The sequence below is a fragment of the Epinephelus lanceolatus genome, chromosome 7 (assembly GCF_041903045.1).
Source record: "Epinephelus lanceolatus isolate andai-2023 chromosome 7, ASM4190304v1, whole genome shotgun sequence".
Lineage (NCBI taxonomy): Eukaryota > Metazoa > Chordata > Actinopteri > Perciformes > Serranidae > Epinephelus > Epinephelus lanceolatus.
The window spans coordinates 4,782,874-4,854,962 of record NC_135740.1 but is presented as its reverse complement, the minus strand read 5'-3'; the positions used below and the strand labels follow the sequence as shown (position 1 = coordinate 4,854,962).

The following is a 72,089-nucleotide window of genomic DNA, read 5'->3' as shown; positions in this document are numbered from 1 at the left end:
CTAGTCTGATGGACCACACTTTTTCCCTGTGGGCTGAAAGGGGTATAAGGACTGTAGGTGACCTGATAAGGGATGGTACATTGATGTTCTTTGATCAGCTTAGAAAGAAGTATGATCTTCCGCAGAATAACTTTTTCAGATATTTGCAGATACATAGTTTTATCTCTTCTGCTGTGAAGTTACACCCCTACGGGTTCTCCCTCTCAGCAGTAGAAAATATTATTCAAACTTTTGACACCAAGAAACTTGCCACCAGGTTTTATGGGGTCCTGTCAATCCCAAATAATGACTACATGGGTTTAATCAGATCTCTTTGGGAAGCTGATTTTGGAGAGGCTATTGAGAAAGATAAGTGGGACAGTATCTGGTCATGCTCTTTAGGTTGTTTATTCACCAACAAAGCTAGGGAGTTGCAATTTAAGGTTATATATAGGCTCCAGATTACCTCACTGAAATGCAACAACTTTAATGCTTCACCTTCAAAATATTGCAGCAAGTGTAAAATTTCTGAAGGGTCATATTTCCATTGTATCTTTGACTGCCTCCTTATTAAGGACTTCTGGGTCAAAGTATGTAAAGAAATTGATATTATTCTAAAGAAAAGGATAACTCTTGATCCTATTTTTTGCATTCTTGGGATACAATCAGTAGCACTGAACCTTAGCCCCTCTTCACTGAAGCTGCTTAAAGTGCATCTTTTTAGTACAAGGAGGTGTGCTCTTCTTCAGTGGGTTTCAGATACTGTCCCGGCGGTTTCATATTGGATCCGGAGCACTATGAAACTTGTACCCTTTGAAGCTAGTTTTTTTCACATTTGGGACCCTTCTCTGGACTATATTGGAAATGATGGGGCCTGGGCCCTCAGGAGTGGACTGTATGGACTAGCATGGACTGAGGTCTCGAAACACATCTCCATGTAGGTTTCTGTGCTCAATATGCCACTATCTCTTCAACATACAGTACAGGCCAAAAGTTTGGACACACCTTCTCATTCAATGCGTTTTCTTTATTTTCATGACTATTTACATTGTAGATTCTCACTGAAGGCATCAAAACTATGAATGAACACATGTGGAGTTATGTACTTAACAAAAAAAGGTGAAATAACTGAAAACATGTTTTATATTCTAGTTTCTTCAAAATAGCCACCCTTTGCTCTGATTACTGCTTTGCACACTCTTGGCATTCTCTCCATGAGCTTCAAGAGGTAGTCACCTGAAATGGTTTTCCAACAGTCTTGAAGGAGTTCCCAGAGGTGTTTAGCACTTGTTGGCCCCTTTGCCTTCACTCTGCGGTCCAGCTCACCCCAAACCATCTCGATTGGGTTCAGGTCCGGTGACTGTGGAGGCCAGGTCATCTGCCGCAGCACTCCATCACTCTCCTTCTTGGTCAAATAGCCCTTACACAGCCTGGAGGTGTGTTTGGGGTCATTGTCCTGTTGAAAAATAAATGATCGTCCAACTAAACGCAAACCGGATGGGATGGCATGTCGCTGCAGGATGCTGTGGTAGCCATGCTGGTTCAGTGTGCCTTCAATTTTGAATAAATCCCCAACAGTGTCACCAGCAAAACACCCCCACACCATCACACCTCCTCCTCCATGCTTCACAGTGGGAACCAGGCATGTGGAATCCATCCGTTCACCTTTTCTGCGTCTCACAAAGACACGGCGGTTGGAACCAAAGATCTCAAATTTGGACTCATCAGACCAAAGCACAGATTTCCACTGGTCTAATGTCCATTCCTTGTGTTTCTTGGCCCAAACAAATCTCTTCTGCTTGTTGCCTCTCCTTAGCAGTGGTTTCCTAGCAGCTATTTGACCATGAAGGCCTGATTGGCGCAGTCTAGAACTCTGTGTGGCATTCATCTGGTCTCTGATCTGAGCTGCTGTTAACTTGTGATTTCTGAGGCTGGTGACTCAGATGAACTTATCCTCAGAAGCAGAGGTGACTCTTGGTCTTCCTTTCCTGAGTCGGTCCTCATGTGTGCCAGTTTCGTTGTAGCGCTTGATGGTTTTTGCGACTCCACTTGGGGACACATTTAAAGTTTTTGCAATTTTCCAGACTGACTGACCTTCATTTCTTAAAGTAATGATGGCCACTCGTTTTTCTTTAGTTAGCTGATTGGTTCTTGCCATAATATGAATTTTAACAGTTGTCCAATAGGGCTGTCGGCTGTGTATTAACCTGACTTCTGCACAACACAACTGATGGTCCCAACCCCATTGATAAAGCAAGAAATAATCCACTAAGTAACCCTGATAAGGCACACCTGTGAAGTGGAAACCATTTCAGGTGACTACCTCTTGAAGCTCATGGAGAGAATGCCAAGAGTGTGCAAAGCAGTAATCAGAGCAAAGGGTGGCTATTTTGAAGAAACTAGAATATAAAACATGTTTTCAGTTATTTCACCTTTTTTTGTTAAGTACATAACTCCACATGTGTTCATTCATAGTTTTGATGCCTTCAGTGAGAATCTACAATGTAAATACTCATGAAAATAAAGAAAACGCATTGAATGAGAAGGTGTGTCCAAACTTTTGGCCTGTACTGTACATACATACACACACACACACACACATATATATATATATATATATATATATATATATATATATATATATATATATATATATGTATACACACATATACACATACATATGTATATAAATATATATATATATATATATATATATATATATATATATATATATGTAGAAGCCTAAACTAAAGTAACATGATAGTTCTGGCCAAACATGTCAAAGTCTGCCATTAAATCTGCCTATTATGTTCTTCACTCTTCATCAGTAAAGTCAGTTGCAGTATTAATGCTGCTAACTTATATGAACTGTATGTCCCTGTTTGGCAAACAGGGACATGCAATAACAGGCAATAACAAACTGATGTTGGAGCCACATCCATCTTAGTATTCCTGAATATTGCTCCTGTTAAGAACAGGCCTCACATAATCCATCATTCAGTGTGTGCAGCACCAGCATCGGTGATGGACAGCATGCTTTCAGTTGACTCCAAGCATCTAAAAAGAGACATTTATGTGTACATCGACACAGGTCTCTGCTTTCAGATTAACAAATGAAGTGCTGAGCTGCTTAACTGGAGCTGTGGCTGTCAGGTCCTTATCAGCAGTGCGGAGGAGCTTCTTTCGTCCCCCACATCACATCAGCTATCGACAGCTTCACCACAGAGCTACCATGTAGAATGTATGTGACACCATGTGTTAGACCACATGTCTTGGAACAGCCAGCACTGAAGATGGTGGCTTTACAGTAATCAATAATGTTGTAAGACTATGTTTAAATGGTAGGTTTGTAATTGGGGGGTAGTTCATGTTTGTTGACAGCTCAAAAAATGTCCCGCAGTTTAGTTTTAATTAAAAAAGAAATCTCCTTGCAAGGTTGGTAATGGTGCCATTATGGTTCACCCAAGCACATTTTTCATACATGTGTGTTTAATGCATTATAATGTTTAGTGCATTATGGCAATATACAAGGGTTTGTTAGAGTATAAGTTAGTATGTAAGACGATTATTAGTGCTCTCTCTGCCATAATACTCATTTCATGTTTTTCTCTATGAATGGCAATATTTCAGTCTATTATTTTTGTCCAGACTGAAATATCTCAACAGTTATTGAATGGGTTGCCATAAAATTTTGCAAAGGCATTCATAGTCCTGAGGGTATGAGACCTGTTGCATTTTGCATAAATTTATCCACAGCTATAAGACAGATTGCAAAGACATTTGGTGCAGATGTTCATGGTGTCAAGAGCATGAATCCTATTGACGTTGGTGATCTTCTGACTTTTCTTCTAATAGATAAGTCTACACTTTGTGATTTTGGGCTGTCCCAGAAAGATGACCAATGTGAAAGAAACATGGTGATATCTTTGGTCGTAGTCATGCAATAAAGGCAGGCCTGGATACAAATTTGGAATGACCATCTCACCGTGTGACTACTGTTATGACCAGAGTTGGGTAATGGTTACTTTAAAAGTAATCAAACTACTTTAATGTGTTACTTTTCTTTAAAGTAACCAGTTACTTTACTGTGTTAGTCCCTGAGTAAAGTAATTCAAGTACTTTTAAAGTACTTTTGAGTATTCTACATTTCCTATTGGGCAATGGACCACAGGGCGCTAAGCCTACATTTTTTTGTCTCCAAAATTAAAGTTATGGACCACTTGCCCCTCACTGAGATCCAATTCTCCCATCACAGCCGTCACTCTGACCAGTAGAAACACAGAGCGATTTGCTGCTGTAGACAACTGTATGACAACAACACCCCAGCGTTTTTAATATTTCCTCTAGGGATGTTACCACATAGGATTGGGTCGGTATGAGAAAAAAAAAAAAAAAAACGGTCAGGTTTTTGTGAAAGTCGGTAATACCGGATTTTCACCACTTGGAGGCACACTGACTCATTTAAAATAAAAATCGACCATAGGACAACAGAGTGACAGTAACAGAGTGACAGTAACACTTTTCACTAAAAGTTTCTTTTTTTCCTTACAAATACATTTGCAGGTTTAGCTTACTCAATCAGTGCAAACAAGGGTTGCCTCCTTCGTCTGGCTCAAAGCCAAAGTGTTGCCATATTGGCGCATTCTTTGATTTCTTCGAGACTAAACTGTCCGCCATTATCAACTCCCCGTCACTGTTAAACAAACTCCAGGCTACAGTAGAGGCGCATGTGCACTCGCACCCCCTAGCTCAGTCCCCGCCCCACCCCCCTCTCTCTCCCCTGCTCGCTGTGTGCTTGGCAAAGAGGCAGACACAGGCTGTAAAATGACGTATGCGGTCTGGTCGGTCCAAAAAAAAAAAAATCCGGTCCAAGACGGAGTAGCCTACCGAACCGAATTGGTATTACCGAGAACCGACCCAAACCTATTACCACACAGAGTAAAAGGGGGAATGATGGTGTGAAATAGTAGAGGCACTTTGTCAACCTGCTGAGTTAATGTTACTGTCATTAGCATCAAGCTAGCAAACAATGTTACATCCTCATAATGGATACTGACATAAAGTAATAACATTAACAAATAGCGGCGGGGCTTTTACTCACCACAACTGCAGAGGCTCCCGGCTTCATTTGAAACAAACTACATTATAGACGGTCCGTTATTTATTAATCCCTCTGTGTTTTAATATTTTTACTTTTTAACCGCTCCTGTTATCTTTATAAAGTTAACACATCGCGTCGTCATTTCAAACTCAACACTTCCTAAACTTGTTTCAAATTAAAAGCCCCTCATAACCTCAGCTGAGAGAATCCCTCCATTTTCTAAATAGGCTTTTATTGTGAAACATTTGTAGGAACTTGTTGTGGAGGATACAGTAGCTTAAATGTTTGCGTACGGTACTTCAAATGTAGCTCCTGCCATCTGCTCGTGCTTTTACGTTACTACAACAACATTTCGGCTGGCACATGAACAGACACAGTGACTGACATAATAGTAAAAGTAATGAAAAAAAGGACAAGAATAACCCGATGACATCACACATGTCGTGAAAGACGGCCGGGGATAAATGGCGAGTACCATTGTGTAGTGTGTCATGTCTGCCGACCAAGTCACGCCACAATTTTATGATTCCACAATCGTGTAATGTGATTGTGACTTTCAGAACGGGCAGAAAAGTCATGTGGTGTGTACCAGGCATAATGCAAGTCCTGAGTCTGACCTGTCTGTCAGCGAGTCCTCCTCCACCTTTTTTTAGACTCCACTGTAGACAACGGCAGCATTTCTCCGACCACGTAGCGAGCCACAAGCTTCATGGCTTCTTTCAGACTGATAGGTTTAACGTTATCTCTGTTATTAGAACCAAACGACAGCCGTTGCTGTTTCGGAGCTGAAGGACCAGCGTTCTAAAAGTAACGGAAGTAACTGATGTCTTGTTTGAAAATGTACTTAAGTATTTGATTACTCAAACAGCAAACTAACGCCTTAGGTTACTCGTTACTGCAAAAAGTAATCAAAGTACTATACCGCGTTACTTTGTTACTTTGTAACGCGTTATACCCAACTCTGAATATGACCTACAAATAGTAACCAACCAATAAAAATGCAGCAAGAAATGAAGCACCCAAACAAACAGACAGATAGCAGACAGATAGCAGCTCGCCATGGAGGTATAACGCCATGGAGGCAAAATGGGCTAAAAAAATGTGGGATTCTGGGATTCCAGAAAAGAGAAAAACCTTGTGGAGTTGAGGCAGCAGAAGCCTTGCCTGTATCATGTGTCCTCCAGCTCTTACCATGATCACGTAAAGAGGGAAGAAGCATGAAAGGAAATAGAGGCGGATTCGCAGCTGCCAGGTGAGCAACCTAGCAGCTAGCAAACACACACACACAGACACACCGCAGTATATAGTGCCCATAGAACTTTAGAGTATTTAATAATGTGATCTACTATGTTGTGCTTCACAGTTGGAGTAACCCGTGATAACCTGCGCAGCATCCTTGCACACTCAGTATGGGAAGCTATTGAATCATATGTTTGCCATCCTATCCACTAGGCGCTGTCATTAAACTTGATGTCATACCCAGGTTTATGTCACACAGTGTAGCGGCACTAAAGTTATAAAACTGCTTAAATCTCACAGTCTACAGGAGGCTTTACACTTTGAAAAACACCTGGTCTTGTACCATCATGACATTATTGGCTAAGACAAAAATGTCTCTGACAACATGAACACTTTCAGGGTTCAACGCTAAGGTTTTTTTTCACTTGCCCGGTCGGGCAAGTTGGTCAGAGATCTATTTGCCCGAAGTCAGTTTTTACTTGCCCTATAAAAATTGTTTAATTTAAGCGGCTATCAATTAACAAAGACTGCAGTTATTTTTATGTTATGTGATCTTTATTCACACTGTATTTATTAATTAAAACAACATATGTCATGTATTGTAGCTTAATTCCTACACAAAAATGACAGTGTCAGGGCTTAAAGTGAAAAATTTGTCAATTGTTCTCCATCTATAATTTTGCGCCCTACTTGAGCCATGCCCACCTCTATTTATTTTTCACCCCTCTCTCCAGTTCTGCTGTATTAACACCGGGTTTAATATATTTTGCTTCCATCTCTCTGCCCTGCTCTACTCTACTTCAACGCTACTTAGCTTTCTCTCTACTCTACCAGTAGACTACCACATCCACCTGTTGCACAAAATGCACACAGCAGTGTTTCCCCTAGGATGGAGTTGTAGCAGCGGAGGTGAAGCACACGCATGAAAAATAATTTTCACATGCGTGAAACTTTTTTGTATGCTTGCAAAGCACAGCCTGCTGGGATGTTTCTATGTATCTACTGGCACCAGAAGGGCTCTTTAGGACTAAGTACATACAGTACATGTGTGCACAGTAATGAGCAGGTGAAATGTCTGTCTAGCTTACATATGAGGTGTCTCAAGATTTAGGAACATACAGTTTTATTGAATATAATAAAGTAAAAAGTCACTTGACATGCTGCTGTTTTGTGCTATTTAAGTGCTGGAAGTTGTTATTTACGTGACAATGCCTGAACGCAACACAAGGTCAGCATGAGTGCCGTGCTGCGCTGCTGTGCGAGCAGCTGTTTGTCTGTGCGTAACAGCAGTCTGTTGGTTATTTAGGCTACACACTGTCCATAACAATAACTTTGTCAGCTGACAAACCGCACCGGGCTTGGGGTCAGGTTTGGTCAGGAAAATGCGGCCTGAGCCGCTCTAGCGTGTTCACCTGTGTGTGGCGGAATTCCGCCGTGCACGATACAGAGAGCAGAGAAGAATTGTTAACGCGTGACCATGTAGAGACAGAAATGACACGATGACATAACACCATAAATAGTATATTGTCATGTTATTATATGAAGCGTCCGTCGCACAAAATAATATCAATGGGGGCTGTGGGCAGGACATTGTTACACAGCTGTGCCTGTGACTTCAGGCAGAGAGACCGCTGCATCAGAGCAGAAGAGCACGTTTTAAAATACATTTGTTTTATCAATTAGTTATTAACTTTTACTATTTTTAGCAACTTGCCCGATCGGGCAAGTGAGTTGTTAGTTTACATGTGGCAAACAAACATTTATGAACTATGCTACGGTCACATGATTTAACATCCCATTACAATGAGGCTGAGAGGCTGTGTCTGCCATGACGACGTCCTGTAGTCTCATTAAGCCACTTGTTAGAAACTGCTTTTTGTAAGACCCATAAAAGCTTCAAAATTTAGAGTGGGGTATTTGCTGACATATTTTATGTCATAGAACAACACATCAAAGTCTCTTAAGCTTGTGTTAACCACAGACCATATTTTAGGCAAAAACCCATTCTATGAAACCCATTGACTTTGAGAAGGTAAGGGAACCTGGCGTGCTGAAAAACCCATTTCCAAGTTTTAGGACTCATTCTTGGAGCACTCTACATTGGCCCATACAGCAGCTACCATGGCTGTAGACTCTTAGTTTCGATTTGAAATAGCCAGACACAGATAGTAGCTGAATGGAAATATACATAATGTTTGAAGAGGCTGAGCATTTTAAAACTAAAAAAAGGTTAACATCCCCTAAAAAATAATAAATAAATTTGTGTCCATATATGTACATGTAACTTTGCTTTCACAATAAATTACCCTGACAATCCTTGGTATAAGCAACATAAAGGTAGGAAGAATGTGAAATCTAATCTGGCTCCTGGATTGTGATGTTTCTTGGTTGTTTGTTTTTATTTGATTGGGATTTTTGCTTTTGTGGCAAGGGCATAAACTTAGACCTAGAATACTGCCAAAAATGGAACACGAGACTGCAAAACTACCTCCTACTGCCACTATTAGCTGAAACCAAGCTTCTAGAGAGAAACATGGTTTTGACGTAGCTAAAGAGTGAGCTGCAAAGAAACAGTAAGAGTGAAACAGTGAGTGTTTGCCAGTGAGTTAGACAGAGGACAAGACATGAATAAAACATCCCCAGCAGATTGACTGTCAGGCAGAGCAGAGTGGCTCCCACATAGAGTCCCTGAGAGTGAAGAAGCCAAATCCGGGATTCACATGCACAGCCTTCTTCCTCTTATAGCCATCTATCACTACTCACAACACATCCATTTACCCCCATGTCAGAGCTGGCTTCCTCACACAAACAGACAGGCACATTTGTATACATAAATAATTACTAAGCTTACATATCCAAACTGTTAACTTCCTCTGTCAATCATGAGTGATGTGCAAAAGTGAAAAAGAGCTAAATGTTTTCAAGCTAAATCATCATTGCTGTAAAAAAAAAATAGATAATGTCTTTAAATTGAAATGGTCTGCTTATGTTTGTTTAGATAAAGTGATAAAAAGAAAGATTTTGATTATTCTGGAATGTTATTTTTTTCTTTCTTAAACTTGTGAGTGGAAATCCTTGTCTGGTCATTGTCTTGTATTTACTGAGTAGGTTGTATGAGGTGCTGTCCAACCACATCTAAAGGCAAAAGTGTCTATATGCTCCTAATTATGAAAGAGGGGCATTTATGGTGTTGCACACACATTTCTGATATTGAAATTGGGTGGTCTGCTTCTACATTTTTGACTTTGCAAAGCAATCTAACAATCATACCCACTTTCTGCACTGATTGGCCAGGTGTGTAAAACTGTACAACCCAATCGTCAGAAAAATTGTTGAAATTGTATGTTCCTGCAAACCACAGACACGTTATATCGCACATTACTATGTTAATGATACATTGAAACTAAACAATTTTACAACACTGTGGTTAATGTGTGGTTAGGTTTAGGCACAAAAAACACTTGGTTATGGTTAGGAAACGATCATGTTTTGGCTTAAAACACCTGGTTTGGGGGGCACTATCCCCGCTGGAAATGCAGCAATGTCTCTGTAAAAAGCAATCACTTTTCCTACCCAAAAAGCCACTGGACACAGCAATGAGTTGCTAAAGCTGGGAATCTGAAGAATAATTTGAGATGCAGATCAGCACTGTGTGTCAAGTTGTTCTGGTCATAAATATGTATAAACCTTGTGTTTTGGTTAGGTGCCTATTCAAATTTAGAAAGTTTAGAGTGTGTAGCGGCAAAGAACATTATGATGAAAGTATATGATGGACATTCTCATGCTCAGTTACAGGTATGTCTCGCTAGCAATTTTTGGGTTGATAATATCACAGATTTGCTGCAAAATGTAACCATATTTTACCACTCAAGAATAGGTAAAAATGAAGAATCAAGAATCCTCTCAAAGACCTCAAGGAACACTATAAAAAAAATCTATATTGTGATTTTGAATCAAGAATGTTTGATTGCATTTCTCTGCAATTGGATGGCAAGTACCTCTGTTCTGGAAGTTGCTCAGAAACCCTCTTATTGTCAATTTACCTATGAAAGCCATCCGTCCTCTCAATGCCCAGTGTCTCTAGCTTGTGGTTGTAAAGTTTCATGAGCCTGTGATAATCCTAAAAGTCACAATAGGTCATTTTATCAGTGAGGTCAGGTTTCAAAAAATGGCCTCACTACAATGAAATGAACATTCATCAGATTCTATCTTTAGTGTGTTGCAATTGGTGCCACTTGTTCCCCGCACCTGAACTTTATGCAATTATCCACTAAACTTAGCGACCAATTTGATTTATCATGAGGAATCCAGCTAGAATCCATCTTGCGAATGATTCAGATTGGAACCTCGGAACAACAGCTATGTTTAAAAAAGAACTTGCATTAAATTAAAAATGGTGCCATTTGCTATAGGCTATATGGTCTCAGAAATGCAAACCCAGCTCAATCATTATGATTTTCTTTTCCTTTTTTTTAATTTTTAATTAATGTTGATGGCTAACAGCAGCTAGTTTAGGCACAAAACCTGGCCAACAAAAGGTTAAATAGTAGAAGCATGTGCTGCTTTGATCTGTGGCTCCAGGTCCCGCCCTGTGCTTAGTCAAAATACCTAAAATATTGCCAGGTTATGGATTCGCTTATAGAAATAGAATAAAAAGAGCTAAGAGTATGGAAAAAAAGGTCAATAAATTATTATAATAAAGTTTTATATAGAGTTATCCATTAATTCATCATTAGGTCATAGCATATTACATTTAAATATATTTGTACAGCTTTAATCTGATAGGGACAAAACACAAGGGCCAGAAACCAAAATGAAAATTTGTGGCCAAAGCCGAAGGCAAATATTATTAAACGCTTGGCCGAATACCAAATATCGTTGTTTAGTTTTTCATTCGTTTTTGCAGATGAACCCCCTCCAGATTAGTGTTGTCATGGTACCAAAATTGGGACCCACGGTACGATACCAGTGAAAGTATCACGGTTCTGAGTAGTATCACAATACCACAGCGAAAATGAGGCAGATGTGCCTTTTGTCATTTATAAAAAGATAAATCAGTTTTCTATAATACATCAATGATATTTCAATGGAATAAATTACTTATTGACTTATTCATACTTCAAAACAGCATCAATAAGTGATTAACATAGCAGGGATCAAAATAAAATAAATAAATAAAATAAGAATCAACCAGCCACCCTCCTCCCCTGACAAGTAAAGAACAGTCCCTAAAGTGAGGTGAGGTTTGTGGGCCGTTACTGCCAGAAAGAGAGAATGTGAATGGCTCGTTTCTCCTCTGACACGTCACATACCTGTGTTCGGCTGGCTCGGCCATTCAGGTACTTTTGGGCAGTCATGATGCCAAGAAGAGGATATTATTGGAATCGACTTGTCCGTCGCCGGTAAGCCGATGGCCGCCGTATTTGACAGGAATACTGTGTCTGTGACCCCCGTTCAACCCACAACTGATGGGATTCGCCTTTTGTTTCTGCTGGTGGTTGAAATCTGTAGGCTGCTCACACAGCGTGCTGAATGATTTAAGCCTATTTTGCTCGCTCAAAACTATTTTTAGTCGCAAATGTGAGTGCGGTGACGGGCGGATCGCCACACTGCGGACATTTTATTCCGCCCGTCACCGCACGTTGTTTGATTGCGTTATCAAAACGCCGCTATTATTCGGCCTTGCTTTTAACTTATTCCACCGAATACCGAATGTGTGTTTTTTTGCAATATTCGGCCGAATATATTCGGTTACCGAATATTCGGTGCATCCCTATTAAAAATATAGATATATTTATATTTAAGACAGCTAGACATTATTGTAAGGTCACAATCTGATCCAGTAATACTGTAATTGATGATTTGCACTTGAAAAGGTGTGGAGTAGATTTTACATTTTAGATATCTATTTGGCCCCACAATGTTCAGTGGCTTTGTTTCAGCTACTTTAACAAATATTTCAAATTTAAAAACAGCCACTGATATTCTGTTAAAACCTGTTCAGATTATAAGCAGCCTATTAAAAAAAACCTAAATTTTGATCTACAGCTGCACCACTATCCTACTCATCATAAATATTAACATGTATTTTCCAATATTATAGGAATTATGTTCCATTAATCGAACCAATCACATCATGAGTGACAGAGATTCAAGCATAGGCCTACCGATTTTTACAATTTAAAACCCAGATTTTTTTCTTCAAATCATTTTGATGTCTATGATAGAAACTGATATTACACATCATATGCAAAATACATTTTAGTAAAAGTGCTCTAACAAACTGACAGCTGTCTTTTGTAAAGAGTAACAGTGTTACCTATGAAGAAAAAAAATAAATACCACACACAAAAGGACGGCAAAAATTGCTTTTTAAAGAAATGACTGACAGCACATAAAAGCTGTAACTTTAGATAGTCCTGAGTAACAAACTGATATCCAACCAGGATTTTGATTCTTACAGACAGTAAACTCAGCTTATTAATGCACACTGATACGCGCTTTGATATGGACTGTATGAGGAAATAAAACAGCATGTCTGGCTCTGTAAGGAGGAAGAGACAGAGAAACTAAGGGTTTGTTGAAGAAAACCTGCCACCAAGCAGGTTAGGCTCACAGAATCAGTTATCACAGTAACTGACTCAGTTACCACAGTAACTGATTGTAGCCAGACACAGCATCATATGGTGTTGGCTCAGATTGTGAACGACAATGAGTGTCGTGCGTGCTTATCCATTGTTTTATCTCGTGTAGTGTGTCATAGTAGACGACAACTGATGTTGGGTCTGGGACACTTCACGACATCCGACAGAAAGTCTAGCATGTTTGATTTTCTTTTTGTCTACCAAGACTTCTCACGTCCCAGCCGGCACTTTGACCAATACAGCGATTTGCTGCTGTGGACAACTGTATGGCAACAGCACCCAAGCCTATTTGATATCTCCTCTAGGGATGTTACCATGACAGAGTAAAAAGAAAAAAAATGATGACGTTAGCACATTAGCAACCCTGTGAGCATTGCCATTAGCATCAAGCCAGCAAAGAATGTTATTCCTTCATAAAGGAGAAGGATAAAAAGGAATAAAATTCACCAATAGTGGCAGGGCTTTTACTCACCACAACCGCAGAGGGTACCAGCATCATTTGACACAGACTACATTAGACAGAGGCCTTTATCTCCAAACACAGCACTTTATTTCACATTCCGTTTTTTGTCTTTTTTCTATTTTTATTTTTAATCTGCTCCATTTGCCCTGTTAAAGGTGATGTATCACACAGTCATTTCAAACTCAGCACTTCCTGTATCCGTTTAAAATTAAAAGCCCGTTATAATTTCAGTTGAGAGAATCCCTTCATTTTCTAAAAAGGCTTTTATTGTGAAACATTTGCAAAAACTTGTTGTGAAGGATTCAGTGACTTGCTTAGTTTACATGCCATACTTCATGTAGTTCCTGCCATCTGGTGGCACTTTTTACATTACTACAACAACATTTTGGCTGAGACATGAACACCCTCAGTGACTGAAAATAGGACCTGATGGCATTACAATCGCCTAATCTGACACAGTGACCGCCGAAAACAAACAATAATGTAATGTACTGTGAACCCAGCTTAAATTACCCTCTTTCTGAAACAAGAGACTTTGAAAATGAGGGTTTTCACCAAACTGCTTACTGAAACATGGCCCAGGTTACTAGACAAGCAGTGGCATATGCTTAACGTTAGGGGTCGACCTGTTATCGACCTGGCCTGGTTACCCTGAGGATTTTCTGCCTAACAGTACAAATTCAATCTTGATAATTAAGATGTAGGGCTCTTTGAAGCTCAGCAATTAAACACTTGTTGCGTTTCACAACTCACCACAACTGACATCAAAACAGGTTTCCATTGATTAAACTGACCAAACAAATGGAGGGTCAGAGTTGTTGGCGCTCCAGTTGAATTTTCCTGTCTGCTCCTCCTACTGGGGCAGCTAATCCATGTCCATCAATGGGAACTACCTTCACACTGAGGGAGGATCATCGGAGAGAAACAAGAGCATCATTAAGAGACAAATGTTCTATTGGCTTTTTAATTAATACACATTAATATGCATCCTCCGTCCACAGGCAGAGATAGTTGTGATCTCTCCCTCTGTCTCTCTTTCTTTCTCTTTCTCTCTGTCTTCCTCCCTGTGTGTTTAATTGCAGCTTGTCCTGGAGGGTACAGTGCAGTGACAGGTCAGGATTGGTAGAAAATAGCCAAGGTAGCAAGAGTGGTGGTGTAAGAGGTGAAGGGATGTGATAATAAAACTCTCTGGTGTCCCCTAGCAGCTGAACCTCATGTTCTTTTTTTCCCCTTTTCACTCACTTTTAGTATCTCTCGCCCCCGCATGTACTGTCGTTTGTTGTCCAGCTACTTCTTACTTGATCCCCAGGGTTCAGCTCTACTTGTCTTTCTCACTCTGTTGATATTTTTCCCATTTAAGTCTTTTATCTCCACTTTCTATCCTTTACTAAGTCCCCACTCCCTATCACTCCATCCTCCAGACAGTTACACACACACACACACACACACACACTTACACACTCTTGTTTTTTTTCACTGATACTGTAACAGACTGAATCCTGCATCCACACTCTCTGTATGTGTGTTAAAGTTGTGTTTATGTATTATGTGTGTGTATGTGATCAGGGTAGGGCATTGTCACCTTACTACATGGGCACTCATTTAATGCATTTCATTTCATCTCATTAATTAATTGCATGTAATGATACATAATTTACCTGCTCTAATCAACATATTCTCATAGAACAGTTCATATAATACCCTACAAAAAATGGATGCACAATAGTTTATATGACGTGCTATGTATTCGCACCCACGAATGACGAATGAATGACAGTTACGTAATTAACATAAAGTTACGGGGTACCAGGTTAGGTTTAGGCAATATAAGTTACTGTGGTTAGGTGTAGGAAAAGAAACATGGTGAGAATGTACCTTAAAATGACTCAAAGTTCACATGGATTTGAACATGCAACTCCAGGGGAATGTCCCAGGCAAAAGTCTGTTTTTTTGTGACCCATCCACCACCTTAGCCTGTCTCCTCACAAGCACTCGAGACTGCTTCCTTGTTAACTCCCGTCAGCGCATTGGTCATACGTGGGATATGTATGAATTTGGGTGCATTGCTTTTTACAGGAAAACACACTCAAAATTTGTAAGAACAGCCTGCTCTACTCCAATTTTGCAGAATTGTGAGCAATGGCGGAGCAATATGTAAAACTGAAACAGCAGTTAACACATAACCTAATATTAGTTTTGATTTCTGTGTAAAATTGTGGATAATCAACAGAAAGAGCTGTAAAAAAAATTCAATTTTCATTCTCAATTGATCACACTTTCTGCTACTACTGAGCTAATATTTGTTAGCTAGCTGATCTTAGCAAACGACAACACTAATAAGCGGCAGATATCTGAGAGCATTGAGAAGTCTACAGCCATGCTAGCAGCTCTGTAGGGCTGAACAAACATGGGTGCTTTGAGCTAAATGCTAACATGCTCAGAGTGACAATTTTAACATGTTAATGTTAAGCACAGAATGGTTACTATGTTCATCATTTTAGCCTAGCATGCTGGAATGATAACATTTCCTAATCAGCACAAAACACAAAGGACAGCTGAGGCTGATAGGAATGTTTTGGATATTGTCTGTATTCATTTTCTGGGGAAAATGAATGTTTGTACCAAATTCAAAGGAAATCAACCAATCCCAGATGAGTAAGATATTGATATTTAATTGAATTTAGGTTATGATGTTAGGTGACCAAAAATTCAATGTCAGGACAACCTCTAATGCCAACTTCAATTTGACACAGAATACTGATGGCAGCTGACATTGATATTATGTTGGTTTTATGTGCCAGCTGGTGGGTTCAAACCTAGAACCCTCTTTGTGTGAGTTGACAGTGCTAACCACCGCACCACCATGCTGCCCAATTCAAATATTGCTAAACTCTGAAGCGCTTATTAACATGACAATACTTTTTACCAAGTGAGACCCACCTACTTCAAGCCAGTGAGAAGAACAAAGACAAAAGACGAAATACAGTGAACTCTTCTGAAGTACTAAAAGCTGCTCTTACTTTGGCAGAAAATACTGTGTTCCTGTGAGACCCTATCACTCATAGCAAAAGACTGGTTGACAAAATTGATTTTCAGGGTTTCTTTATGAAAACATATAAATAACATTTTGCTCCAGGGTTAGGGATTTCACTGTCCTTTCCTATGTGTTATCTGTTACCTTCTGTATATCAGGGCCTGCTGCAGCATCATCTCTAGCATGAATGTATTACAGAACTGGATGGCCACAAACACCAAACCAGTTCATCCGATGGCCTGGGGGAAGGTTTCCGAGTTTCGAGCTCCTCCTAAATTATGATTTTTTTCTTGTTTTATTTTGTGACTTATTTTGACTTTTTAATTTATGTCTCATGTCTTTTATTGTCACTTTATGTGTTATTTCCCTTGTATACATTTTGTAATTGCATTGTTGGAGGGAGCCTGAGAACAAAGAATTCCATTGCCAATGACTGTTCCACTGTAATTTTTGTGCCTATGACAAACAAAGAAATTGAACTTGTAATGTTTGTCACATTCCATCAGTTATTCTAGAGATGAAACATTGTGATGATTTGTTGGTGTGTCCACTTCAGCTGCAGGTACAGAGTGATTGCTTCTATTCTCTGAGAGCCTTTTGACAACCCTCTGAGGACAGTTATATTGCTTCCAATCAAAGCAGCCTGTATGGTATGGGCTTATTACAGTTGCTAGCAAGACAACACTGGTGTATCTATGATCAGAGATGAGTCCTCACTCACTTTGACTGTAGAGAGATGTGCACTAGAACTTTCATTGACCATACACTTTTGCGTAGCTCAACCCTTACATAAATGGATTATAGGATCAAAACATGTTCATTTGAATGCAGGGATCCATGTAGTGGGCTGATCAATCTGAACTCATGCTGTGTAGAGTAGCACTGTTGAAACCTAACATACTTTTATCCAATTTAATAGTTATGGTCCAGCGACCACCCCCCCCCCTGCAAAAAAAAACAAAACAAAGGAATAGCAAGTTGACATTAATAAATCAAAATATAATAGATACATACAAACAAATTTGGTATAGTCTTTCATTTGAGATTTTTGTAAGATGTAAAAGGCTCGCATTTGCTGCCCCAATCAATGCCATTTTGGCAAGAGTTCATGTTTCCCAAATCTCTACAACAGAGGTGATGAGTAAAGGTTTCCCCAATATTGATAATGTATTGTAAACATGGAGGTTATGGTTAGGGGGTTAAGGTTAGGTAACATGTTCAGACTGAATGTAGAAGACATGAGTGGGCTACAATGAGTACCGGGCCATCAAATCACAGCATCCGCGGTGAGAGGACACGAAATTGTGTGTGCTTTTACGCACGCGGGTGTAGGTGATCACGGATATTTGATGTGGGAAAGATGTAGCCAAATGTATTACCTGTTTAAGATACGTGGCTGTCTGTCCATCTGTCCGTCCATCCGTAGCACGAGTCATGTGCGCCACTTCACCACCGACCCATGCGTAAAAGCGCAAACAGTCCCTCAGCCCTGCAGGCAGGGAGAGAGCAGCCCTCGTGAGCTGCTCTCTCCCTGCCTGCAGGGCTGTCCCTCCTTGAGGCAATGAATGAGGAAATAATCGCCCCGGCGTTTAATCGTACCGGTGTTTAATACGCAAAATGGGGTCAAACCCCCGGTGGCTATTAGGTGCCCGGTGGCTATTTGCCACAGGGCGACTATTTGGAAATATACGGTATGTGACAATAATCATAGGCCTATGTGTATAATAACATAGATATATATACATAGACGCCGCATCGAGCGCTGAGCCGTATGTCAACGTCGCCGCCATATTGGATGTGGCAAGGCTGTGCTGTAAACTAAGACAAGTGAATGGACTTAATTTCATAAAGCGCCTTTCTTCCAAGAAATTTACGTTAATGCCTCTCGTTTATTCATTCACACATGCACTAATATACTTGGGAAACAGTTAGGCACCAAAAACATGTATTTGATCTTCTCAGATGGCTAAGATAAGAACTTTATTGATCCCACACAGGAGTAATTCACCTTACATCAGCTATAGAAAACAAGGTAGTGCCGAAAAACAATACACAGTAGCCTATACATATATACATACATATATATACATATATATATATATATGTATAGCCAGGAAGTTTGCACTCTGAGAGAAGCATTGGAAACACAGGCAAGCGTGACTGAAGACCAGGGAACGGCTGCGGCTCTGGATCACCGGATGACAGACTTGGAGAGGTGCCATTGCCATGGATCGCCCGGCCGGGCCCGTGGGGCTGGTGCTGCTGCGTCGGGATCGCAGGAGAGGGAAGCGCCGGGGTCGGTGGAGCCTGCTCGGTAGTCACTGGGGGTGACGGCGTGCCCCCAACTCCTCTCCCCAGCATGGAGTACCGTTCTGAAGGAAGGAAGCGCAAGCCTCAGAAGCCCCAAAAAGTATAACTGTGTAGGATATCTGAGTCACCAAACAGCTTAATTTCAGTGCTTGCAAATCCTGCCATGAGTACGGTTAGGTTCACCTCAAGGCTTTGGAACCATTGGCGTTTTAGTTTATATGCAAATATTTGCTATTTTTGTATCTGTCTATCCTTTTACTGTTTTACTGTGTCCTTTTACTGCGTATATATATATATATTTACATACAAATACATATGTATATATATATATATGTATGTATGTACATACATATATATATATATATACAGTACAGGCCAAAAGTTTGGATACACCTTCTCATTCAATGCGTTTTCTTTATTTTCATGACTATTTACATTGTAGATTCTCACTGAAGGCATCAAAACTATGAATGAACACATGTGGAGTTATGTACTTAACAAAAAAAGGTGAAATAACTGAAAACATGTTTTATATTCTAGTTTCTTCAAAATAGCCACCCTTTGCTCTGATTACTGCTTTGCACACTCTTGGCATTCTCTCCATGAGCTTCAAGAGGTAGTCACCTGAAATGGTTTTCCAACAGTCTTGAAGGAGTTCCCAGAGGTGTTTAGCACTTGTTGGCCCCTTTGCCTTCACTCTGCGATCCAGCTCACCCCAAACCATCTCGATTGGGTTCAGGTCCGGTGACTGTGGAGGCCAGGTCATCTGTCGCAGCACTCCATCACTCTCCTTCTTGGTCAAATAGCCCTTACACAGCCTGGAGGTGTGTTTGGGGTCATTGTCCTGTTGAAAAATAAATGATCGTCCAACTAAACGCAAACCGGATGGGATGGCATGTCGCTGCAGGATGCTGTGGTAGCCATGCTGGTTCAGTGTGCCTTCAATTTTGAATAAATCCCCAACAGTGTCACCAGCAAAACACCCCCACACCATCACACCTCCTCCTCCATGCTTCACAGTGGGAACCAGGCATGTGGAATCCATCCGTTCACCTTTTCTGCGTCTCACAAAGACACGGCAGTTGGAACCAAAGATCTCAAATTTGGACTCATCAGACCAAAGCACAGATTTCCACTGGTCTAATGTCCATTCCTTGTGTTTCTTGGCCCAAAAAAATCTCTTCTGCTTGTTGCCTCTCCTTAGCAGTGGTTTCCTAGCAGCTATTTGACCATGAAGGCCTGATTCGCGCAGTCTCCTCTTAACAGTTGTTCTAGAGATGGGTCTGCTGCTAGAAGTCTGTGTGGCATTCATCTGGTCTCTGATCTGAGCTGCTGTTAACTTGCGATTTCTGAGGCTGGTGACTCGGATGAACTTATCCTCAGAAGCAGAGGTGACTCTTGGTCTTCCTTTCCTGGGTCGGTCCTCATGTGTGCCAGTTTCCTTGTAGCGCTTGATGGTTTCTGCGACTCCACTTGGGGACACATTTAAAGTTTTTGCAATTTTCCAGACTGACTGACCTTCATTTCTTAAAGTAATGATGGCCACTCGTTTTTCTTTAGTTAGCTGATTGGTTCTTGCCATAATATGAATTTTAACAGTTGTCCAATAGGGCTGTCAGCTGTGTATTAACCTGACTTCTGCACAACACAACTGATGGTCCCAACCCCATTGATAAAGCAAGAAATTCCACTAATTAACCCTGATAAGGCACACCTGTGAAGTGGAAACCATTTCAGGTGACTACCTCTTGAAGCTCATGGAGAGAATGCCAAGAGTGTGCAAAGCAGTAATCAGAGCAAAGGGTGGCTATTTTGAAGAAACTAGAATATAAAACATGTTTTCAGTTATTTCACCTTTTTTTGTTAAGTACATAACTCCACATGTGTTCATTCATAGTTTTGATGCCTTCAGTGAGAATCTACAATGTAAATAGTCATGAAAATAAAGAAAACGCATTGAATGAGAAGGTGTGTCCAAACTTTTGGCCTGTACTGTATATATATATATATATATATATATATATATATATATATATATATATATATATATATATGTATACTGTGCATTGTTTTTTGGCACTACCTTGTTCTCTATAGCTGATGTAAGGTGAATTACTCCTGTGTGGGATCAATAAAGTTCTTATCTTAGCCATCTGAGAAGATCAAATACACTGTTTTTGGTGCCTAAGTGTTTCCCAAGTATATTAGTGTGTGTGTGAATGAATAAACGAGAGGCATTAACGTAAATTTCTTTGTAGAAAGGCGCTTTATGAAATTAAGTCCATTCATTTGTATTAGTTTACAGCGCAGCCTTGCCACATCCAATATGGCGGCGACATTGACGTATCGCAGCAGCGGGCAAACCCACTTGATACGGCAGCTCTTGTAGGCTGAAATCGAGACGATCACATGAACCAGTGTGCAATCATCAGACTTGACAATTATCACGGGAAAACAATCTTTGTTATATCGAGATAACAAGATAATTAATTCGTTATCACGAGAAAACAATCTTTGTTATATCGAGATAGCGAAATAATAAGTCATTATCACGAGATAACAGTGCACAAAAAAATTAAAAAAATACATGGCCGTTCTCGTATTCCGTACTGGACAGCTATGTTGTCAATGTAATAATACGTCGGTTATGCCCAGGTATTGAATCAAATGTGTTTTAAGACATTTTTGCTTAGTTCGCCTTATTGTCTATTCGTCTCATCATGTTTCATGGACACGGCGATGTGAATAGCGCTGTTTCAGCTCATTTCTGCTCACTTTTGAGGACTTCCGGGTCTGTTTTCCTCTGCTGAATGAAACCATGGCGACACGAAATGCGGGTACCTTATTGGTGTAGCGCGATCACGTGACGGCCGTGCCACCACTCGCGTACCAAATCTCATTACGCTCAGGCAGAACTGATCATTACGCTCAGACGGAACAAGTGCCGAATTACGACCCCGATCACAGGACTGTTGCGGGGTTATGAGCTACGAACTCCCGCTGATTAGCTGAACATGTATTGATCTTTTTTATGAAGTAAAGATTGTGTAGTCCCCAGATGTCAGAATGAGATGAAACGATAACTGCGTTCACCTTATGTCCTATTTTGGAAAAACAAAAAAGCGATTTCAGAGAAAAGCACACAGAGGCATCTACAATATCTGTTTGAAAGACATATTCAGGATGTCAAACTGACTGAGAAACAAAAACAGGTTAAAAAGATTAAGATAGTTAGAAGCTTAAGCCTAACTATAGGCTTCAGATGCATGTAAAGGTGAACCACCACATTGTCAATCAAGACAAAAGGCACTTAAAGGTAAACTTCAACAACATTCAACCAGCTTTGTGTCATCACAGTGTGTGCAGATGAATGGTGCTGGGCTTCCTGCCGTGCTGCAGCGCCTGGACCTCCTCCGCCGGACAGCCAGGGAGCTCCAGGGGAAGCCAAACAATTTTCATCAGCACACACTGCAATGACACACAGCTGTGTCCGTGTTTCCCTTCACTGGTTCTTGTAGAGCAGGGTAGGTGTTTGTTCACTGTTATAATCATTAAAAAGCGACAGTAGCATGTGTATTAATTCAGTATGCTATACCTTTAGGAGTTAGCCAGCTAGCCAACCCCTCCCTTTTTCAGGGTTTGATTTTGATTTTGAAACAGGGAAGAAACATATATCTCCTTCCAACCTCTCCTGGTAACAAGTATCATTAATACACAAGTCCCAGGCACAATGTTAAGCTCGAAATCCACAAAACCAGCCTGAGAATGAAGGAAATCTGAAATGATGGCATGAGAGTCTGTGGAGCACTGTTGTGTTGTTGCTGAACCCTGCTTTGAGCTGGCCAGTGCTACACTATGATTGGCCAGTCTGTGTTTGAGCAGTGGGACTTAGCGAAGGGTCAAATACACTGCTCAAAAAATGAAGGAAACATTTAATCATCACAGTATAACAGCGAGTCAGTTAAACTTCAGGGATATCAATCTGTCCATTTAGAAAGCACAAGTGATTGGGAATCACTTTCACCTGCTTTGGTGCAAATGAAAGTGACAACAGGTGCAATGGAGAGGCAAAAGCAAGACAACCTCCAAAAAGGGAATGGAGCATGCCAAACGTTGTCCATAGTGCACACAGGCATGCAGGGGCCATACACAGTATTGAGTCACATTATGAGTTGCTGTGATAAAATTCGCGCAATGTGGATGAGGCTGTGATTTCTGTTTTTTACTTCAATTTTTGGTGTGATTTTTGTACATCAGTAAAGATTTTCAACTTGACTAAATAGTTCATCAAGATCTGATTTCAGTGTTTCAGTGGGTTTCTTTTAGCAGAGGGCTTTCAATTGGAGTTGCAACATACCAGGCTGTTTTACCACTGTATTTAACCTGATTGAAAATTTGTATATTACTGTAGATCTTATGCAATTGTATTAGAGATTTTTTTTTGAGGACATTTGTTTCTCATGTGATGTGAGTGAAGTATAAGAATGTACATGTGCTTCTCACTCCAGGTCCCTGTGGAGACTGTGTCACACTGGTAGCATCTCCAATATTCATCTTTGATGCTCAGGATTACTGTTGACAGGTGGGGCGCTGGGTTGAGCTGCCCACGTAAAATGTGTGTGTGTGTGTGTGTGTGTGTGTGTGTGTGTGTGTGTGTGTGTGTGTGTGTGTGCGTGCGCGCGCAGTGTGTGGATTTGCCCATCACAGTGAGAGGATATTGATTTTAGTGCAGGTGCTGGCTGGTTAAAAGCACTGGTCTTTACTCTACATCTCAATCCTCAGTGCATACCACTCGCTGACAGCAGCTTTTTATTTGTTTATGCCAAAAGCATCACAGCTCTTATCCCTCAGCAGCCTTTTCCACACAAATCAATGAGAGCACGTCAACTTGGATTTTAGTTTGCTTTGACAACACACAAACACACACACTGCTGTTCACTTTTAAATGTATGTACACAAATGCGAGGATGAAGCAGCTCTTGATCTGAAAGTGTATTGAGACTGTTTGGTGTCCTGCAGGGTGACATGTTTACCATCTAAGAACAGGAAATACCCGCCAGGTACACTTGCTTTAGTTTACTGCGCTATCAAACACCAGCCAGTATCACCATGAAGTGCAGATACACAGGCACACACTCAGAGACCAACTTTTGTATTACATGTGAAGGTCTCTGTTGGTTGTTGCTACACATTCTGCCATGTATGTGAAGATTCATAATCATGCATCAACATTTTTAAAAGCACTGATTTGCCTGTCCACATAAGACTAATGCTTTCAAATGTATCCTCTCTAGTGATGTTTTCAAAACTCTTTGTATACAGGGTTGGAAATACTGACTTCTTGTGGCTGATAAAAAAAAAAAAAAAGACTTTTTTTGTGTTGACATGTCATGGATGTATTATGCTGGAATTTGACTACATGATATTTTGTCTTTTCGGTTGGTCACTTCGTCAGATTAGTCAATAATAGTGTTGTTAATTCTTCAGATCTCTGACCTGAGGATGAAAGTCAAATGGTTGAGGAGGAGCACCCTTAAGGACAACATATCCTCATACAATGGTTTGTATGACATCCTATGAATTAGCGCCCCACAAATGGCAAGTAAATTTACTGAGGTTAGGTTCAGGAAAAAAAACAATGTACCTTAAAGCCCGGTTCAGACTTAACATTTGCGAAAAGACAAAACCAAAAGAACTTTGCAGAGAAAACTTGCAGGGGTGTGAACTGGCCGGTCTGAACTCAACTCATGCTAGCTGATGGTGTTGCCTGCAACTCTGCTGGTCAAATTCCCGACAGCTGGTTTTACAATGTCAATCACGTCACCTGTTTCAACAGCCAATTGGCTTATAGTGATGTCCGCTGGTCAAGTCATAATGACTGCAGACGGTGTGGTCGCTTGCTGCGACAAGTGCTCTGTCCCCACCTAGCCCTCTGTTCCTGACCTCACAGTATGTGCTTACACCGTTAGTTGCATTGGTGTGAACCAGCAGGTTTTTAGAACGTTGCAGAATGATGCATTGCAAGTAGTTGCCTGTTTCAATTTGTCTCGTCAGAATCTTTGGTCTGAACTGGGCTTAAAATAACCCAAAGTTCACTCAGAGTTCATTAAGTTTCCTAATGACAGTATCGTGGGAAAGTCCTGTGTTTTGTAACCCAACCACCACCCCACCCTGCCTCCATCTTTACTCCCGAGGTTCTTATGATATCCCACAAATTAGTGCTCCATGAGTGAAGTTACCTATTTAACATAAAGTTACAGAATTAATATACAGTTATAGAGGTTATGGATTAGTTCACTCGGACTTCACCAAGTTCAGTACACCGCACCCCCCCAACACTCTCAGTGTTGGGGGAAAGTCCTGCGTCCACCATCACCTCAACCCGCAACCTGCCTCCTAATGCCTGGTTCACACAACACGATATCAGCCTGATTATAGCCCAACACCAACACAGCAACGTATGGTGTTGGCATGGATTATGAATGACAATGAGTGTTGTATGCAATAATCCATCATTTCATTTCTTGTAGTGTGTCAAGGTAAACAACAACTGACACCATGTCTGGGACGCCTCATGACGTTTCAAGAGGATGTCTAGCATGTTTGATTTTCTTTTTGTGGTTCACGATTTCTCCCGTCACAGCCGTCACTTTGACCAATAGAAACACAGAGCGATCTGCTGCCGTGGACAAGTGCATGTCAACAACCCCCCAGGCTTTTTGATATTTCCTCTAGGGATGTTACCACACAGAGTAAAAAGGAAAAAATTATGGTGTGAAACAGCAGAAGCATTTTAGCAACCCGCTGAGTACTTAGTTCTTCATAATGAGACAGACATAAAGTAAGCTTTTCCTTACCACAACTGCAGAGGGTACCAGCTTCATTTGAAACAGACTACATTATAAACAGGCCGTTATTTATTAATCCCTCTATATTTATTATTCCCTCTGTATATATATATATTTTTTTCAAACTCAACACTTCCTGTATCTGTTTCAAATTAAAAGTGCATTATAACTTCAGTTGAGAGAATCCCCTCATTTTCTAAACAGACTTTTATTGTGAAACATTTGCAGGAACTTGTTGTGGAGGATTCTATGACTTGCATGTTTGCATGCAGTAATTCAAATGTAGCTCCTACCATCTGGTGGCACTTTTTATGTTACCACAACAACATTCCAGCTGGCACATGAACACACACAGTGACTGAAATAATAGTAATTATAATAAAAATAGGACAGAATAACCAGATGACATCACACATGTCGTGAAAGACGACCAGGTATAATTGGAGTGGACCATCATGTAGTGTGTCACATCTGTTGGCCAAGTCACGGCATGATTTTATGACTCAGCAATCGCCTAATGTGACATAGTAACTGTCAGAATGGACAGAAATGTTGTGTAGTGCCTCCCTCTTTAATCCTGTCATCATATTGTTTATGTGATCGCAACCTTCCAAAATACGTGGGTTATGCACAAATTACTGGCTCATCATTACATGGGATATGTGCAGGTTTTGGTACATTACTTTTTGTGGGAAAAACTACAAGCAGTGCATGAGAACAGCCTGCCATAGGGCAACATACCCTCATACAATGCTTTGTATGATGTTCTACGAAAGTTACAGTACTAACGTATGGTTACAAAAGGTTAAGGTTTAAGCAAGTAAACATACTGTCATACAGTTTAGGAAAAGTAAAATGTTGATGACGCACCTTAAATTGACTAAGTTCTGAACACTGATGAAAGTATCATAGGAAAGTCCTGTGTTTTGTGACTCAACATTCCATCCCAACAAGCCAACCTGCCTGCCAAAGCAACCATTTGGGACCATTTCCTTTACTGCCATCAATGCATTGGTCACATGATCGCAGCTTTAAAAATGTAGTGGGTTATGGGGCATCGGTGGCTTAGTTGGTAGAGCAGGCACCCCATGTACAAGGCTGTTGCCACAGCGGCCCGGGTTCGAATCCAGCTTGTGGCCCTTTGCTGCATGTCATCCCCCTCTCTCTCTCCCCCTTTCATGCTTACCTGTCCTGTCCATTAAAGGCAAAATGCACCCCCCCCCAAAAAAAATACAAAATTTAGTGGGTTATGCACAAATAATCTCATCATTACGCTCTGGATGTGTATACATTTTGGTGTATTACTTTTCATAGGAAAATGTGAGCGGTGCATGGGAACAGCCTGGTTAAGGACAATGTATCCTCATACGATGGTTCATATGATACCCAATGAAAAGGCTCACACAGCAGCTCATATGATATCCTATAAAGAAGCACCCCATGAATGATGTTACATACTTAAAATGTAGTTACAGAAATTAACAGTGTCAAAGGATAAGGTTTAAGCAAGTTTTGTGACTGTGGTTAAAGCCACTACAAGGAACTTTTAACTGGATATGCAAAAGTCTCTCGTTTCTGCTGATGTCTGTGCGTGACCTACAACAGCAAATGAGACCATCAGTGTGAAGATAAGCTTTTTCTATATAGTGTATATCCATACCTTTAGGAAACTGTCTCCGGGTCCGCCCCAGGTCACTTCCAGGACGAAACGATTTACAGCACTCAGACAGCACACGTCATCTTACCGAGCTGCTTACATTTATAGTGACTCTTATAAATAGTCGCTACTCCTCCTCCTTGACCCGATGTCCGTGGGGAGTTAACATAGCAGCAATCATCAGGTAAAAGTTCTGTGAAAGCACTGGACTCACTAACAGTCAGTCACGACTCAGTCACACAGAGAAAATCCAATCCTCGGGAAGTCAGGAAATCCTTCAGGATAGACGTTTTGTTCGCTAGCCATCTAGCATTTACCAGCCCAATCCTGGCAGGAGCCGGCGTGTCCACGGCGTTAGCTGTCCGGGGAGCCACACACAGAGGCCACAGGTTGCGCAGATTCACCCCGCGCCAGCGGGGATGAGGAGAGCAGGGGCCGCAGGGCTGGAACACCTCATCCGGGCCGACGACAGGTACCAGCCAGGCGTCGACAGAGTCCAGAGAGTGCCGAGAAATAAAGAGGCGAGGCACTGCTCCATACTCAGTCCAAGAAGCCGTGGAAGTGCTCGCCAAACAGACCTTCAGCCTTACCAGCTGACCGCTTCGTTTACCCCGGCGGCAGTGGCGCCTACGCCGGAGAGGTGGAGCTGGGGCGCGGCACAGGTGAGCTGGGATCCCCGATAGGAGCAGGGGCAAAGTTTTCTCGTCTTGTTGTTTCATTCATCCCCAAAACAAACACATGCGCAAGCCAGGTAAGCGTCTTTATGACAATATGCACTAGAGCTCATGGGAAATGTAGGCTTCATTCCGGCAAAACATTACTGCTTTTGTCCACAGGGTCGCCAAAATCAACTCAAAATGAAAGTTCCTTGTAGGGGCTTTAAGTTAAGGAAAAGAAACAACGGTCTCCTGGGGAAAGTCCTGTGTTTTATGACCCATCCACTCCCCCAACCTGCCTCCTTACCAGACATTGGATCATTTCCTTCTTTACTCTTTTAGTGCATTTGCCACATGATTGCAGCCTTCCCAAATATGTGGGTTATACATTTTTTGTGCATTACTCTTCATAGGAACAATGCATGAGAACAGCTTACATAGGAGCACAGAGAGGAATGTGTCAGAGATTGTCAAACTCAGCAAGAGAAGCAAAACGTTTGTGACATTCTGGTTTTATGGCAGGACGTTGTAAGGCGAGCCCAAAGAACATGTGCATTAGTTGCACGTCATTACTCGAGTCACCAGTTAAAGACACCTTCAAGCAGGTAGCCCTGTTGCAATGGAGATGCAAATCCCTGCAGCGCTGGGTTGAAGGCCCAAACAAAGCCAAGCCAGGCCAAGCCACTGTCGAAAAGGGGTATTGGTTGCAAATGGGGGTTTTTTTCTCCCCAGTTTGGATAATATTCCTGCTGTAACATGTCCAGTTGTGAAGATATTGGTTGAGAACCTTTACTGGTGATTTTCACAGTAGAAAGTGCTGTTTTTTTTCCAATTCAATTCAATTCAGTTTTATTCATAAAGCCCAATATCACAAATCACAATTTGCCTCAGAGGGCTTTACAGCATACAACATCCCTCTCTTTGTCAATGCAGTCATTTCCCGGCTGTAATGACGGTGCAGAGACACTAAGATATGGAGGACCTGGAAACTCTGACCGGTTAGAGCAAACTGGGCTTTTTCAGGAGGGGGGCTTCAAAGAAACAGGCACTAAAGCGGAGCATCTCAGACAGTATGAAGAAAATAAAGGGGGTTTTTTTTACATTAAAAATGAACTATTTTCCCATGATTTTGTGTGTAAGTAACTCATGGGAACAATAATTTTTAAGTTTTTAAAACTTGAGAAGTACTGAGAGAGAGTGCTGCAGCCAGCAGCAGTGAAACAGGCTTCAATGTAACTGCTCGGACAGGTGCATCTGTTAATTAACGTCCAATAAAAGTGCAGGCTCAAGTTGTTATTTTGAGTGTCTTACAACATTACAGAAAGGAAAGGAAAACACTTTTTTGGTACCTATTCCTTATTCTGTTGTTTTGTGTCCAACTCTCACTAAAGGAGAAGTCCCTTTCTGGTATCTCACAGACTTTTACATTTGTCAAAATCAGCTAAATATTCAGCCATGACACTGAAAATATTTCAGATGAGATTAAGATATGCTTTCTGGACAGACCGGAACAAGCAAAAGCTACGGAAAAAAATGTTGTACTTCTCTGTAGAGTCCTCTTCATAATGTTGTCAGACACTCGCAATAACAATCTGAGCCTGTCAGTGGCAAAAACAAGCACCTGCTAGGAGTGGTTACATTGCAGCACTTTTACTCAATACTGGACTACTTTCAAACATTGTTGTTCCCACAAGTCACTTAGACAAAATAACACAGGATGATACGGTCCAGGTTAAAAAATGCCTTTAACCATGTAAACATGTTCTAGCAGAAACCCAAAACATAAGTATGAATCTGTAAATTGGTATAATAGGTTGTCCTTCATGTGGCTTTTCCACATAAGTTTTCAAATGTGACACGTTATTTGCCTCCTTCTGCTGAGTGAACCCAGAACAGGCTTACTGCCCATGGTGGTCGATGGGGGAAACATTTTTTTCCCCCTTTTACTACAAGTGGCAGCCATGTGCCCATTTCAGCCAAACTTCTTGTCCTTCATCTGGTAAATTGGAATGAACATACTGTCCTCAGTAGCCAACAGGGGATAAACATGGACAAAATAATGATGCAGCCTGTTTCCTGCTGTATATTGAGCGACAGCTGACAGACAGAGGTCATGTGAATTCTCCTGGAAAATCAGTCAGCAGGACATATATATGTATGTGTGTGTGTGTGTGTGTGTGCACAGAATTCACTACCAACAAAGTACATATGTACTCTTCATCACACCATGGCAACCTGATTTCTCTCACTCAAGGATGTTAATCTTTCTTCATTTTTGTCATTCAGCTGCACTTGCTTTGTGCTGGCTGCTTTATTGGACACTAACACTGTTGCTCAAACAAACATGTACACACAATGTCCTTCCCTGTTTCTAGTGTGTGTCTGTGTCTGCGTGTGTGTACCTGCAAGCATGAGTATGTGGACTGATTCTCTTTACAGTAGGGGTTGCATGCTGTGCTTGGCTTCTTGTTTCTGGTGTTGGAGTGCCCCCAAGTGGCCACAATAAGAGCTGTAACTGAAGCAGACTGACACCAGGGCCTTTATAAAACACACATTGCTGCAGAGGCGCATAACAAAGCATGCAGTCATGCGTGTGAACACCAACACTTGCACACTTACACTTGTACATGAACACACACACATCCTCATACACACACACACACACACACACACACACACCTGCCACCCCACAGTAAGCTGAATGTCAGCATCTTTTAGCAGGAGGCTAATAAATATCCCTAGCCCTCGGAGCTGTTTAAATTACCAGCATCTCACACTGTCTGCCTCCCAGTGTTTGTGTATGTGTGTGTGTGTGTGTGTGTGTGCACGTCAGATTAGGAGCGTGTGCGTGCGTGTGCTTTTGTTTCAATTCAATTATATCCATTGTGCCAGCCAGGCAAGATCAATCTTTCACGGAGGGTGAGAGCATTTCAGCAGATCAATCATTCAGGGAATCCAATAGTATTTCAAGCTCATCTATTTACAAATCAAATTAATCGTCATCCATTGTAAAGCAGCTGTAGCAAACAGGACACCACACAGGATGAGACTGTTGCTCCAAAGAGACAAAGCCATTGATTTTTTCTCAGGTGATACCCATTTGTTTTTGACATTTCACAGTACACGATGCTTTGGCTCCGGGCTGGTTATCAAAAGAAAGGAGTATATTTTCTTGGCATTTGCTTTCCTTGTGGGAATTTATTTCTTGTAGAGAAAACCTGCTCCCATGCAAATGTCAAATGTGACCTCTGCTGTGGAACTGTTGTGTGCTACACTATGATATTTACATTCAACAAAGTCTATTATCTAATCAGAGGTGCCTTGATTGGGCAGTTGCAGATTTTGGTACATAGAGGTTTGGGTACTGTGTAGAATTTTATTGTTTCTAATTCTACTAAATGATTGGTTCTTATCAAATCCTGTTTTTTTTTTCAGAAAACACTCATTTCCATCAGTTTTGTAACAGGATGAACATATTTTAAACACTTGGCACCACCCTTAGGAAAATACATATTTGTAAATGAAAATCAAAGTGAAGTGCTTTCTTAATATAATCTAAGGCAACTCACAGTTTGAACCTGGCAAACTCAACACAGGAGTTCAAATCCACAGTATGCAGTCCAGTCAGGAGAGACAGAAGAATGTGTAGATAGTGTGATAAGTATTAATATGCAATATGAATGTACAGATTAATAACAAATGATTTGTGCTGATTAATATCAAGAAGTCTTTGGCATTTGGATACCAGAGGGAGAAATTTTGTGATCGAGGGACATCTGAGCAGCAGCAAGACAATACCCTTATGGAGTCTAGACACTAGTAGTGGTGGTGTTGGCTGATGACCCTGAGGCTGCTGACTGCTGAGGGAGATGAGGCTGATGAATCTGTAAAGACTAGGTGGTGATGGGGAGGTGTAGGGCAAGCACTACTGCAGCAAGACAGAACTACAGCAGAAAGAGAACCTTATTTAAAATGAGGAGCAGTAAAATGATAGGTTGAGAGAGAGGCTTCAGTAGATGGCGGTCATCGCACTCCCTGTTTGGGTCAGAAAACGTTGTCGCAAGATCAGACTTAAAAGAAACTCTACTTTTGTAAATACCAGTATTTCAAAGATGCATGCTTGTGTTTTTCCAGAATTATGAACGAAGCAAGGTCCCAGCCACTACATACATTTCATCATGTTCATCATGTTCTGTTTAATGACATTGATCTTCTTCATTGGCTAGTTGCACTCAACATGGACATCAACACTCCATCCGCAAGCCTGGGACAATTTCGTGTTTGCGGTGAACATTTCTCCCCAGAGGATTATGTAAATCCCCCGCCAAATAAGCAGGAAAGACGCTTGCTGAATGCGCTGTTATATCCCATTATACAAGTCATGATACACAGTTGGATATCCAGATATAAGATATGAAATACTAGGGATAGTAACTATTGATATGTACTCCCATGATCTGTGTAACGTTACATTACTGGAAATATTTGTAAATGAGATGGGTTTTTTTGCTTTTAGCTACATACATCAGTAGAAGGTGATATCCTTACCAGCAGTGTTGGGGGTAATGCACTACTTATGAAGCTCAGCACAAGTTTAATCAGGAGGACTTTCTCTGTGCTCATTAGGGCTGACCCAAAAAATTCAAAGCTTCGAAGCTTCATTTGATGGCATGGGATTTACAAAAAAAAAATCGAAGCTTTAGCGCTTTTTTTCCATTTTTTGGGGGTAGGCCTTAAACGCAACACTAACGCCCACCAGTCCGATACTGACAGCGAGCGCACTCAGAGCTGGCAGACACATCCAAGAGGTCATCAGATGTGTGGTTGCACTTTGAAATATGCCCCGACAACCCCCAGAAAGCAGAGTGCCAGATTTGCCAAAAGCAATTGGCATATCACAACTCACCAACAAATTTGGGAAATCACTTGAAAAACGTAAGTATTAACTAGTAGGCCTAATATGCATTTTCCAGTTCCACCGGTCCACTCTGAGTCTGGTGTCAGAGACACTTCTGATGCTCTGAGTTGCGCATCTGTTTGATTGTGCTGCAGTGTGCGCCAAGGGTTTTAATTTAGTGTTCAATCAAAAGTTAAACACTACTTATCATATTTCACATCATATTTAATTATTCTTAATGGGCAATTGTAGCCAAGTACCATAATGGCATGCAAATAAAAACTCAGGTAAGTTCAATGTCTGGGCTGAGGCAAAAAGGTTGGGACTCAGTAGCGATGCAGTAACGAGACGTCTGTGTTTTTTTCCTTTCGTGTGGCTCAGAATCGCCTTCTCCCCCATGTTGGTGATGTCAAACGATTTCACACAAAGCTTGCATCTAGCTCTGTGTGTGAATTGGGAATCCTTGGCCAACCAGTATTTATATACGGTATCGTCAAGCCATCCATCCAAAAACTTGTATCTACCCATTGTGAACCACGTGAAACTCGTCTTCTTGTCGAAGGTGCAGTGTTGGAGTGAAACTTGATACCTGGGGGGCTGGAGGAGGGTCATGGGGCAGCGGACTGGACGTACCACTTGTCAATCAGGTAAAAGGGGCGGTATGTTTTCTGAGAGGTTTGCTCTCACACAAACTGTGCTTGGCCCGGCATAAAACACGATCTGGATTTATTGTTTATTTATTGTTTATTAGGATCCCCATTAGCTACAGCAAGGCTGCAGCTATTCTTCCTGGGGTCCTGGGGTCCGATTGTTTAAATTATTTTTGGAAATACCTATTTTTCTATTTTAGAAAACAGTATTTTAGAACAGTGGTAATAGTCTGGAAACAAAAATATTTTTCCATACTTTATTTTTCATTTTCCATACTTTTTAATACCTGAAAATTGATCAAATTTATTTCCATACTTTCCCATACTTTCCATACTTGCGTAGGAACCTTGTCTCTATTCTGCTGCTGTCAGCTATCATTTTAGGCAGAATCTTCACACCCTCCTCCACCCTGTTCACCTCTAGCCATCATATCCAAAGTCCAGGGAAAGATCAACAAAGGCTCATTCCTCTACTCATCAAGATCATCAGCTCTTCTCCATCCTCCTCTCATCTCATCTTCACCTCCTTGACCACCACCAGCGTCTAGACCGGGGGGGTTCCCTTTTCGACTATGGATTCATCACCCTCCTTAAATCATACCATCTCTACGGGGTCTAATCACCAAAGACTTTCCACATTTTAATTCATAATGCATTATGTTTTGGCAGTAACAAATTGATATAATACTTCACCAACAGAATTTCAGTTAATGTTTTTAAATTTACGATGAAACGTAATGCGTTACCATCGAAAATAAACTCTTTATTGTTTTTATTTTTCATTTACACAGATCTACTCCGCTCCACTCCCACCAGTGCATCACCAGAAAAAATATCACTGCAAGGTTATTGTGTCTTGTCATGCCATTACAGAGTTCATTATGGAAGGGTGCCCGTGATCGACACAATGTATACCATTCTGCTTTTGTGTAAGGCTGCTTGAAAGCAGTGGGGAGAAGAGTTACCCTCCAGTTTGTTTTTTCCTTGTCCCGATGATCAGCAAATCTGGGTGATGTTAGTATATATTGGATGTGTTTCCACTCACATCCCCTACAACTGCAGAGCAACGCCGGCACATGATTGTGTTCTTATGCGTAACTCTCTCTCTGTGCTGCTGTAGCTGACTGGCACACCAGGAACCGGCAGGTGGGTTCTCCAGGTCTGGTGTATTAATTTGCACTCCTCATAGTCAGTGTCAGAGTACTCAGATTACTTTTTTGTTGTAACTAGTAAAGTAACATGTTGTCCGTGACAGTTCCGTCTTTAAATACGTAATCCATTAGTTTGAGAACGAAAAGAAAATACTACAAAACAATACTAATCTACGAAGTCTGGGCCTGTCCCATTATGCGCGCTTGATCACACTTAGGCACTTGGACACTTGACGTGCACATCCATGTGCTTAGTGTATCCCATTTCTACAACGACCAAAAGTGAAGTGCGCTTGATTTGTACTTTAGCCACACTTATGGGAAGACCGCACCTGAGCGGTATTTGGCCAAGTACAAATCCCACAATGCATCAATGCTTCAATGCTGGTGAAGTCTGCCCACTATAGTTCAGTGAGTCTGCCATCATCGGGATTTCGACTGAGATGCCGCCGAAGAAAGTTCAATGTATGAAAAATGCTTTCATAAATTTAACTTTATATCATAGTCCCGTTCATATCATAGCGTCATGATGGTACATGTTAGAAAGCTTTGTTAATGTGTCTGTGGTGAGGAAATTCACATCAAGCTTTGCCCTGGAATTATTTACTAACGACAGAATTTATCTGAAATAGGGACCACAGAACAAACGTTCCAATTCGGAAAACGATTACCTGTTTACCGGGGCTAAAAATACTGCAGCTGATGGATACAGGTGAGTAGTTTGCTCTGTCATTTCTTTTGATTGATGTCTTTATTTCCAACATGACAAATATTATGAAACAGTAGTTAACTTAATTAATCCTTCCCCTTTTATTCACTAATTAATAACCTTTAACTTTCCTTTAGATATCCAATGTAGTGTTATATACGCCAGCATATTTACTGACTTTCTTAAATGCATGTAATAGAAATATCATGAATTGTTTATGTAGCAGCATGAAAATATATTCATATATCCATATACATACATACATCAGCACAACATAAATCACAGCTGCAGATCCCTGCTGATTATCCACACCTTTTTCATCCCTACATGAAAATTATTTCTTTATACCCTTTTCTAAACTGAATCATGTTTGGATAATGTTTTTGTTCGCGGAGAAAAACATCCAATGCGCAATGTAAGGGCCGTTGTCAAGTCTGTCCCAATTTCGTTTAAATATCCCCACGTACTTAGCCACTTAATACATGCTTGAACACGCTACAGGCTACGTGACCATCACATCATATTAAGGCAATCAATACTGATCGCCTTCAATATGATGTGATGGTCGTCTAAAAGGCGGTGTAAAATTTGCTCGACCCATCTGGAGCTCAGGTAATTTTGACCCTCAATCAGAGACCTGTAATTGCCATGTTTCTGGTCATCGGAGGCCAGACGATCAATAAAATATTCTTGAATACCTAAAACAAAACACAAACATGTGTTGTTGTTGTTTTTAGTCACGTAGCCTGTCCATAATGATTAAATGTCACGCTGCTAGCTTGCTAACGTCAGCACACGTAACGTATGCTAACGATATATTACACAGTGTTTAATGATACAGTCTATTATCTCCCTATTACTCTAATCTTTCCTGCTTATCGCTCAAACAAATGATTAATTTCTATATTAATATCGGTACTCATTTAAGATACCTTCATCAGTTACCGGAGGCCACCGTCTAACATCATCAATCCAGCTATACATGATGCTGTCATTGTAGAGAGTCAGTTCACAATGACAGCATAATGAATTGATGACTGACACGTCACCGCAGCAATGGCGCCGCCGCAAGATGGCCGCATACACAAATCGCTCGCTGAATTCATCTATATGCAAATGTACGTTCTGCATGGCAAAACGTCACCAAAGTGTGTGCGTAACCAAGCACACTCAGCCAAGTATGGAAAAATGGGACAGCCCCTCTGTCTTCATGGACAACTTCTTGTCAGGCAGTATGCAGCCACCTGCAGAAGTATCACTGGCAGTGATGTATCGCAGTTCTGATGTGTTTGTGTGCCACCAGAGTTACTCAGCGAGTGAGATGGTAGATAAAGCAACTTTTTCATTGTGAAAGTATTCACATTAGTTTGAATTTGCAGAAAAAAATAACAAGAATGTCACAGTGAAATGCAAACTGTGTCTGGGTGATAATATGTGTCTGTCAGCTGTGAAGAATTGAACTTCAAAATTTGAAGAAGCATCTCCCAGCTAAGCACTGCTCCCTAACGCTGGTGGCGAGGCCCATTAAGGAGGAGAGGGATGGCGGTGCTACAGCTCCGAAACAGCAATGACTGACTTTTAGCTCAGCCAATACTGTCACCCCGAGAAAGTTACATTTGCAGATCTACACAATGTGCTTTCCAGCTGTGATGATGGCAATGACAGTGGTTTTATCCTCCTTCCACACCACAGATGTGCGTTGCACACACTCAGTCTCATATCCACCACAGACATGGAGAAATTGCTGTCGTCAAACAGTGAAACAAGGGCAAAAGGACAAAAGTCCCATCTTCAAATGTTCTGCTCTATGGACCAAAGCTAGTAGTAGCTCAATGGTGGCAACAGAGACTGTGGAAAATTTTAGCGGGAGAAAGCTTCACAGTAAAAAACCGAGTGTCAATTTAACTCTTAGAGAGTTGAATTTAACTCCGTTTCAGATAACATTTGGTCCCACTCAAAAATAGAGTAAAATTTACTCTATGGCCAGTGTCAACTTTTCAGAGTTAATTCTACTCAATTCAGTGTCAAAATTAACAATGAAATGTGTAAAGATATTTAACACTGCGGTTTGTTCACACTGTTCAGAGTAATATGATTATTTTACTCCAAATTTAGTTTTTCAAATTACACTCTAATGCGTAATAATATTTAATTGATATTTCTCTACAGTGTTATTTTTTTACATCTAGGTCATATTTTACTATTATGCTATATTACTGAATTGCTGTGATCCAACCTATCAAATGGAAATAAACACAAACATACAATATTACAGTAACAGCATTTATTATGTTTTGTCAGTGAAATAACACAACAGTTACCCATACTTGCCTTGACTATAAACGTTATTTTTAAAACACAGTGCTCACCAGAGAAAACAATATGGTACAACAAAGAGAGCTGTGTCATTCCCTCCATATGACATTTGTATGCCAAAAGGCCTGGGATAATGCAGGTTGTCAACATGAAAGACAACAAAATCTTGCTTTGTCCTGGTCACCTCAAATGCATGGAAATGTTCTTGAAATGTTACTGTAAATAGAGGTGAAGTGAGCAACTATTTCTCATGCATTATCACAACTGACACAATCTGGTAAAAAAGAGGCATTTCAGATTCAACTTTGCCACAAATAACCAGATGTGGACAGTAAACAAAACCATTGTGTTTAGCCCAATTCACTTTCATAACTTGAACATTATTGGGCAGTTGCATTGACATGGCAATTCCAGAACCTCCTTTTACCATTTCTAAAGACACCATTTTTCCTGGACCAATGTCTAACCGACTAAAAGTTGTTGGAGATTGCCACATGTATGCCATATGATTCTGGTGTTTTTTAGCCAGCGTTTTGGTGATATTTCAATATGATTTGAGCTGTTTCTTCAAAAAAAATTGTGCTTACCTTCATAGCGCATGCACCAGCTATGAAGTACAGGTCCTATTTTCTGAATACAGCAGGGATAGTGGATAAGAAAATGGTGCTTTGGTAAATGTTTTTTTCTGGGGATACAATGTCTTGAACAGTTTGTGGTGTTCAACAATCAAGTGTTTTAAATATATACACAGACCTTGAGATAACATGGGAGAAAATACAATGTTTATTATTTGTAGTAATAAAAGAAGTAGGCCCCAACGTTGGTCAGTAGAGGTTACCAAATCTCCAAAAATGAGGGGAACATTACTCAATAAGCACCATGACTGAACCGCATTCAGTCCCAGATCATTAGACTCTCCACCTAAATTCACAGCCACTGGCCTATTGTTTCTTTCCATGAATCCATAATCAAAATTTTGTATTCTCGAATTCAGCTCCCCCAGTGTAACGTGTTGTTCTTTAAAATACAAAAACAACAGCTTCAGTTCATACTGGGCCACCCCTTCCAAAATGTCATGCATCACATCAACTGAGAAGTTCTCAGCTGTGTGAAAATATGTCAGTGAATTCAATAAGCACGAACTCTTCACACCAAATACGTAAGGAAGAGATGGATTACGAGCCATTTCTTGACAGTGAGCAGCGTGGGCGTCTTTGGTGCCTAACACTATTTTGGAAGAATCTTCAGAGAATTCTGTTTGAAAGTCATCTTTTTCAGCTAAACAAAACCTGCAACAGTACCTGGCACTGACAGACTCCACCAGACCAAACAAGCTATGTAAGCTTAAATTATCCCCCGTAACCTGTACCACACTACCACGAACACGGCCACCATATATTGGAATCTCAATACTATCAGTCTCTAACACTTTAATATCTCGAACAATAGGAGCAAGTATTTCACTAAAACCATACCGTTTAAGATCTTGTGCATGAAATAAGGCACACAGGTGTATGTTGGCCAAAAAAGAATTCCATTTCGGAGAGAAGTTTCTTAAGGTAAAATATATTGCACCTAGTTTATGAATACCTCGCTTGGAACCAAGAGGATTTGCAACCTCGAAGTCATCATACAACATTTGGATCTGCACTGTGTGTGCTTTTCAGTTGAAAACAGAGGATGAGTCTTAAATAAAGAACCATCACAAATATCTCTGAGTCTTGAGTCGTCAGTGGCTGAGCTTTTCAACATTTTTGCAATATACTGACTTTTAAATATTGACTCCAGTGTAGATAAAATTGGTACATGAATTTATCTTGAACAACTGTCTGATCATATGTTCCAGTCTCTTTATTTTGCCTTGTGTCAAATCTTGAGCCAATTACACATTCAACTGGTTCTACAATTCCACACTTGCCTGAGAAAAATTTTGATCACTTGTATTCTGAATTAAGAATTGTGAAAGGATTCTCTAATTCCTCAAAACATGCTTCAACTTTCTTGCACATTTCAGTTTCTCTTTCATCACTAAACACATGCTTAATGACAGTTTCTTTAGCATGCTGCTGGATATCTTGAACAATCTCTTGGAATCCATGGAAATCACTACAGAATTCACTACACTTTGGCCTACACCTGCTGCCTTTAAGTCAGAAATTACACTGCACAACTATTTACAAGGTTTGCTGAAGATAATTCTGGCTCAGCCTCTAAATATTCAGACGACCCGTCAACATCAGTGACACTACTTGTGTCAACACTTTGATGAGGTGAAAAATCACCTTCTTCTACAGACTCAAATGAACCACTTACATGACACTTGTTTAGATGCTTCCTAAAACCAGAAAAGCTGCCAAAAGAACATGAGCATCCCACTTGCCCACATTTAAGATGAAGAGTCTTGCCAGTACAGAGACGATGAATTACTTTAAGGTGCTTTATAAGGCTGTTTTGTCTACCATGGTCACTTTTGCAAAGAAAACACTTAATTGTGTGATCTCACGCACCATTCTTGCTCGCAACTCTGCAAATCTGGGAGTTTCTTTTCCTGGCCTCTTTCATCCTTGTGCAGATGGTGGTAGCAGATGTAGCAGCAGCAAGATAGCACACATGTCACTGTCCCAGCCTACAGAAAAACAAACATCAGGTTAGCGGTATGCCACATGTACATTAAATTGGCACAATTACATATATAACCAACAACAGCAATTATAAACAGTTCCAGTCATACCATTCTCAACTTCAGCAGCTGACTCAGCATTGCACATTAATTCCAAGAGCTCTGTGGCTGGCACCAGTCCATGGCTTTCCTTTAACTTTTGCTTTGAAATTGATGGGCCACCTTTCCAAGAATTTGTTGGCAGTGACCTCACCAAATAGGAGCCTGAAATCTTGTTCTATCTGTAATGCAAAAATACAGTGCATAGAAAGGAGTGATGAGTGACACTGCATGCTGCATGGGATATTTCAGTGATTCAACTAATGAAGATGTCTTACCAGTCTTGGTGTGTCCAGAAACCGTGGAGAGACTGAGAAGACATCTGCTGCTTTCTTTTCATCGTTGACCAGTGAATGACGATAACTGAAGGTAGTTTTCTTCTTCTCACGGACAGTGTCTTCATCAGCAGAGTGTTTCAAAACAGCAATAGCTGCTTCCACTTCCTCATTAGATAACACTTTGTCAGCGGTGAAGGGTCTGGGTTGACCATGGCCTGGCCCACCAACTTGAGAGAAAACACAATTTTAATGACTCCTGCCAACACATTTAATCAATATAATTTGTAACTAATAAGTAAACTTACTTTTGGGAGATTTGCTGACTGAGGCACCTCTGTCTTCTGCAGTTTTTCTTTGAATGGTCTTCAGCCGCCATGCAAGGTATCCTGAACCGCTCTCTGGATTGTAGAAATGTTCCTGTGTAATTAAATACATGCAGACGGATTATGCCATCAACATTTCTAAGGGCAATTGTGTTTAATGTTGTAAGGACCTTTTTTACTTACATATCCATGTTGTGAATATGGGTCTTCCAGATATGGAAACAGAGCAACTATCCCCTGTGCATACTTTACTCTGACACTTTTAGGGGGGGATTTCCTAATGTATGAATTCAATGATGACACTCAATTAGACACAATTAGAAACAATCCATAACTAATAATGTTTCTTTATAGCCTAAATGCATGATCCTTACCCATGTGTTTGTGTCATCTCAGCAGCAAGTATGTTTATCATCTGTCTTCTGGTCGCATCTTTCAGAGATTTGGTTTTTGCATACTCTTGCATGATGTGTTCACCACCAGGCTTTGGTGTTAGGATATTTTCAATCAACTTAAATGGAAATAAAATATGCAGTCAGAAAATTTTAAACCATACAACAGGAAAATAATTACATAAAAAGCACTTCTCAAATGGAACAACATCCAGATTGGACTGAACAACAATGTCCACTACCCACCGCTTGTGCCTCATAGTTTATGTGGCATGGCCTTTTAGGTTGACTTCCTTCAGCAGCGACTGCTTCTTCAAGAGGGTCACACGTGGTGAGGTTCAGAATGATGCTATGGTCAGATGCTGCTGAGCATGATGATAATGATGATGATGATGATGATGATAGAGAAGCATCTGTGCATTAAGGAATATGAACAAAACAGAAGTATATTAAATGAACTGCTGATCATCCCATCCAAACCTTTAAGTTTAATATGAACACATTTGTGAATTGTCAGTGATTACCAAGTGGCGATCCTGTATATTTTCTAAATATTTTTTTTATAAGACAGTCAGCTGATGGCTTGCTCACCTCCAAACACTGAGGTACCTCCAGACACACCCACCGGTGCTATCGGCCAGTGGGATGGCCTACCACGGCATTTTACACCGCTCAAAGTCCGCGAAATAGGCGCGCTTCCCCGTGGAATATCATCCATCCGGCCAAAGGCCTCAACTCAGAGATTCCGCCATGGATATCAAGGGATCCTACGGAGCCTCCACGCCCGAAACAATGCCGGAGCGTTACGGCATTCACACGCAGTCCCATGAGTTGGCAAAAGCCGGGGGTTACTTTCCGTTTCATAATTCCTTTTCTGGAACCTTCGGGCCGGGTTGACTTATTGTTTTGAAACTGAACTGAGTCAGAGCAAACAGTGGATTTTCTTTACCTCCTTGGTTGCAGGAAAACCTGCGGTGGAGTTTTCTTTTGTTTAGCGAACTGTGTGGATTGAACTGAATTGAACTGTGAACTGTGTGTTATTTGGAAATCCCGGAGTGGAGTTTTTTGTTTGAACTGGATTGAACTGACGGAGCGAAACATTTATTTTCTTTGGTGGAAAAAATATATACTTTCTTGAAACTGATTACTGTTGTATTTGTATTTTTGAAAATTGAGTATAATTCTTTTGTTCTACAGAAACCAGGTAAAAACAATTTAATTTTGGTGTTGAGGGACCTGTTTTATGGGTTTTATGGTTTCTTTGTGGGGTTTGACTGAGTAAAAGAAAAATATTTGTTTCATGTGTCAAACTGCTAAAAAGATATAGGCCTATTTTGTTTTATTGAAGACAAGATGAAGATATTGACTTGGTTTACATTTTGTGCCGCTGAACCACCGATAAGCTTTTTGGATGCTATTTTAATAAAAAACAAACCTTATGGGACAACTTGGCTGCATTCTTTTTTTTCCTTTCTTAATGCTTTGCAAAGTATCGGATTGGACTCGGTATCGGACTCGGTTTCAAAATAAAGGACTCGATATCGGATCGGATGCAAAAAAATCAGATCAGGACATCCCTAGAAAAGAATATTACAGAAATTGTTACACATTTTGAAAGAACATTTACTTCTGATGAGAATCAAAGCATCAACAAAGTAAGCCTCATGTCTTCACAAAATGCTGTTAATAATAATAATCATAATAATAATAATAATAATAATAATAATAAAATTTTTTATTGTATTGCACTTTACATTTTAGCAATCTCAAAGTGCTAGAGAGCAGGAGAAAAAAAAGAAATTAAAACAGATTAAAATTAATACAATTACAATTGTTGAGTTGAAGCTAAAGTCAATAGGTCATTCCCATCCATTTTAAGACACAGCACAGCCGAAACAATGATCAACTTAGGTAGTTTAGAAGGAATGGTTTTATGATGAACTAGGTGTATTAAACAAGTAAAAAGTTGTGATATTGTTTTATCCTAATGTACTAATTAAGCCTCTTTCTTGAAGGCATCAAATGTTAGGTCAGAAAGCAGAAAACACAACACGCAGCAGCATATTCTGTTAAAATAAATAAAAGGAAAAAACAACAACCAAGAAAAAACGGTTCGACAAAGAGTTACCCATTAAAGTGCTTCAGAAGTTATGTTTTTTTACTTCAGAGTTAATATTAACAGTTACTTAAGTTAGCTGCTGCAGTATGAAGACAATACAGTAACAGGTTAGCTGCTAGTGCTAGCAAATAATTTTATTCATCCCCTTGGGGGATAAATAAAATGATTCATATCTTTAGGGTTGGGTCGGTATGAGAAAAAAAAAAAAAGGTCCGGTTTTTGTAAAAAAAAACAAAAAATGCATCAAGCCGGTAATACCGGATTTTTGCCACTTGGGGGCGCAATTGACTCATTTAAAATAAAAAAACGACCTTAGGACAACAGAGTGACAGTAACAAGTTGTTTCTTTTATTCATTACAAATAAATTTTGCAGCTTACTCAATCAGTGCAAACAAGGGTTGCCTCCTTCGTCTGGCTCAAAGCCAAAGTATTGCCATAGTGGCGCATTCCTTGATTTCGTCGAGACTAAATTGTCCGCCATTATCGACTCCCCGTCACTATTAAACTCCAGGCTACAGTAGAGGCGCATGCACACTCTCACCTCCTAGCTCAGTCCCCGCCCCACCCCCCTCTCTCTCCTGCTTGCTGTGCGCTTGGTGAAGAGGCAGACACGGGTGCTCACAGACTTGGGCTTACTATAAGCGGAGTGGACTACCTGTAAAAATGTCCGTGAAAAATCCCCGCGATGTGAAAAATACATGCTGAACAGTCTTTTGTGTGACACTGGTGCGCGGAGTGAAGTCCGCGCGGTCGTGCTTTGCGCGCACAGGGCTTGCAGAGGTCCACTTTTACCAGGCGGACCTCCGCGGCGTCCGCTCCGCGTACGTTATGCCCAACTATGCGGTCCGGTCGGTCTCAAAAAATAAAACCCGGTCCAAGACGGAGTACCGGACCGAATTGGTATTACCGAGAACCAACCCAACCCTACTTATCTTATATTATATTATGTTATCAACCATCTCTGGCACAAGTTAATTAATTGCCGCTAGGCCGTGGTATGACTGTAATCCATGTGCTTAAAGCGAATAAGTGATTAGCTTGCCTAGCGATTAGCTTGCCTAGCGACTAGCATACTTATAAACAATAATTTGGTTGCTAAAAGGTTGCCATACAACAAACAGCATGTATCCATATCTCAACAGCATTCAGAAAAAACACATAGTTAACATGTTACATATAGGTGCATCTTAACACAATAAGAACATGTCGAACTTCTGAACTGTTAGCAACTGTTAGCATAGCCTAACTTAACGTTATAGCTAACGTTACTCGACAATATCAAACAGAAGGGTACATAATTGCCAACATATCCTCAGTCGACATCTATGAAACTATAAAACCATGTTTAGTTGAAATACAATTATTAAACGATGTTGCCAACATGGGAACGTTAATGTTACTTACCAGACCGTGGCACCACTCTCTCCTTATGCCTGCAGAGCTGCTATTGTCTCCCCTCGTGCAGACAGGCGCATAATCACACTCTGTAGTGTTTTTCTTATTCTTCGTAGGTTTACTGGCGGTTGGCAAGCACTCCGTAGAGTTGAATTTTTCACTGCAGGTCTGCAGGATTTTACACTGACTTTTAACTATACTCTTGAAGTTGGTTTAATCTCCACATAGTTGTAAATACTCTATCTAGGTTAAAATAAGTTTACACTGAAATACTGACACCCCATTTTTTACTGGTTCCTATGAGAACAAGGTGGACCTCCTCCTATGATGCCTTGTACAGGGTCACTGGCATTCCCATCACAGACTTGACTAACTTTTGCACTCAATCAGGCATCAGGTGTATCACAGACAGGGAATACCAGTTTTTAAAAGTACTCCATAGTTCTGAAGCCACTCACGACAGCCTTGGACTTTATTCAAAAGGAAGAGAACTGCTTTTATGGAACCGTCCTGCCATCTCTGGAAGCCCTGATGGCTAAAACACTGGGTTTAAAGAGCAAACTCTCCCATATGACCGTATTACATCTGGCCTGCCCGATGTCATAATTGAGGTAAACTTGTTTTTGCTCATACTCATTAACAACCTTACCCCAAAAAAAAAATCATTGACAAAATTTACATTGTAGCTTACAGAAGGTGTAGGCTGTTTTAGTAAATCATTTATAATAGGATGTGCTCTTTTCATAGAGGCAGATAAAACGAATGTCTCCACTAAATTTGCTATCTGATTGTTGTAACAGCCAAAAGGCTGCAAAGCTGCTACGTGTCTGGTACCCTCGGTTTGTGTTTACAAAAAATTCATTTTTTTCTTTTTTTTTCATTGCAGTTGGATTGCAAAAAAAACACAAAAATACATGTTGTTAGGCACTCTTGTACCTACTGGATGGTATGTTTTATAATCAAACATAAAGCATTGATAAGGCGTTTTGAAGGTAATATTGCTGTCTGTCATTTCTGTTATTAGCATGCAGAGATACAGATTAATTTCAGAGAATGATTTCATTCAATGTTGGAAGAGTCATTTTAAGACGACGTGCATCCTGTGGATAATATGAGTAGCAACATGCTCAAGGAACAGTAAATGGATTTCTTTTTTGGTAACGCAAGAGTACTCTAAGGAGTTACTTTTCTCAGTTGGTAATGCTGTAATGTAACAAATTACTTTTTACTGGCAGTGACATTGTAATCTAACAAGTTACTTTCAAAAGTAATGCTACCCAACACTGGTCATAGTGACTGACTCACACACCATTCCATTTGTTGGGCTAACCTCAACATTTGTTGATTGTGTTTCATATCATAAGCTAGTCTCGCTCACCAGACCTTTCTCAAGAAAACAAAGGTCTGGCTGGGCCGACTCTCACTTTAAGATTGGAGAAAAAAATGCCCCGGCTGCTTGTATTTCTTTCAACCAATCACAATCGTTCTGGGCGCTGCCACAGCAACGGTGCCCTTGCAAAAATATGGCCAGGGGGAAACAGGTTTTGGTGTAACACGCCCACAAAAATATCGCCTACAGGACGCAAACCATGGCAGAAAAATGGCTACATCCCCGCAAGATCAAACACCGCAAAAGTTAGTAAAGGACGTGTTGAAAACGGTTAAACTGCTACACAACCGGAGGTGGTAGGGCGGGACTTCAGCGGGTGGCTCGTTCTGCCCAATGAGAGGCTGATCTATGCAGCAAACTTCCGCCCACTCAGACTAATCATAAGCTGACAAATAATGATCCATATCTCATAGTTATCAGACTTTGATCCTCTGCCTGACCCTCCCTGTGTCCAAGGATATTCATTTATTTTAAAAGGCCCAAGGTATTAAATGGTTCTATATCATCATGATATTATGCAGGTGATTTTAACACAAAGTGGTAACCACTGTATGTGAATGCATGAATGGGTCAGACCTGTACAGCACTGGATTTGAAATGAACTGTAATAAACTGGAGCTTCTGTGCTTTGATTACCTGCTGTGAAACAACATGACACTGATCCATTTAAATCAAGATTAGTTCCTCTGAGCTCATTTTGTTCAAAGTAACACAGAGGTAATGTCATGAGTAACTTATTACTCTACACAGAGAGTAATATAGTAAAGTAACTATTACTTTTAAATGAAGGTGTCCTGGTAATATGTAATAAACATTTTGAGAGTAACTTGCCCAACACTGTAAACGAGTAAAGTTACGTACTACAACATATAATGTTGTAGGTTACAGTTATCACATTGACTGTAGAGTGTGTTATTAGGTAGTTTTATAACTAGGTTCGGCAACAAAGACCACGCCTCGAACACATCCCATTTCCGTCCAACAGTAGCCCCTTCAACACGTTTCTCACATCAACGATGTGCACTTCACACGTAACCACAGGCTTACCTCAATCTAAAAGTAAGACAAACTCTAGTTTTTATTGTATCAATTAATCAGCTCACCACGGATCCAGAGCTACAGAACAATGCTTCTGATCCAGACAAAATCCACCCGAAGGCAATTATCCTCCAGTCATATCCCTTCCGCAGCAGTCGGACTAAGTTACAGACAAACTTCCAGGCAGAGCCGCAAGCGTTCCGCGGCTCCCATACCTCGGCCTCGCCAGCTCCTCCATTCCACCTGCCCCACAAACTCTCTCCGACTCCGGATCGATCCTCTTCTCCATCCACGAGGGTCGGGAGTCGCGGCCGCCATCAGCGCTGCTGCTCATGCACGTTCTCCACCTGTTCCCAATGATCCGCACTCACGGCGCGGTCTTCTCCACGCAATAGCATTCTCCACGTCACAATCCAAACCGAACATCAGAGACCAGGGGGCTGTTGTTCGAAAGTAGAATTAACCAATCCAGGATTAGTGGAAAAGCGAGGCTGGACAAATTCCCCTAAATCCATCCTGGCTTAATTGGTTGTTCGAACACCAAGCCAGGCTGAGGAGGCGCGGCTTTGTCAAGCCAGGTGTAACTTATTCAGGTGAGTGCGCGTCCATGGCTTTCTTAAATAGACCCCGAGATCGATCACAGATGCAGCAATGGAGAGGGCACGTGCCGCATACTTCTCACCCAGTGAAGAGCGTCTCATCATGGACACTTATGAAGAGGTAAAACATATAATCACAAAGAGAAACACTGCAGCGATAATAAAGCAGAGAGAGAGCGCGTGGCATGCGCGTAAGTAATCTAAAAATATACACTTGTGGCGCAAATGAATCTGTCATAATTACAATTACAGTTCCTTCCACAAATTAACAGTTGTACACTTCACCTTAAAGATGAGCAGTGGAAGTTAAGCAACTGCTGATGTCACACCAGCAGAAGAGCTCGCCCTGGATCAGAACCGAGGCAGGCCGATGATGGAGGACGGAGGGGGGGGAAACCGCCCTCTTCATACAAGGTACATTATTCCAGTATACTGTACATGGAATCAATCATTTTATTCATTCATTAATCAACCATTGGTGTTATGTGGACTGTCTGACTTTGGATTGTCTTGCAGTGTAAGACAAATTGACAAATTAAAAGGAAAAACCTTAAAGAAATTGGACTGGAAAGAAGTAAGTGACTTTAATGCACGTTGTAAGCATGACTGTGATGCAATGTATTAATCAATATTATTTCTCTCTTTCTCTCCACAGCTCCAATCAGACAGTGACTGATTTTAGTATTTTTCATTTAAATAAAATGAGGTCAAAGAATATTGTGGTTTCATCTTCATGTTTTCATTCATTAATGGAAAGTACACTGGAGTTATTGGTCCAGTTAACTGGGAATATAATTTGGGAAGGTCACACAGTTATGATACCTAATAACCACTAATTGTGTTAATGCCAAATACACCTACTTGTATGTTTATTCCAACAATTAATCATTTTAATGGTAAGGATATGTGCATGTCAAAGTATGTTTGGGCTATGACAAAAATAATGTTTTAAATGTTTTTTTTATTATTGTAGGCTTAATGTATTTTGTTCAAAAATGAGGCAAATACGTACATAAGAACATGAAATGACGGTAAAACACATTGATTTCCGATCGCAGTGACAGCTGACTGGACAGATAAGGCACCAGGCTAAACTAAGCCTGGTTGTTAGCCTGGTCAGGACCAGGCTAAGTGCACAGAATATATATCCATGGCAACATATGTGCCTCTGCTTTCGAACAACCGAATTAACGCAAAGTTAAGCCAGGATAACCAACATATCCCGGCTTAATCCCTTATCTAGGTTTCGAACAACAGGCCCCAGGCGGCGGACAGTCTCCAACAAGTCCCGAAAAGAAAATAAATTCCCTCCAACTGCAGCCACACAGCTGGGTTCCAATGCTGCTTAATTAAACGCCACGTCTACGTAACTGCCGGTATCTGGGATCCTCGCCGAGACATCCACGTTGGGACCACCGCCCGTGACGTCACAGACTCCCGCCCCTCGAGGGCAGCAGCCAGTACCATTAACTCCCACTAACAGGGAGCCAGGTTGTATGGTTTCAAGTTTTAAGTTACTCATTGTAATATGCAATTAGAGGAAACAATTTGTTTGTTTGGCAAACGGTAATCTTAAATCTCAGGTTCTCTCTATCTATGCTCATGTAATACGGATTAAGGGAAATCTTTCAAGTAGCCATTGCTCATTTAATTTGTACAAAGGGAAACCACACAAGTAAAACAAACGAACAAACTATGTGTTTGTCCTTTCTCAGATCATTCCATCATTACTGTCATCTCTGCATTCGAAGGCTTCATCACATTGTCACAGCCGTCTAATCAATTCCACAACCGAATAACCTTCCATCAGCTTCACAGAAAGCTATCGTAACGATCTCGTCCAAAGCCCTTAGCCCACCTTACTAGCCAGCGTCAGCTCCCCTTTTCCTCTTAAGACGCCACATTCATTCAATTTTACCACGCATTGTATCCATAAAATGATAATAATGATTATAATGATGTTAATAATAATAATAATAATAATAATAATGGTAATACTATTAATAATAATAATTAAAAAAAATGTCCTTCTCCACCCACAACTACCTACTCGGAACCGGCTTTCCATTAATGCCAGTTAGTGCTCAGAATTCACCCCAATGCATCTACCCTCCACTTCGTCCTAGTTTCGTTACGCAACCTCATACTTCCGATTGCCTCTTGTTCTCACCCTTGAGAAGTAAATCAATGCAGCCTCTGTGCCTGGTCACTTCCCGCAGTGCTCTGAATTTGCCCCAATGCATCTACGACCCTCCACTTTGTCCCAGTTTATCTAACGCAACTTTATACTTCCGACTGCCTCTCGTTCTCACTCCCGAGAAGTAAATCGACGTAGCCTCCGCGGCTCGTCACTTCCTGCAGTGCTCCGAATCGCCCCAATGCATCTTCGACCCTCCACTTTGTCGCAGTTTTTCAAACGCAACTTCATACTTCTAACTCTCTCTCATTCTCACTCCTGAGAAGTAAATCAACGCTGCCTCCACTGCTGGCCACCACATTCGCTCCCATGTTTGCAACAGTCGTAACCATTTCCTCCTCCCAGACCCTTGTATATCCGTCCCAGACAAGCATTAATCAGCTCACTCACAGACATTTTCAAGGGTCACAAGCCAAAAAAGTTGGACACTGCTGCACTACAATGCCCTTCAACTTTTGTACATTTAAATTCCCACAAATCCTATGATGTGATGTCACTAAACTTCATAAATGTGGTACGAAGTGGTGCTTTATGACACAGTACTGTGGCTGCTTCTTGCTCTCCAGGGGAGGAGCCCTTGCACACTGCTGTTCAGCAAACACCTGTATAAAGACTCCCTGCCAGTGATCATTCTGACAGCAGGAAAAAGAAAAATCATTTATTTAGTGGAATGGTATGACCTTCTCTGCTGCAGCCCAGCTTAGTGATTAAGACTGATTAGATGGATGTGTTTTTGCATTAAAAAATGTCATGCAGTGCAGCTGGGAGTGTTAATATTGGAAAGGGAAAGGCTAGATCACAAAACTATTTGTGAACCTTGGCATGGTAATTGCTGGTGTGAGCAAAAACTAAGCAGGTGCAGCTTCATCCACCTTCATACCTAATTTATTGAGACCGTTTATGTAAATGAAGTCCAGTGAGGCACAGTTGCACACTGCAGCGTTTCACTTAAAACACAAAGTGGACTATGAGGACCAGGAAGAGAAAAGGAATTACACAGGGTTTATGACACCAGCCAGTCAGTGCTCTGGCCTTTCGTCAGACTGGCCAATCAATGTTGTCTCTCACTGCTTTATTTCCCCACTTGACATTCAGTTGGATCCGTACTCTAATCAGATACATTATGCACAAAATGTGACTTGAATGTTGGTGTCAGTTATTTGTACAAGTCTTGCTTGATATCACCTTATGTATTAAATTAACTTTAAAGCTGTGATTAGTAACTATTTGAAAACTTTTTGTCATATTTGCTGAATTTGTCACCATATCCACAGAGAGGTACATGAGACAGATTATCTGTGAATTAAATCCTCTGCCTTCTCGTGGCCCTTCTAATTGCATTACCACACAATAGCAAAAACAACCAATGAGAGCGGCTAACACAGCTGTCAGTCATGTCAATCACTGCTTAACTGCAAACTAGGCAGCATTTATTTAATGTGAATCCAGATTCTGATGCTGCATTGCCCATTTCTCACCTTTTTCACAAACATATTGTAGTGACTGTTTTGCTGTAAATGAGAATGTTTGCTGTGGTCTGTGCTTTGTTTTTGGCTTGACTATATCCAACATGGTGGCCGGATCATAAACTTTCTCTTTGATGATCCGAGCAGTGGCAGGAATATTGCTTTTCCAGCCCTAGTTGGGATCCAGGAACTGCACTGGTTTTCTGTGGGTAAACATTGGTCAGAGTGTGCTGTCAAAAAAACAAGAGCAGAAAAAGAGCATCTGCTAATTAAGAAGACAATAATTGGCAACTTTAAATCAAATATATAGCTTTGTTACCTTGTTGAATATATTATTAAATATAGTAAAACTAGAGCATTGCCTTGGCACTGTATGTCTCTGTGACCCAGTCAAGGTGCACTTACAGATTACATTCATGTTTGTGAAAAGGTGGATGCTTCGGCAGTAACTCAGTCCAAAGGGACTTGGCTTGGGAACTGGAGGGTCACCAGTTCAAGTCCCTATGCAGATCAACTGTGGAGTGTGGACTAGTAGCTGGAGAGTTGCCAGTTTGACCCCTGGGCACTGCCAAGGTGCCTTGAGTAAGGCACTGAACCCCACTCTCCATTTAATGCATGTTTGCATGTATGGATATGACAACAGAGTGAAAGAGTGAAAAAAATGGAACTTAGCCTCTTACTTACCTAACTTAAGTATCTTCTTCTTCCTCACACACATCTTTCCCCCTGGCAGCACAGAAGATTAACACAAACAGCACAGTTTCAAGATGGACACCCAAGATTAGTGTCACCAATTCAGTATCTGCAGCGCTCGACAGTGCGAGCGTTTCACTTGTATTTGCGACAAAAAATATGCGAGCTGTAAAAAATAATTAGGGGCACATGCACATAAAAAAATCAGCCGAAGCAGCCTATATTTTTGTCAATAAAAAAATATGATAATCTAACCACAAATGTTGGAGGAACTCCAGCCGCCTTCCCTCTTCCCTCTTCCCCGTGTGACACGGTTATGGGCAGTTTTCCAAGCCACTGTCAGCACAATGAATATAAGTCCCACTGTCTGCTGGGTGGGAATAAGTCAAAGTGTGGCAGAGAAGAGGGACCAGGGACGGTTTTTGCTATGGGCAATGAGGGCGACCGCCCAGGGCGCAATCTATGTGAGGGCGCACGAGAGCCCTCCAAAAAAAACAAAAAAACAAACAAAACTCGGCAGTTTTCTAGACTACCGCTCATTTCCACATCAAGTTAGTGGAGTGGGTGCTGGGGCGCCCCTATTATCAAATATGAATCCGAATCCTGGCAGTTGTGGGAGGCTCATAGTGCTCTGCAGAGCAAGATAACGGCTTACCGGCAACAGAGAAGTCCGACTCCAGGTCCAGTAATTTCCTCTTTCGTTGGTGTCATGACTGTTCAGTAGTACCTGGAAAACTGAGCCGTGGCGGCACACAGGTATGTGACGTGTCACAGGAGAAACGAGCTGTTCACATTTCTCTCGTTGTGTCAGTAACGGCCCACAAACCTCACCGCACTTTAGGGACTGTTCTTTACTTGTCAGGGGAGGAGGGTGGCTGGTTGATTTTTATTTTATTTATTTATTTTATTTTGATCCCCCCTATGTTAATCACTTATTGATGCTGTTTTGAAGTATGAATAAGTCAATAAGTAATTTATTCCATTGAAATACCATTAATGTATTATAGAAAAGTGATTTATCTTTTTATAAATGACAAAAGGCACATCTGCCTCATTTTTGCCGTGGTATCGTGATACTACTCAGAACCGTGATACTTTCACTGGGGGGGCGCCGAGGGATGGTTCGCCCAGGGCGTAAAACTAGCCAGGACCGCCTCTGAGAGGGACTGGCAAAAGCAGCAGACCTCCGGGGAAGCCTGCTCCGTTCTCCCCGCAGTTAGGGACCGTTCGCCACGGTACCGCTGCTGGGCAGGGTGGAAATAAGTCCTGCAGAGTTTCAGAGGACCTGGAGAATGTTTCAGGATAGTAGTAACATTATATAAGATAATCATATTGCAAAGATAATATAACATTAAAGACAATTTTTTTTTCAAAACTTGATGATTTTACCTTTCTGTACATTTTGTATACAAATTCATTAAATAATTTTGCTTGTACACACACATTATTTGATCAATTTACATTGTGCCCCTAAAGTTCTTTGTGCGCTCCTTACTTTTTCAACTGATCTGACTAAATGTCCCCCCTTCAGTTCCTGAGATATGATGTTGAGTAATGGCCAGAAAAGTGTTTTGCTGAACATTGTGATGCCACAGTGAAATTGACCTTTGACCTTTTTGGATATAAAATGTCATCACTTCTTATGTTCTTCAAGGTCTTTCACTGGTACAGAGCAACATTTGTGTGACATTTTGTTTTAATTAAAGTATGAACTATTAAGTCATGGCCAAAAACATGTTTTGTGAGGTCACTGTGACCTTGACCTTCATCCACCAAATTCTAATCAGTTAGAATTATTAAGTCCAAGTGGATGTTTGTGCCAATTTGAGGAATTTCCCTTAAGGTGTTTTTGGAGATATTGCGTTAACAAGAACGTGACCTTGATTTTGACCTTTGACTACCAAATTCTAATCAGTTCATCCTTGACTTAAACCAGATGTTTGTGCCAAATTTTTAGAAATTTCCTCATGGTGTTCTAGAGATACCCTGTTTTCGAGAATGAGAAAGATGCAAGATGCAAGATGAAGATGAAGATGAAGATGACATTGACCTCTGACCTATAATTGCCAAAATCTTATCAGTTAAATTGGACATTTATGGCAAAGTTGAAGAATTTCCCTTAAGATGTTCTTGAGATAACACATTCATGAGAGTGGGACATGGAAACTTGAAAACATACTGCTTCTGGCCATGGATAATGCCCCTGCGGAGGCATAAAAATCCTCACCAAACACATGCTGCATGTGGGCAGTTTCATCTGTGCCTTCAGCCAACACTCATACAACTTCCTATGAAACTTGAGTGAAATCTGTGAGTTTAGAGTCTTATTTTGAGCACCCCCATCCAGAGTCACTGGGTGTGTATCCAGAAGGTTGTCATATGTCATATGCATTTTATATCCAAAAGGTCAAAGGTCAGCTTCACTGTTCACACAACCCTTTTTGGACGTTATTCAGCATCATATCTTAGGAACAGAAGGGGAGACATTTGGTCAGATACTGAATTGATGACACTAATTGTGAAACTGTGCTGGTTGTATAGATCTTCTGTGCTGTCGGGGGGACGATGTGTGTGAAGCATCCATTTTTCTACAGACATGGACATAAACTGTAAGAGAAGCTTGACTGGTGTGTGGAGGTGTATAACCCTGGGGCAATAATTCAGTTTTATTTATTTTTTGACAAGTTGGGTCCAGAAACACCAAATAAGTGACTCAAATCTGATTCATATTGAAATAATGGGATTCAAGATCACACCTCTGGTAATATATCAGTGCTGTGTTTGTGGTTTGCACTATTGATCTCAAGTAGCCAAGATCAGTTTCTGTATGACTTTAACTTAACTTTATCACAGTGCACATGCATGAATCACAGTGCACATGCACTGCACTGATGAATAATTACACATATACAAGTATCATACATGTATTATATTGTGTTGGATTTTAACACACAGGCACAGTGGTGAAATTAGGCTTCAGGGATATTTTACACGAGATAAAGAGATTTATTGGTATAATTGTGTCTTGGCTAATCTCCTCTGCATCTTCATTATGTCCTGAAGTCTTCTGGGAAGACTTCATCAAGAGTGATGAAGCAGTCTGCAACAGATCAGAGATCAGCCTGATTCATAAGACTACTGGGTTTTTCATGGTTAATGCATGAACTTGAGACATGAAAAAGAATCATTCTTATCTGAAAAAATGAGAATAATACTATTATTATCATCATCATTAAATGAATTTAAGTGGTATGTGTGAAATGGTAAATAATAATAATAATACTACAGTAGTACACATTATGACAGCTGTGAATGACGTTAAGTGTGCTGATCAGATTTTTAAAATGGCTGGATATTTAAGGAGGCTGAGTGTTGTTTTAACAATGTAAAAACACTCCACATACAGAGCCAGTAAACAGTTTCGGCAGTAACTTCAAGTCAAATTCAGTTTGTTTCTGCTCACCAAATGTTTAATGTTTTGTTGCTGTGGCATTTCTCCCTCCGTGCCTCAACTTATGAAGCAGAGTATAGCGATGAAGAACTTTTGCAGAGACTTGAAGGACTGAAAAAGAGAGAAAGAGGGAAACCTTGTGGAAAGTGAGGGCCCAGAGTGCGCAGAGACTAGCTGTGAGCTGTAAATGCATGCTCACAGACTGAGAGAGCTAACATTACTGCTGCCATGAATGGGACTTGGTCACAACACACCTACAGGATCTTTCTGAATCAGAAGATGCCAGCACTTCACATACTGTCTGCAAACTCTGCATCACCACCATCCCGAGTTTCCTGCCATACTGAATGCGGTTGTCTTGTGGAGCCTCTTCAATATTCCCAAAATTAATTGGGAAAAAAAGCTTCCAGACCAGAAGAGCCTAATGACAGTTTGTCCTCAAAGTAATGTTTGGGCTCTGAGCACAATGACTATGACAATTATTAGACAACCAAAGTTTCATGGGCTATGTTTACCTTATCAAAGTATTTGTTTTAGCTGTTTGTAGAGGCAAACTAAAAGCTGGTTCACTAACAAAGACCACACCAATAAGATTAAGATTTTGAATGATTTATTGCATATGATGGATTATGGGATGAAGGGTTGAGGGATGGAGGGATGAAGGGTTAAGGGATGTGGGATGAAGGGATGAGGGATGAGGGGTTGAGGGTCGAGTGGATGAGGGATGAGGGATGAAGGGTTGAGGGATGTGGGATGAAGGGATGAGAGATGAAGGGCAGCAGGCGAGCACGGTGATGAACGTGTTGAGTCAAAGGCAGGAACGCAGGAGGGATCCTGGGAGTGACACTAAATGGGGGAGTTGTCTCTTCGTGAGCTCGGCTTCGGATAGAGCCCCAACTGGTTCCTGCATGCAGAAAAGGAGCAGAGAAAAAGATGTAAGAGGCAAGGTGGGATTGGGTAGGTGGGATGTGAGATGTGTCGAAAGGAAAGAGAATGCATCAGGTGTGCTTATTCCTTTGAAACCTTTTTTTGGTGCTGCTTTCAGACACCTGTTGCAAGTTATTTAAACATTTGAACCCTGAGCACACTGGTGACATTTCTTTCAGAAACATGGGAAAAAAGGCAGTGAGCAACTTGGTGAGGAATGCCCCTAAAATTGAAAAAATAAATAAATAAATAAAAAAAGAAATAATAATAATAATAATAATAATAATAAATAAATAAATAAATAAAATAAAATATAGGTTTAGAAAATTATTGTTTAAAAAGCTAGTGAAAACTATTAATATTATTACTATTGTTATAATAATTATAAAAGTATATTTTATTACATTTTAAGAACATTTTGCAGGTCTTTTCTTGTTTGTTTGTTTTTAACTTCTTTTTTTTTAAACTGATTTCTTGCTAATTGCATATGTGTGATGTTTACTAAAGATGATGGTGCCCTGGAATTTTAATGTGGTCAATAATTTTCTGCCTATAAATGGTTACAGTGGCTACATACGAAGAGACAACCCAGGTAAACAGTCGAAAGGTCGGAGGCTGGTGCCAATTGTCAGAATTTCTGGAATTAATAACGGGAGAGCAAGAGTCACCGATTGAGGATATGGGACACTTGGATTGATGGACTGGTGCAGGTCTGAGGCCAGGGTGAGTGTCTGCGTGAAAAGCATGTTAAGCGAATGCGATCATGCCCCGAAAAGGATGGCTGCTGTAGAGACAGGGTACGTTTCGTGAGTTGTGGATGAAGGGGTGCGGGTGGCTGAGTTTATTTATTACAAAATGTTGAGGAAGGATAAATGAATGAGAGAAGGGGATAAACATGGGACAGGAGGTTGTCCATTAAAGGCCCGAACATACTCGGGCATACTATAAGCGGAGCGGACTCCGCGAGGAATGTCCGCAGTCATTTAGGCTTTCATAGTCAAGCGCACTTCCACGTTGTAGTTTCCTGTAAAATGTCTGTGAAAAATCTAATCTAATCGTAAAATCTGAGCTTTAAGATCAGATTTTACGACTGTGCGGACTCCGCTCCGCGCACCAGTGACTGCTCGGCATGTATTTTTTACATCGCGGGGATTTTTCACGGACATTTTTACAGGAAACTACAACGCAGAAGTGCGCTCGACTATGAAAGCCCGAATGACTGCGGACATTCCTCACGCAGTCTGCTCCGCTTATAGTACGCCCGAATATGTTCGGGCCTTAACTCAGGAAGCCTTCTTTTAGCATGTTAGATAGTAATATTCAGGTGGATGATGATGGCAAGGATTTAATATAGGATGAAGACAGACTCTTAAAGTGTAGATGACTTAACATGACTTCAGCCAGATGACCTGACATGACTCAAATTTGAGTAGGTGAGGAGAAGCAATTGTTCCCAGAACTGGTAATCTAAGTTACAGGAAACAGCAGGTTAAGTGACAGGAAACACCTTCTAGAGTGTGTGTAGGAAAGCTTGTAGGTGTGTCACCTGATACTGCTTGTTTGTCAGACACTATAAATTGTCATGATATACCAATTCTTTTGCTTTCTCGTGAGTGAACCTTCAAATGTCCAATCCTGTGTGTATTAAGTCTCTTCATTCCACAGCAGGAGCAAATGTGTCTTTTCATTTAGTCTCATGTTACTAATTTTTGCAATGGATAGAATGATAAAATGTACATTACATACATTCAGTGTGCAAGGCAATGGATTAGAAAAACACATGAAAAATATGAACTTGGTGTGCAAAGGCGTTTAGACTAACATTTATTGCTTTGTTTAAGCCATGCTCGGAAACACTTCATTCAAACTCGACAGAAACAAAATAAAACTCACTTAAACCATCTTAGTTTGACATCTAGTTACTCTTCCAACAATCACCAGCTCCGGTTTGGTCAAAATAAATACTAAATTCATCATGTATGATGTTAAACATATGCTGGATCTACATGCTGTCTTCCTGCTCCCTGCCGTCTCTCTCAATTACAGCCTCTCTAATCAAACCAAGGCTCTACCAGAGACTGAAAAGCCAATCGACAGTCAACAGACTGGAGTCTCCTTATCTTTCTTTGCTGCTCCAGGTAGGTCAGGTCATTCTGCAAACTGGGTCTACTCTGAAAACAATGGATTGTGGGTGAATTTGCGTATAAATGATTAGGAGCAGGTCCTGGAGAAGCATATGTATTCTTGTCTGCTGCTGTGTTTGTAATATTAGGAATTGAAAGCAGGACGTTGCTGAAAAAGAGAGTGCACGCTCAGCAAAGCCTTGCTGGTAAAAAAAAATGGACCAAAAGGATACTAAACATAGACACTGCTACAGTGGGACATAGCAGTGGTATTTGATGTTCATCCATCCACAGTGATTTATTGATTGTCTACACTGAAAGGTAGAATCCTGTCATATGGTTTAATAAACAAACACATGCATACTTTTTTGGAAACTTGACAAGTCGTACTTCCTGTCAGATATGGCTATATTTAGAAAGCAGTCCTAGCTGGAGGTGAACAATGAATGCAATACAGACTATGGTGACACTTATGTGTTGTGGTGCCGGTGGGCCCAAATGCAGCAGACTTTTTATTCACGGTTTGAGTAGGAAAAAACAAAGCTGAAGATCACATAATAAAACCAAGGAACAAAGATTGAACTGAAAATTAGAATTACCATCCAGCCAGTCAAGTTTGTCTTACAGTTTACATCCATGTCTGTTAAAAAATGGATGCTTTACACCCATATTCCCCCTGGCAGCATGGAAGATCTATAGAATCAGCACAGTTTCAAGGTGGATGCCCAAGATTAGTGTCACCAAATCAGTGACTGATGAAATGTTTTCTCTTCTGTTCCTGAGATAGGACGTTGAATAATGGCCAGAAAAGTGTTTCATGCAGAACATTATGATGTCACAGTGAAGGTGGCCTTTGACCTTTTGGATATAAAATGTAAAAAATGTAAAAAAATGTATCCTATTAGACATTTGTGTGAGGTTTTGTCATAATTAGCATCTGAATTTGAGTTGAAAATGAGTTATGGCCAAAAACGTATTTTGTGAAGTCACACTGACTTTGACCTTTGACTTTTGACCAAAGAATTATAATAAGTTTATTCTTCAGTCCAAGTGGACATCTATGTCAAATTCAAAGAAATTCCCTCAAGGTGTTGAGGGTGATGACCACACTGCCTTCACTGTCCAGCAGTTGCTGGATGTGCGGCTGGGTAGGGGTTTCCAGTATTTGGTTGACTGGGATGGTTATGGGCCTGAGGAGAGGTCCTGGGTTTCTAAAGCCCTTATTCCTGCTGGCCTCCTTCGGGACTTTTATCGCAGGTTCCCTGACAAGCCGGGTAGGCCGCCAGGAGGCGTCCGTTGGTGGGGCGTTGTTCTGTTTTTCTCTCTCCCTGCAGTGTGTGTGTGTGTGTGTGTGTGTGTGTGGCAGGAGGCATGGCTGGCTTTCCACTCACTCTCTCCTGTGATTCAGCAGACAAGACACACCTGGCTGAATCTCCACTATCAACCCTCCATATAAGCCTGGTCATGACTCCACTCCAGTGCTAGACAATTCCATCCTGTTCGGTCGAATATACCGCCCTTTTGAATTTTCCGCCAGTATTTGCCTGCAAAAAATCTTGCTGAGTGTTTTCATAGCTGCTTACCAGTGTCTCTTTTGTGCCACGCTGCCAGCGTCAGTGATGTTTTCAACATAACATAAATTATTACCTAGTTGTGATTATGCAATACTAAAATAAAAGAGGTTGTACATATAGTATACACATTTGTTTTACAGTTGTCCCTATTTGTCATTGAATTTCAGCACAACATCTAATGTGCTGAGTAAGAAGAGGAGCACTAAGCAGCCAGTAGTTAACCAGATAAAAACAGCAATCAAACAGCTGAGCAGTAGTTAACCAGATAACTCAATCCTTGGCAGCTATCACAGCATCATTATCTACAGTAGCATTATTAGGCAACTTTGCTTTATTTCAACTTTGCAAGCTGCTAGCTCAGACAATTGAAAAGTCAAATGGCATTTTTTAATGTTATAAAAGACGACACACCTCTAAACTAGGACCTCATTTCTGCCTCCTCTTTCCTCTGCTTTCTGTATGTCGCACTTGAGGGCTTGGAGGTCTTTTCATGCTGATAACCCAATAATTTGACAAGTTATGACCTCTTGTTTTCTGGCAGTCACAACCATTACCTGCCTGAGATGCGAACAGATAACTCACCTCATCCCCCTCTTCCACAGTGAAGTGACTGAGCATGGTGCAGGACAGGTTCAGGGCCAGGTCAAATAATGACAAACAACATGGGAGTTGCTGTTGTTTATTTTTTCTTTTTCTTTTTTGAAGACAGACCATGAAGAAAGGGTGCCAGTTGTGGCTGCAAATAATTACTATTATTTTTTTATTTTATTTATTTATTCATTTATTTATTTATTTATTTATTTATTTTTAGGGCTTGCAGCTGCGCCCCAACAGTGACACAGAGCTTTACAATAACATACAACATATTTAACACACATTGGTAAATAGAATTAAAAGCCATAAAACAAATTATTATGTGTGTATATATATATATATATATATATATATATATATATATATATATGTGTGTGTGTGTGTGTGTGTGTGTATAATTATTTTATCATTGTGAAACACAATATATTGGCTCATACAGGATAACAGTGACACACTAAGGCATCGAAAACAGCAGCTGAGTACACTTGATTTGACCAACTGTTTACTTCATTATTTCACAGACTTAAGCTGACTTATTTTACATAATGGTATTAAATTCACAACACTTCTTCCTTTTCAACTTTCTGCCACAGGAGGTGCAGTTTCTTATGTCTACAGTTTTTGTGCGTACGCATGGGTCAGAGCTTCCGTGGAAGACTGCATATCTACTCGTTTGTTTTTTGTAGATCCCAAATTTTGCATAGAAAGTGGTGTACTCCCTGTTCTGTACGTACACCACGTTTATAAATGAGAACCCTGGTCCATCTCATTCTTGTGAATGCAATATTTCAAGAGCATCTTGATAAAATTTCTTTTAAATGGGACAAACATCAACTTGGACTCAAGGTTGAACTTATGAGAATTTGGTGGTCAAAGATCAAGGTCAGTGTGACCTTGCGTTTGCTCATTCTCATGAGTGGCTTATCTCCAGAAGGCATGGAGAATATGTCTTCAAATTCTGGCACAAATGTCTAATAGAATAGAGTGCTGATAGTTTATGTCCAAAAGGTCAATGGTCACCTTCACAGTAACATCATAATGTTCTGCAAAAATACTTTTCTGGCCATTATTCAACATCATAACTCAGGACTGGAACAAGAGACATTTGGTCTAAAACGTAACTGGTGACACTAATCTTGGGTGTCCACCCTGAAACTGTTCTGATTGTATAGATCTGTACTGTCAGGTTGAAGATGTGTGTGAAGCGTCCACGTGTAGGAATATGTAGCTTCTTTGCAGCAACATCCATTTTTGAAGCATTGTCAACTGTTATGTCTTCATGTAAGTCTGGACAGACATGGATGTAAACTGTAACTGCAACCTAACTGGTTCACAGAGGCAAATAACTGCACGGCAATATTTTTATCACAAATAGTGTCGGCTGCAACCTTCATCATCTGGTTTTAAACAGGTCGAATGACATTAATAATCAATCAGTTATTTTAACAGCCTAATACGTGCAATAGACAAGTTAAAACACATCAGTATCTTACATACTTACAAAAATGAGCAAGACATTTTTGATAACCACAAGCAGGATTTTAGCCTACAAAAGTAAACTGATCATAATAATTTTACTGATTCAGAAAGTAACCAAAAAACTATTGAGCTACTGATTGTTGTAGACTCATTGATAATTCAATAAAAGGTTTGTCTCATTTGTCTTTATTCTGGTGACAGCAGCAGCTTGTTGTTCATATCTTCATTATGTTATTAATTATTCATGCTGAGTTGGCAGCACTCCAAAATGCACAATAGTTCTGTGCAGCATTTTTCAATATTATGTGTCGCCAATTCAGGTCTCCTCAGAATTTTGCTTTCAAGTCTCAAGTCAAGTTGAGTCTTGCAGCACACAGACAGCTCTTGTTTTAGCTTATTCATGTTATCTATTCCTATAATGGTTTATTTTCAGGACAAGCAGGAAAGGATTTAGGACAACTGCTCATAAATTGGGACTGTCCAAAATATTTTGGGATATTTAGTCACCTGATAAAGACTGAAGCACGGGTTTTCCATGTCCATACTCCAGGTCTATACATAACACAAAGACATGAGTTCAAAATTAATCTTCTCATCTCACTTTCTAATAGAAATAAGTGCATTTCCCAAAATGTCTAACTTTTGTTAAACATTTTGTCCTCATTAGGTCTCAGCAACATTATATAGGTAATGGGCAGGAATTCTCAAGGTTCAGCCTCAAGGTAAAGCAAGTTTAATTTGTATCGCACATTTTGGCAAAGAAGCAATTGAAAATGCTTCAAATAAAACATCAAAAGCTTCTAGACAAAGTGCAAAAGAAACACTTTATCGTGCCATTAAAGAAAGAACAGAAAATAGAATTAAAAACAAGACTAAGACAGATATAAAATACGAAAATAAAAGTTACAGGATGGTGTTGGAAATAAAAAAATATTTGAATTAGTAAAAGTCTTCAGCCTTGAGCTTAAGAGTTGCAACAGACCTTCAGTTTTCTGGGAATTTGTTCCAGATATGTGGCCCATATAGACTAAATGCTGCTTCTCCACGTTCATTCTTGATTCTGGGGACACAAAGCTGACCTGTCCCAGAAGACCTGAGAGGTCTCAATAGTTCATAGTGTAGCAGAAGATCAGGGCCCTGAAACATTCAATGCTTTAAAAACCAGCAGTAATATTTTAAAGTGGATTTTCTTACAGACAGAAAGCCAGAGTAAAGACCTAAGAACTGGAGTGATATGATCCACTTTCGTGGTCTTATTGAGGACTTGAGCAGCAGCGTTCTGCATCAGCTGCAGCCATCTGATTTTTCAGGGAGACCTTTTAAGACACTTTTACAGTGGTCAAGTCTGCTGAAAACAAACGTGTGGACAAGTTTTTCCAGATCCGGCTGAGACATAAAGCGGGATTTATCGCTAGGCTGATTTATACAATGCAAAAGGCCATAGGCTTGTGCTAATAACATTCGCAAGATGTATGTGTTTAAAAAACGTGTTTAGGATAAGACAGTTATTTTTTTGGTGAGCCTTGTGAGTTGTAATGGAGCCTCATTTTGTGATGTTACCTTTGTTGCTGTTGTTCCTGGCTTCATGTGAGCAGACGAAATCTCTGCTAGCAGCTAGGCTACTTCATACAATGTAAAATGCCATAGGCTTATGCTAATAACATTATTAGTTGGTTGTATTTGTGGGGGAAAATGTATCCAGCAAAGGACAAGTGCTTTGTCTGCTAATGCCTACAGCCTAGACAGTCACTACATACTGCATAATGCAACCTAGTCTCACTGAAGTCGTCTAATACTTCTGGTGTCAGAAACCAACCACGTCGATTTCACGTCGACATGATACACAGCCAGCTGCCATTACTGTTTAATGGCGCCTGCCAGCATGAGGGGAAATGACAGGACAGAAATGTAAGTTCAGGGTGCAGATGTCCGAGTAAGGCGGGTGGGAGGGGAATTTCATCCGCGAGGCCACTGTTGGTGTGACAGGGTCAGTATGAAGGGGCTTGTTCTGTATGTGTTGTCATCCTTTGTTGCATGTTTTTGTATTGGTGAAAAGGTCAATAACAAGTAAGCAGTAAGACTCAACGTGGGGGCCTACGGCAGAGTGACGGCAGTAAAACCTTGGAACCAATGCGAGTCACGCAGCAACGTTCCAGAGACGAGTCACAGAACCTGAAGCGTAGCTGGCAGTATCCATTCAGTATGAATACTCCAGCCTGGGTCAGTAGCAGCACTCTCCAGGAAAACTGTGAGCATTGATCTATGTTTTGCAGTAGATACTGGGAGGGCCGTTCTGGCAGCATACTGGTGGCTGTTGTCTATGTCCCCAGGATGAGCGGAGGGCTGTATAGAGGGGCACGGCAACAACAGGGTAACCACAGCTGGATGCACGGGAAGAAGAATGAACCACTGAGGATGGCGCAGCCGCTGGCACCTGAGGACAATGGTTTCACCTGAAAAAGGGCAGTAATTGACTCGGGGTGTCTTTTACTGAACTGGTTTTAGAGACATGTTAAGATGTTTTAATTATCTTACAACTGTCCTTTATGTGTTATTTTATGTAAGAAATCTTTTTGCACCGTCAGTTGTGTTTTATAACTCTGCTCACTCCAGATTTATTAGAACCTGTGTAGCTGTGTATGGAGTCCTAGGGCTCCTTTAACCCTAGGTGGTGTTGTTGGTGCCTCAATTTTTTAACATCTTTATATTGTAGTTCTTTAATCAAAGCTATTGATTTTTATTGGACCGGCCTCATTTGCTTCTTGTATGATTGTAAACCAAAACCCTGTTCTTTTTTCCTAAACCCAGCCATGTATGTGTGTTGACTAAATGTAACCATGTGCGTTTGTTGTTACCTGATGTTGAACCCTGAAATATATTAGCAGTTAATAGGAGATGTATGGAATCAAATGAAGACTGCTCAGCAGATTAAAAAACTAGACACACTCTATGGCACTGTCTGACTGATGTGTGTATGCCTGACAGCTTGATTATGTACTGCTTTAAAACATGCAGGTGTGAAATATGCCGCATGACTCTTATTAAAACATGTATCAGAGATGCAGCAACACAACTCTGCAGGATCAATCAATCAATCAATCAATCAATCAATCAATTGTATAAAGCCCAATATCACAAGTCACAATTTGCCTCACAGGGCTTTACAGCATACGACATCCCTCTGTCCTCAGGACCCTCACAGCAGATAAGGACAAACTTTAACAGGGGAAAAAAATGGTAGAAACCTCAGGGAGAGCAACTGAGGAGGGATCCCTCTTCCAGGACGGACAGACGTGCAATAGATGTCGTACAGAACAGATCAGCATAATAAATTAACAGTAATCTGTATGACACAATGAGACAGAAAGAGAGACAGAGAGACAGAGAGAGATGCAGGACAGATGGTAATGACAGTATCAATCAATCAATCAATTTTATTTATAAAGCCCAATATCACAAATCACAATTTGCCTCACAGGGCTTTACAACACATCCCTCTGTCCTTAGGACTCTCACAGTGGATAAGGAAAAACTCCCCCAAAAAAACCTTTAACGGGGGAAATTAACAGTAATCCGTATGACACAATGAGACAGAAAGAGAGACAGAGACAGAGACAGAGACAGAGAGAGATGTAGGACAGACGGTAATGAGTAGCTCATTACCAGTAGCTTACAACAACATTAATTGAAGTAATAATATTATAATAATAATTACGGCTATTGTGGTACAGTATGTTGAAAGTACATATTAACATCTGATAGTATACAGTTCTTAATTTGTAAAATCAGAAGTAGGGGAACACTTTGGGCCTCTGAGAGAGCAGTGTTCCCCCACTCCCAAAAGCAGCACCTGAGCCGCCTCACTGCGCAACTCCGAATGGAATGGTTGTGCCATCTAGTGTTGTCACGGTACCAAAATTGGGACCCACAGTACGATACCAGTGAAAGTATCACGGTTCTGAGCAGTATCACGATACAACAGTAAAAATGAGGCAGATGTGCCTTTTGTCATTTATAAAAAGATAAATCACTTTTCTAAAATCCATCAGTGATATTTCAATGGAATAAATTACTTATTGACTTATTCATACTTCAAAAACAGCATCAATAAGTGATTAACATAGGGGGGACTGAAATTAAATAAATAAATAAAATAAAAATCAACCAGCCACCCTCCTCCCCTGACAAGTAAAGAACAGTCCCTTCATAAGTAAAGAACAGTCCCTAAAGTGCGGTGAGGTTTGTGGACCGTTACCTGCCACAAAGAGAGAAATATGAACGGCTCGTTTCTCCTCTGACATGCCACATACCTGTGTGCCGCCATGGCTCGGTTGTCCAGGTACTACTGGGCAGACATGACACCAACGAAAGAGGACATTACTGGACCTGGAGTCGGACTTCTCTGTCGCCGGTAAGCCGTTATCTTGCACGCGGAGCCGCCGTAGGCTATTTGACCACCGTATTCCTGTCTGTGACCCCCGTTCAACCCACAACCGGCAGGATTCGCCTTTAGTTTCTGCTGCTGATTGAAATCTGGACTCGCACAGCGTGCTGAATGATTTATTTTGCTTGCACAAAACTATTTTTAGTCGCAAATGCAAGTAAAATGCTCGCACGTAGAGCTCTGTGGAAAACAAATCACTGCCGACAAGTAAAAAGAAATAAATAATAACTTTCACTGCTCAAAGATACCCACATGTCTGGAAAACAAACCACTACAGCAGCATATTGAGTGCCAGGTGGCCAGTGCGTGCCATTATTGGATGGCGCATGGACACTCACCCTCTTGCAATTGGACTTTGAACTTATCCCACAGTAGTGGTACGTGAGGCACCGTAGTACTACAGTACTCCACCCTGCAACAGTAGTTACATCAGCCAATACTGTATGTAGTTTTTAGATGTTCTAGACCCATGCAAATTAGTTCCGGAACGCACCAGGGCCTTTTCTGAAAAGGTCCTGGTATGCGTTCCAGTACGTTCCGGCTCAAATTAAGCACTGATAGTATACATATGTGACAATAATCATATGTGTATAATAACAGTAGAAGTATGACTAATAATAACAGCAGCAGCAGGAGGCATCTAGCAGGACCACGGCAGCAACACAACCACACACATCACGCTGTCCAGGCACCGCTGTGATATAAGTTAACCTGCAAGACAGTGGAGCACAAAGGCTCCGGAGAAGAAGCCGAGTTAGTGACATGCAGTACAGCCAAGTTAGCAAGATGCAGTAACAGGACTTGAGTGTTAGCAAAGGAGAGAGAGAGAGAGAGAGAGAGAGAGAGAGAGAAGGTGCTTGGTGTAGTATAGGAAGTCCCCCAGCAGACTAGGTCTAAATCAGCCTAACTAGGGGCTGGTACAGGGCAAGCCTGAGCCAGCCCTAATTAAGCTTTATCAAAAAGGAAAGTCTTAAGTCTAGTCTTAAATGTGGAGCCGGTGTCTGCCTCCCGGACCACAACAGGAAGATGATACCACAGGAGAGGAGCCTGATAGCTGAAGGCTCTGGCTCCTGATCTACTTTTGGAGACTTTAGGGACCACGAGTAACCCTGCATTCTCAGAGCGCAGTGTTCTGGTGGGATAATATGGCACTATGAGCTCTCTAAGATATGACGGAGCCTGACCATTTAAAGCTTATAAAGATACAAATTCAGAATACGGGCCAGGAGCACAGTATACTATAACAAATAAAAGTGGCTGCGAGGTTTTCCAGGTCGGATGTAAAAGACTAAGAACAAGGCTTTCAAAGGAATTATAATCTAGTTTAGGTTTAGGGCTGATTAACAGACTAGAGTTAAAAATGGCTGCAACTCCCCCTCCTCGGCCGCTGCCTTGAGGAATGTGGGTATTATAATGACTGGGAGGAGTGGATTCATTTAGACTGACATATTCATCGTGACACAGCCAGGTTTCAGTAAGGCTGAGTAAATCAATATGATTATCTGATATTAATCTGTTTACTAACACTGCTTTAGATGATAGAGACCTGATATTTAACAGTCCACATTTAATTCTCCTGTTTTGTCTTTCTGCCACAGAAGAGGTTTTAATTTTTATTGTTATTAGGTTGTTATGCACAACTCCTCCTTGTTTAATTTTAGATTTAGGTCATTTAGGTGGTCGGGGGACAGACACCGTTTGTATAAAACTATGGGTGGGTAAAGTTAAAGTTCCACTGATTGTGGACACACAATGAGTGTCTCCGCATTTGACCCATCCCCTGAGGGAGCGGTGAGCAGCAGCAGGGCTGCGCTCGGGAATCATGTGGTGCTCTAACCCCCCAATTCCAACCCCTGATGCTGAGTGCCAAGCAGGGAGGCAATGGGTCCCATTTTTATTGTCTTTGGTATGACCCAGCCGGGGATCTAACCCACAACCTCCCAGTCTCAGGGTGGACACTCGGCCACTGAGCTGGTAACTGCACTAGAAGCTCAGAGAAACGTGTAGGACTGCAACTCTCATTCCTTGTCTCAACTCTGGGTTGTCAGGGTTTTGAATTACCAATAAACATGACCAGGTTTCTAGATATGAGAGCAGCTCCATCCAAAGTGGGATGAATGCCGTCTCTCCTAATAAGACCAGGTTTTCCCCAGAAAGTTTGCCAATGATTAACGTTGTTATTTGTTGGACACCACCTGGACAGCCAGTGATTAAATGATGACATGCAGCTAAACATCTCATCAGTTACTACGGAGTCCGACATAGTTTTAGCAAATTCACACACCCAGGCAACATTCATTTTTGTGACCTCCGATTGGTGTAACTGGGTGTCATTGCCGCCGATGTGAATAACAATCTTATTAAATCTACGTTTAGCCCTAGCCAGCAGTTTTAAATTTGACCTAATGTCGCCCGCTCTGGCCCCAGGAATACATTTGACTATGGTCGCTGGTGTTGCTAACTAAACGTTTCTCAAAATAGAGCTGCCAATGATCAGAGTTTTCTCCTCAGCGGCATACATCTCAATCAGTTGATTAAGATGTGTGCTGTTGGACTGAGGAAAGGACGGCTGGTTGATACAGAGCAATTTCATCATCTAGATTTCCACTGTGTCTCCCTCCCTCCCTCCCCCCTGCATCTCTGTTTATCTCACTCTCTGACACAGCAGCCATCCCACTGTTTCCATTGAAGTCAATAAAAACATATCTTCAGTATCCAGTGCAGCAGGTACACCATTGTGCACACAGCTCTGAGGCTGTACGGTTGAAGGAAATGCTTTATTTCCTCATAATTCTAATAATCTCTTGAAGGTCTCTTGGAACCAACTGTTGGTACTTTTGGTAGGACATAACCTTTAGGTTTCTGCAAACATTTGTACATTTTATATTTCTCATATCATTCAACATTTTAAAGTAACATATTATATAAGCTGACTTTGTCATCTAGAGGCAACCCAGTGTCACTCTGAAGTCATCGAATACCAGCGCTTAGTCAACCAACCGGCATCAGATACCAAGGAAAAAAGATGTCCTTTCACGTCAGCATGATATGCGACAGGTCGCCGTTATTGTTTAATGGCAATTTAACGACATTGATTGGAAACTGATTCTAGGAGTATGGGCTGTAAAAAATCAGCCCATTTAGATAAATCCTGCGTTTTTTGTGACTATTTTAGTGCTGTTGCTGCTATAGGTTCCACCAAAATCAGTTCTAAGGTTCAGTAACTAATATTTTAATATTTTCTTTAATTTAATAATTTTCTTGTCTTTATTGTAAAAGATAGGCAGGGCTTAGCCCTGCTAGCCCATTTATACCAGCCGTCTCTGTATATATTAAAAATGAATGTGCCACCTCTCTTGATGCAGCGGCTCTACCACACCACTAGGTGGCACACCAGTCGTTATACCTTTTCAGTGTTGAGTAGTGTTAGAAGAAGAATATGCAGACTTGCAGTAGCGCACAACAACAAGGTTAAAGTTTAATAGAGCACAGGAAACATACGTCTGTAAGTACAAATATATTGCTCTGAGTTTATTTGCTTATGTTATGTAGAGTAGATCACTTACACTATATTGTTTGTCATTGTAATGCCATTGCAAAGCTGATGCTAATTTCTGTTAGTGCATCTAAGAAGATTTCCATTATATGTTAGCATTTGTGGCACTCATGCCAGCTATATTTTGAGTTAACTTCCATCTTCTTTTTATTAAGTAAAGGAGCTCCAGGTCATGTTCACTTGATGACGATTAGCCTAAATCTTAAGCCTAAAATAAACATATTTTATTGGTTATCGGTGAAAAAATGGCCTAAAATACATAGAAAAATATCTGGGGAGAGAATCGATTTTTAGAATCTTCCGAGAAAAAAAAATCACGATTAATATAAAAATCGTTTTTTTCCCACCGAGTGCCATCGAGTGCCAGGGCTCCAAAAGTTGTCACAGCGCTTGGTGAATGAGCACCTCTGAATATTTGCAACTAAAAACAGCCTAGTTAAAATATTAAAATAATGTCAACTAGGAGCAACAGTTACAATTACAGTGCACAACTGTAATGTTTGTCCAACACGTTCTCATTCCAACTCATCAAATATTGCTGCTCTGTCAGTGGACTTTTACGTATAAATATGATGTGCTAGGTATCCTCCTGCATCTGTTGTTGATGTTCCAGGACAGCATGTCAGTTTATGCTAGTTACATACATTGTGTCTCTTCAAAATACACTTCTGTTGTTAAATGAACTGCATAGTTTCTGTTCGTTAGATGCATCCAGTCTTTTTCAAAATAAACTTACAATGTTGGTAAAACACCTTGGTTTTACATCTTGTAAGGGTTTGTTGGACCTATAGGGACTTTCCACTTCCTTATATCAGTTGTTGCCGGTGGCATTACAAACTGAAGTTGCCCAACAGCGATACAAACTGACACCACCAGGGGGTGTATGACATCACAGTGAAAGGTGCCTTAGTATCTGACACCAAAATCACTGACAATCTGGTCTGTCGATGTTTACTACTGCTGCCACGGCCAGGGGCGTCGCACTCGTGGGGGATGGGGGTGTTTTGACACCCCCACTTTTACAGCAAGACGATTTCATCCCCCCCACATTTTCACCCCCCACACATTTTCCAAAGGTAAACCCGTTTGCCCACCCTGGCAGTGCACCAGCATACAAAAATGGAGCGCACCTCACCCCTCCTTATGCTGCATGAAAAGGCATTGGTCAAATTGAACGGACATTCACCCAATCACAGACTGTTGTCCGCGACCGGCCGCCGGCCAGCGAAATTTGAAGTTACGTCAGTCGGAGCTTTTGTCACTCACCGATGGCTGACACTGAACAACACTGACACACAACAGAGAGAAGAAGGAGGCAGAGATGCCAAAAAGGAAGAGGCAGCAGCAGAAAATTGACTTCTTTTTCAAGTCAAGTTGTCATGTAAGTGAATGCAGAGGAAACCGGCTCTCTGCCGCCCCCTCAAATCAACATCATCTCTCTGTCGGCGGAGACCCTGCTCTCCCCCGCAGCCCGCACCACACCACACAAAGGAACTTAATGGGGAAAACTGTGATCAGAAGCTTACTCTTTTGGCGATCTACGGTGGGCTCAGGACAATCTTTTCGAGAAAGTTTTCAATCCAGCCGTTAAGTGCAGAGGTTTTTTTTTCTCTCCCAAGAACCTCGTAGCCTAGGCTACAGTAAATCCACCGTGATAACTCCGCGATAGTAATTAAA

At 40.9% G+C, this 72,089-nt stretch overlaps 1 protein-coding gene across 1 annotated transcript; it reads right to left on the bottom strand.

The window, feature by feature from the left end:
* Positions 1–37,635: 37,635 nt before the first annotated feature.
* On the bottom strand, positions 37,636–42,671 carry LOC117260765 (uncharacterized). Its single transcript, XM_033632846.2, has 8 exons — positions 41,958–42,671; positions 41,613–41,779; positions 41,349–41,485; positions 41,158–41,251; positions 40,957–41,068; positions 40,652–40,878; positions 40,386–40,555; positions 37,636–40,280 (listed from the first exon to the last, which is right to left on the bottom strand). The coding sequence occupies exons 1-7, from the start codon at positions 42,082–42,084 to the stop codon at positions 40,409–40,411; spliced, it is 1,011 nt and encodes a 336-aa protein (XP_033488737.2). The 5' UTR covers positions 42,085–42,671; the 3' UTR covers positions 37,636–40,280; positions 40,386–40,408.
* Between the last annotated feature and the right edge of the window lie 29,418 nt (positions 42,672–72,089).

Coding starts and splice junctions, on each gene's coding strand:
- LOC117260765 (XM_033632846.2), bottom strand. CDS start 42,084: ATGGATGATATTCCACGGGGAAGCGCGCCTATTTCGCGGACTTTGAGC. Junction 41,486..41,612: donor TAAACTATGAGGCACAAGCG/GTGGGTAGTGGA, acceptor TTTCCATTTAAG/TTGATTGAAAATATCCTAAC. Junction 41,069..41,157: donor CATATTCACAACATGGATAT/GTAAGTAAAAAA, acceptor TTAATTACACAG/GAACATTTCTACAATCCAGA.